A 72,089-nucleotide genomic window follows, 5' to 3' on the forward strand; every position below is an offset into this window, starting at 1 on the left:
AATCTGGAGAGAGAGAAAACCTGGAGAGAGAGAAAACCTTTTCATCAAAGCCCAACAACAACAACTTGCTTTTATAAAACGCCTTTAACGGAGTAAAACATCCCAACGTCCGAAAAGGAGACGTCTGCCCTTGGGAATGGTGCATGGTGGGAGATGGTTAACAACACAGCTCAGCACCCAGGGGCTAGAATAATATCAGTGAGTTTTGTCACAGCCCAGATAATTGTCCTCATCATTCTAATTGGTGCAGTGTGTTAGTTCAAACGGTTAATTAAGAGACTGTCACAGAAAACCCAGAGCTTGGAATTGTCTGCTTTGATTAAAGGATGAGGGGAGTTGGAACATCCTGAACCCTCCCTACCTGAGGAATAGGTGAGAACCATTAAAAACACCAAGAGAAGGACTTGGAGTTGGAAATTCCCAATGTACATGTGTGTGTGGGATTGAAAGGGTTAATTTCAAACCAGTCTGTGAGCCGCCAGCTCCAACACAGAGAGAGAGAGAGAGAGAGAAGCTCGAGTCTCTCGCATGTTGCTGCCTGCTCGCCAGCTCCAAAAGAGAGAGCGAGAAACCTCGGGAGATGAGGCCGAGCGAGTCTCTCACAGGTTGTTTTCAGGGTTTGTCTCAGTTAAAGAGATTATTATTTAAATCAGATCATTTAGTGAGATTGAAGCCCTGATTTAGTCAATGATTATAGATATTTTACATTTGCAACCTAAACACTCACTGCTGTCAGATATTAACCAAGAGCCTATATTCCCTCTTTCAGATATATTCCCGCGGTTGACCCATGACCTTATTGCTCGCTGGCGTGTTGGGCAGCGTCGTGCCCCTCGGTGAATCGAGAAACCTCTCGGGCGACTGGCACTGTGTTGTCATGAGTTATACCAGCAATGAGACCCGGCCATGGTCAACACGGGGGCGGTTCACACACGGACCAGCAGGGAAAGGGCTTTGATTGACGTGTATGTGTATCGGTAAAGGGATCGCCAATGGCACAGCATCAGCTATCAAGTGGTCTCGGACAGAGTGAACACCAGTAAAGACAAGGACGTTGAGCCTTTTGCCAAACCCTATATGGGAGATGCTAAGAACACTTTGCGTTCCCTAATGGGACATGGGCAATGAGCAGCTCTCTCAATTCCCCTCAGGTCTGGAGACGACATGCTGAATGCTGTGGGTGTGAAGCCAGGTTTTGGGACTATACTCGCACTCTTTCATCTTGGGCCTCCTGCTTCACAGTGTTGAAGAATGTGGAGTTGTCAGGGGCAACCGTTCTTTCGGCCTGTACCGGATGCCCGGTTGTGGACAAGGGTCCCAGCAATGATTTATTGGATTTCAAAACATATCAGACCTTATATAACGATGTGAGATTTGAAATCTTCCCGGCTCTGTTTGATTTTTCAAAAGTTGCTGTGCCATCAGGTTTGTGTAATAAAACTTACGAGAGGCTCGACTAACAGATGTTGTCCGCAAAACTTTGAAAGTTTATGGAGAGAAATCCGGGTGGAGATATAGATGCAGTTCCAAGGGATAAGACCACACACCCCATTAGACAGCGAGGAAAACGGGATCGAGCTGAATGGTTGGGTATCGGGGCTACAGCAGGGACGGCCGCTTGGAACAGGATAGATAGAGAAAGCATGTGGGAACATGAGGAAGACATGCGAGAGCAATTACAGGGTATTATGAGAGGGGGAAATAGGACAGTGACAGGGTCGTTGGATGAACAGCAACAAGTTTTAGTGTCTTTGAAGGAAATGGTTGACAACTTTCAGCAGACTCAGGAGTGAATTAATGAAGTAATAAGTGACACAATGACATCTAAAGCTCAGATCTCCAAAGGGATCACGTGCAGCAGGTACGGCTCGTTTATGCTGTCACAAATACAAAAGAGATTGGAAGATATTGAGAATAATCATAGAAACATAGAAGATAGGAGCAGGAGTAGGCCATTCGGCCCTTCGAGCCTGCTCCGCCATTCAATGAGATCATGGCTGATCATCCAAATTCAGTACCCTATCCCTGCCTTCTCCCCATATCCCTTGATCCCTTTAGCCTTAAGAAATATATCCAACTTTTTCTTGAATATACTTAATGAACTGGCCTCCACCGCCCTCTGTGGCAGAGAATTCCACAGGTCCACCACTCTCTGGGTGAAGAAATTCCTCCTCATTTCAGTCCTAAATGGCTTACCCCTTATCCTTAGACTATGACCCCTGGTTCTGGACTCCCCCGCCATCAGAAAGATCCTTCCTGCATCTAGTCTGTCCAGGCATGTCAGAATTTTATAGGTTTTGATGAGATCCCCTCTCAATCTTCTAAACTCCAGCGAGTATAAGCCCAATCGACACAATCTCTCCTCATACGTCATTCCTGCCATCCCAGGTATCAGCCTGGTGAATCTTCGCTGCACTCCTTCCATGGCAAGAACGTCCTTCCTCAGGTAAGGCGACCAAAACTGCACACAATACTCAAGGTGTGGTCTCACCAAGGCCCTGTACAACTGCAGCAAGATATCCTTGTTCTTGTACTCGAACCCTCTTGCTACGAAGGCCAACATACCATTTGCCTTCTTAACCGCCTGCTGCACCTGCATGCTTACCTTCAGCGACTGGTGCACAAGAACACCCAGGTCTCTTTGCACTTCCCCTTCTCCCAATCTATTGCCATTCAAATAATAATCTGCCTTCCTGTTTTTGCCACCAAAGTGGATAACCTCACATTTATCCACATTATAGTGCATTTGCCATGTTTCTGCCCAATCACCCAACCTGTCCAAATCGTACTGGAGTTTCACGACATCCTCCTCACAGCATACCCTCCCAGCCAGCTTTGTGTCATCTGCAAATTTGGAGATATTACGTCCAATTCCCTCGTCCAGATCATTAATATATATTGTGAACAGCTGGGGTCCTAGGACCGATCCTTGCGGTACCCCACTAGTCACTGCCTGCAACTCGGAAAACGACCCATTTATTCCGACTCTTTGCTTTCTGTCCGCCAACCAGTTCTCTATCCAATTCAATACCTTGCCCCCAATCCCATGTGCCTTAATTTTGCACGCTAATCTCTTATGCGGGACCTTATCGAAAGCCTTCTGAAAGTCCAAATACACCACATCCACTGGTTCTCCCTTATCTATTTTACCAGTTACATCCTCAAAAAATTCTAGTATATTAGTCAAGCATGATTTACCTTTTGTAAATCCGTGTTGACTTTGTCCGATCCAGTCACTGCTTTCCAAGTGCTCTGCTATTACATCTTTTATAATGGACTCTAGCATTTTCCCCACTACCGATGTCAAGCTTACCGGTCTATAATTCCCTGCCTTTTCTCTACCACCTTTTTTGAATAGTGGGGTAACATTAGCTACCCGCCAATCCATGGGTACCGTTCCAGAGTCTATCGAGTTCTGGATGATGACCAGTAATGCATCTACTATTTCTAGGGCCACTTCCTTAATACCCTGGGATGTAGATTATCAGGCCCTGGGGATTTATCGGCCTTCAGTCCCATCAATTTTCCTAACACCATTTCCCTACAAATACTGATTTATTTCAGTTCCACCCTTTCATCAGACCCTCTGTTCCCCGGCATCTCTGGGAGGTTATTTGTGTCCTCCTTTGTGAAGACAGAACCAAAATATGTATTTAGTTGGTCTGCCATTTCTTTGTTCCCCATTATAAATTCCCCCGATTCTGACTGCAAGGGACTGACGCTTGACTTCACCAATCTTTTTGTCTTCACATATCTATAAAAGCTTTTACAGTCAGTTTTTATGTTCCCTGCAAGCTTACTCTCATTCTATTTTCCCTTTCTTAATTAGCCCTTCTTTTATAAGTGATGAACAGCTCGATAAATGGACTGGTGATGGAGGAAACCATTGTAATGTTAGGCGCCTGGGGTCTGTATACTCCGTAAAACACTCCTGTCAAGGGTGGATAGGAGGACAACTTTTCGCTGTGACTATTGGAATTCCACGCCTACCACCCGACCAGAAGCCTCTCGAGATGTTCAAGGTGGAGTCCATAGACGTCCTCGAAGGGGATATTCATAAGGAATTGGTAAACTATCCAAAGGTATTGAGAAAGAGTGGTGAACCAGGGTGGCACCAGATTGATCTTGCTGATCTCTGATCAAAGACACGTGGATGTGTCGGTCTGATGTCACCCAGAACAGTGTCCCGGCTTGTGGTTTCACCCTGGATGAGCGCTCCCCTAATTGTACTGTTAGTGTTCAAAGATGGAAATCAGGACAAGCAAGACACGGGTACATGGGAAGGGGTCATTACTGTGGGACCACATCGGACTTGGCTTACCATCATGGGAAGCAAGAGTGCCCTGTATTAACTACATTATTTTGCTTTTCTCTAGAGTTTCCTATGGAAATTGCAAGTTCAGTCCTGATCCCAGTGAACGTTCATAATGCTCCGGAGATCGAGGTGGATTTGGTTTAAGGGAGGAATCCGAGAAGGTGGTTATACAGTTTGGACATCGATTCCACCACTGACACTGAGTCTTAAATCTAGACTTGACCGGACGGTCACATCAGAGCGTCGCCAAGTTGATCAACAATGAAATGTGGCCTTGGTAAGGATATAGGACAGCTGGGAGAGCGAAGATGGAAACAGTGTATAATGTAGGACAACATCCCTGGGCTCGAATTCTCTCACAGGTTTTAATCCTTACCCAGTCTGTTCATATTGTCATTGCTGTTATAATGCTTCGTGTAGTATCCTCAATGTCACTTTGCTTGCAGGGCTTCCTGGCATAATACACTGCTCCATATCTTCACACCTCACACCAATCCATATTCCCATCTGATCCCAGATTTTCACTTGTTTGTCCAATTTGGAATGCAATTGTTTTCTATCTGTGTAATCGTGTACCATTTCTCTCAGCATTGCACAATAACAATCGACATGTGCGATTACATAATGTGGAAGACAAAGACACAGAGGAAAAGTTTAACAGAGTAGGAATAATCTCGAATCACAAATCATTCTATATAGCTTCCTGTGTACACATAACTACAATACATTTCTAGGTCCGGCCAGAGGATGGGGCATTGAGCCTGCTTCATTCTCTGGGCCTCCCATTTTGAAGTATTAATTACAATAGTCTGAACTTTTCCATCAACTCCACACGGTTTGCAGTCAGGCGGGTGTGCAGTGAAACATCCATATCGGCCTCATGTCTGGGCCAGAAAAATGGAAAGTTCAAAGTTCTTATACACAAGGTTTCTCAACCTTTTTACTTCTGAGGCCTCCCTCCCATGTTATAAAAATTCCACCCACCCCTGTAACACAACACAAGTATTTTTCTGTATAAAAATTAGTTACACAATGAAACAAAGAGCCGGCACAGACACGATGGGCCGATTGGCCTCCTTCTGTGCTCGATGAGTCTATGAAAGGTGATCCATCACTTTAGGACAGTCTGAGTATAAATGGCCTCATCCTTCAAACAGCTGAGCTGGAAGAAAGACTCCCTCAGTCCTTCCTGTACCGACATCATCAATCCATTTATAAAGAGCAGGGATAGGATTCTGGTCCAAATGCACAGAAACCCCACCCCAGCCCCCCCGATATCTCAATAAATAGAAATGTGCGACCCAGAAACCCCAGCAGAATATTGGCATTATTTAGTGATAGTTCGAGGACATTCCCCAGGCCCGGCACCAAAATCTGCAGCAACAACAGGTCCAAACAACTGACTTTATTTTCAGATCGAGCTTATTTCCAAAGAAATTGATGCAAAGATTGTCTGAGTTGTGGCATGTTAAGGTCAGGATGTCCACATTGGGGAGATTCATTGATCTGCAGCGCAGTCATTTCACCTGATTGATCATCTGGATGGTTTCAAATTCCTCAAATTCACAAGTTTTACAACAAATCTGTGTTCGAAGACAAAGGTTGTGTTCACATGTTTGGCAGGATTCAGTTTATTTACTGAAAATATGGCAAACAAGCAACTAATGTCTTTAATAAACTCGCTGGTCTTTGTAAACTTAACTGCCCCAGAGTTATTGAGATAAACCGGGCACATTATGTGTGTTAGTAATCTGCAACTTTAAAATGCTGGACAACTACCCTCCGACTAGCAACTCTTCTTTCCCAATGAGATCAATATTTCAATCTCCGTGCTTTGTGCTGGTCTCACAATGATCAATTGGGATTCCGCTTCTCGAGTCTGAAAACTTGCTGAAACACCAAACCAGTCGAACCCAACATCTCAAGGTTCAATGTGAATGTTTGAGAACTAAACGGGATGCTGCAAAAGTCGGACTAACCATTGGAGGAGGCGGTGTGCGGCTTTAAAGCAGTAAATGGTGGTTGAATGTTTTCAGCCTGTCGCTTATGTAACCAGGAATCAATGTTGAGAATATCAGGAAATGTGAGGCCATTATTTCAGATGAAACGTGTTGTTCCATCGGCTGCATCTCCAGAGAGATCAAACAGACCGCACTCCAATATGTGTCAAGCTGTCCCCAGGAAATCAATCGCCGACATTGCAATCCTATTTCAAGCCAGGCAGCCCGCTCCCACAGTCCACGGGCTGACTGGCAAATCATCCCCTGGGCACTGGGCTGGTGCGTAGAATTCAACTGAAATGTGCTGCAAAAAGACACCCAACAACCATCATTGCGGCACGGGTCAGAGTTCGAGGCTCGGTGATTGCCTTTGCATCGCTCCGACACATTCAGCAATGAATCATTTTCTTCAATAAGCCGGTTCCAAGAGCGACATTGGCTGCTCCCCCAAATCTGTCTCAGTGTCCCGGGATGGTGAAAGGCTGGAGCAGCAAGATCGCGTCCTTCAGCCACCCGGGCAGCAGGCTGCCTGTGCACAAAGACAGCTCTTCCTCTCTTCCTTCTCCACAGACTGAAATCTGTCTGAGACCTTCCTCCTTCACAGGGGGTGTCAGTCCTTGAAACCCCGCATCTGTCCACAGAAAGAGAATCGCTTCCAGGGAACCGGCTGATCGCCAGTAATCCCCCCGGTGATCATCCAATAGAAAGCAACAGGAAGTCAACGTGAAATCATTTTAGAAACAATCGGAAGATTTGACGGACCCCTTGAAACCTTCTCGCCGACCCGTAGGGGGCTGCGGACCCCCGGGTGAGAAGGCTGAAACAAACAATCCCAGAGATCAGCCACCTTGGCTCCTGGAGAAAAAAACACTGCTTGAGACAGTGTTACCTCTACACAGGGGCTGTCTCTGTCTGATCGAGTCCCCTAGCCTTACCTCTACACAGGGGCTGTCTCTGTCTGATAGAGTCCCCTAGCCTTACCTCTACACAGGGGCTGCCTCTGTCTGATAGAGTCCCCTAGCCTTACCTCTACACAGGTGCTGTCTCTGTCTGATAGAGTCCCCTAGCCTTACCTCTACACAGGGGCTGTCTCTGTCTGATCGAGTCCCCTCGCCTTACCTCTACACAGGGGCTGTCTCTGTCTGATAGAGTCCCCTAGCCTTACCTCTACACAGGGGCTGTCTCTGTCTGATCGAGTCCCCTAGCCTTACCTCTACACAGGGGCTGTCTCTGTCTGATAGAGTCCCCTCGCCTTACCTCTACACAGGGGCTGCCTCTGTCTGATAGAGTCCCCTAGCCTTACCTCTACACAGGGGCTGCCTCTGTCTGATAGAGTCCCCTAGCCTTACCTCTACACAGGGTGCTGTCTCTCTCTGATAGAGTCCCCTAGCCTTACCTCTACACAGGGTGCTGTCTCTCTCTGATAGAGTCCCCTAGCCTTACCTCTACACAGGGTGCTGTCTGTGTGCCTGATGATCGAGTCCCCTAGCCTTACCTCTACACAGGGTGCTGTCTGTGTGCCTGATGATAGAGTCCCCTAGCCTTACCTCTACACAGGGTGCTGCCTGTGTGCCTGATGATCGAGTCCCCTATGAGGATTGCACACTGCTTCTCACTCTCCCTGGGCTGTGCCACCGATGTTGTCCTCTTGATCTTTGTAGCCTTTCCCTTACATTTTCCAGAATGCTTATATGAGCATTGAGGTTGGTCGGTGTCACTGCTTTCGGGTTTGCCTGTTCCAGGACAGCTACAACACTGGCATCTACCCAACAAAGGGGAAAATTGCCCAGATATGTCCTGTCCCCAAAAAGCAGGACAAATGCAATCCAGCCAATTATTGCCCCATCAGTCATCAGCAAAGTGATGGAAGCTGCTATCAAGCTGCTCTTAGCCTGTTCACCAATGCTCAGTTTGGGTTCTGCCAGGACCACTGGGCTCCAGACCTCATTATAGCCTTGGTCCAAACATGGACAAAAGAGCTGAATTCAAGAGGTGAGGTGAGAGTGACCGCCCTTGACATCAAGGCAGCATTTGATCGATTGTGGCATCAAAGCGTCCTTGTAAAACTGAAGTCAATGGGAATCGGGGAAAAACTCTCCACTGGCTGGAGTCATACCTAGCAAGAAGGAAGATGGTTGTGGTTGTTGGAGGCCAATCATCTCAGCCCAACACATTGCTGCAGGAGTAGGTCAGGGCAGTGTCCTCGGCCCAACCGTCTTCAGCTGCTTCATCAATCACCTTCCTTCCTTCACAAGATCAGGAGTGGGGATGTTCGCTGATGCTTGCACAGTGTCCAGTACCTTTTGCTACTCCTCAGATAATGAAGCAGTCCATGCTCACATGCAGCAAGACCTGGACAACATTCAGGCTTGGGCTGATAAGTGGTAATTAACATTCGCACTACACATGTGCCTGGCAATGACTGTCTCCAACAAGAGAGAGTCAAACCACCTCCCCTTGATATTCAATGACATTACCATCGCCGAAACCCCACTATCTTGGGGGGTCACCATTGACCAGAAACTGAATTGGACCAGACACATAAATACAAGAGCAAGAGCATTGAATGGCAGAGCAGGCTCGAGGGGCCGAATGGCCTACTCCTGCTCCTATCTTCTATGTTTCTATGTTTAATCAGAGGCTGGGTATTCCGTGGAAAGTGACTCATCTCTGTAAGATCCGGATCACAAGCCAAAAGGGTTTAAGAAGTTGTAAGGCTTTTATTAAAGAGCTACAATTTTAAAGCATAATCAGGTATTACATATGGTTTAAGCCGAGAATAATAGAGATACAACCCGTGACAGTAGGAGCAATCTACGACTCCCGAATCAGAATGCCACGACTGGACGTTCAGGGAGGCAGTACGGCGGTCTCAGATTGGGTGAATTCCTGCACTCTGCTGCAGCGGTCACTTCTGTTGGGTCATCTCTCAAGCTGTTGGAGGTGTTAGGCCGTCAGCCACCTCAGAGGCTAAACTTGACCAAGGTGTTAGGCCGTAGCCACCTCGGGGAAGCCTTCACCCCTAACTGCCTGATTTCCTCTCTCGGTCGTCGATATTTATAGTTATTTCGGTGGGCCAGTAATCACCTGGTGTCCATCATTTGATCCCCATCCTATTGTCCAGTTGTGAAGCGGGAAGGCAACCCTTGCCGTCATTTTCTGCATGACTGACAAGGCCTCCCTCTTATCTTTCTGAGGAATGTTTTGTTATGTTTCTTTAAGGACATTTTATAACTTTTCGGCTCCATTTTTGTCTCTTACCCACCACCCTGTGTTGTTTTACATTTTACAATTCCCTTATCACTTCTGTTTGTCTTTTGATGTTTGATATTCGACCTTGCTGGCATTTCTGCTATTTGTTCCCGGCTGCATGTTCTCAGTCTCTGTTCTAAGAATTAAACCCATCTTTGAATCTAACAGCTATTTCTTACACCTCCTGACTATCCAAAGACTTTTCCACCAACTACACGGCACAAGTCAGGAGTGTGTTGGAATATTCTCCATTTACCTGGCTGAGTGCAGCTCCAACAACACGCAAGCAGCTCAACACCATCCAGGGCAAAGCAGCCCACTTGACTGGCACCCCATCCACCACCTGAAACATTCAGTCCCTTCACCACCAGTGCACCATGGCTGCAGTGTGCACCATCTACAAGATGCACTGCAGCAACTCGCCTCGGCTTCTTCGACAGCACCTCCCAAAGCCACGTGCTCTACTGCCTGGAAGGACAAGGGCATCAGGTGCATGGAAACGCCATCACCTCCAAGTTCCCCGCCAAGTCACACACCATCCTGACTTGGAAATATATCGCTGTTCCTTCATCACCGCTGGGTCAAAGTCCTGGAACTTTTATGGGAGTACCTTCAACACACGGACAGCAGCAGTTGAAGAAGTGGCTCACCACCACCTTCTCAAGATCAATTAGGGATGGGCAATAAATACTGGCATTGCCAGTGATGCCCACATCCTATGAATGAATTTTTAAAAATCTGAAATTGTTGAACTCGATGTTGAGTCCCCAAGGCTGTACAGTGCCTAATAGAAAGATGAGGTGCTGTTCCTCCAGCTTACGTTGAGGTTCTTTGGAACAGTGTAAGAGGCTGAGGACAGAGCGGTCAGAGTGGGAGTGATCTGGAGAATTAAAATAACAGGTGACCAGAAGCTCATGTTCCCCTGAAATATACAACACCATTTAAATATTAATTTGGGGGAGGGGCATCCCGCGTACGATTTCCAGACATTCTTAACATTACCTGCGTGAGCGGCCTATCCAGGGTTGCTAGGCAGCAGTAACATAAGTGAGTTCACTTAAAGGTCACGGTAATGTCAGTGTATTGCGGACATTTCTTGACCCGCTTTCTCTTTTTTGTTGTTTTCTCTTTGGTTGGCACATAGGTTGCTGTGGCCCCCACTGGTGACTCCCGTCTGAGCTGTTGGAAGGCCAGCTGAGAGATGCCAGGCACAGTCGGTGCTCCGAGAGGTGCCCTGTGCCCAGCTGCAGACAGATGTGCACGTGCCACACTTTGGCCGACAGTAGAGGCAGAGGCTCCTCTTCTCAAAGGAAGCTAGGACTGCCGATCGGAAAGCACCACCAAGGCCTGACTCCCCATAATGTTAGAAGCTATCTTGGGAGCCCCACAATCACAGGAGGAGCTGGTAGTGTCAGTCGTGGCTCAGTTGGTCGCACTCACGTCTCCGAGTGAGAAGATTGTGGGTTCAAGTCCCACTTGAGCCCGTGATGTAGGCTGACACTCCAGTGCAGTACTGAAGGAGCTCTGCACTGTCGGAGGTGCCGTCTTTCAGATTAAACATTAAACCGAGGCCTCGTCTGCCCTCACAGGTGGGTGTAAAAGATCCCAGGGCTCTATTCGAAGAAAGCGAGTTCTCCTGGTATCCTGGCCAACATTCATCCCTCACCCAAAACAGATCATTCATCTTATTCGCTGTTTCTAGGAACTTGCTGCGTGTAAGTTGGCGACTGTGTTGGCCGAAAAAACAGTGACTGCACCTCAAAGTAATTCATTGGTGGTGAAGAGCTTTAGGATGTCCAGAGGACGGGAAAAGTGCTCCGTAAATTGAAGCTCTTTCTTCTTTAGGCCCTGGGCCTACAAGGAGAGGTTCCGGGAGCTGGGAATGTTTATACTGGAGTAAAGGAGGCCCGGGGGAGACTTTATCCAAGAGTTAGAGAGAAACTGAGACTTCATACATTGGCCCAGATTTTGCGGCAGTAATGACGGTGAAACTGTCAGCGTTCACTGTCATTACTCCTTGGAATGTGACAGAATCTTCCGGAGTCAGTGCGTGCGCAGATAGACGGAGAAATCCAGAAGTTGCTGTTGGTGATTCTCGCCGTCTCCGCAGGTGGCGCTGTCGAGCTCCCCGGAGCCGACAATCAATTCAAATCACAACGAAATGTAGTTCCTGATGAAAACTTCCCCTATTACGCTGCAATGTCGCTGTTAAAACAAACCTCAAAAGATCAGCCTTGTTGAAAGAGGTGTAACTGGGTTTTAAGGGTGTTTTGACAGCTTAACAACCATTCTGGCCCTGAAAAACTCATTTTATATTTGTGGAATGTCAATTTTTCCATTAATATAATGGCCCAGAAATTCAGGTCGGGGGCTTCCCGTGGGTGCAAGCCTCCGACCTGCACTTACCTAGAGCGCCGGCCGTTGAGCTGTGGCCCTGCGTGGTATTCCGATCGTGGGCCTCCTCCAACTGCTGGCGCACAGTGCTTGCGTATCCCAGGGGTGCAGTTAGTTCGAAGCGTCCCCTGGGATCACATGGGCCATGGAGAGCCAATGGTAGCAGGGAATGCTTCATTCATAAGTTTGACAGGAAGAGCTGTCAAACCTATAAATACTATAAGCCCCAAAACATCACTAAAACCTCAAATAATTTTTTTTTAAATCACATTTTTTAAATAACTATAAATTATATGAAATTACTTTTTAAACAATAATTTAAAAATTTGAAAAAATTAATTACATTTTCTAATGGGGCTAAAAATAAACTTACCTTTCTTTAAAGTATTTAAAAATAATAAACCTGTGGAAAAATTGTTTTAATGTTATTTAATTCACCACTTACCTTGTTAAAAGCACCTGCTTTTTAAAAGTGTAACCCCTGGAGACTTACCCTCCCGGAGAAATCTGCAAAAAAAATGCAAGTTCAATGTGCACACGCTGCCTCTCCGCCGCACGTGTTCCACCTGTCAACCCTTTCTATCAAGGGAACGGAAGTTCCGGTTTCCCGAGCATGTGCAGTGCATGCACGAAACCGGCACTTTTGTTGGGTCTACGCGTGAGTACTCAACGCGTACTCACCCGTGGTGACCCGAATTTCTGGGCCATTAATAAGAATGCCATGCTTTTTAATGTAATTATTTTCACCGATGAGGCAGGCCGGCCGCGTTGTCAATAGTCACTGCGAGAAAGAAATGAGGCCCTGGTATAACTGAGAGACCCGACTGCAATCTGTGTAGCCCAGGATTAATGATTGGAGCTGAACCCCTGTAATGATGCTGTATAAGGGAAGATATTACCAGCTCAGACTCCCATTGCTGAGCTTCACCCATTGGGAGCTCATATTGGGAATCTGGGACATGGAAGGCCAGGGCACCCTGTCAAGAACACAAGTTCATAGAATCCATCCTTAAATCTGGATTATTTACCACTAACTTACTGAAAAATAATTTTAAAAGCAGTTTAACAATCAACCCATAAATGTACGAGTCGATCAATTGTGAGGTCACCCTCACCAGTGAGGTCATCACCTGGCAGGTCATGTGACAACTCGAGCCACACGACGTCACAATGAAATTCCTGACTTCACAAAAGCAGGAAATAATGACACAGCGCCTTTTTCAAATAAAGTTGTCGGCTGCTTGTCAACAGCAGTTAAATTTTGTGTTTGACCGCGAGGAGAACGAGGGGGCGAGTTTCCAAAAGAAACCTTTTCAAAACAATCAACCAAACTCTTTAATACATTAAACTAGTTCAAAACCATGGAATTAGGAATCTACGAGGAAAAGTCTGCACAGGACGGACATCTGTGAGTGTGAGAACTTCCAATCACAGGAGAGAAAGAGCCCGTGTTAGGGTGGAGACAAATAAACATCGAAACAACAAATCGACGATATAACGGCAGCAATACTCATGATTATCTGTGAGTAAAAGCAGAAAGCTCTGTGTTGTAACACATAGTGCGGGGAAAATTCGCAAGCAACCATTTTGGGTCGCTAACATCACCTGAGCGTTAAATTTAACGCCTGGTAACAAATAGCGCTGGCGATCGGTAAATTCAGCTTTAGCGCCCCAAGAGGGAGGTGGGGTGCTAATTCACATCCTTCTTAGAGCGCTAACCCTGAATATCGGGGCGGTGCGTTCTGCTACGTACTGGGCCACGTAGCGCTGTTGCATGGAAGGGCTCTTCCCCTCATTAAAGGGGAGGGCCCAAGCCCACAACACTGCGGGGCTCCACCTGGACCCCCGGGGAGTGGGGAGCCGTGCCAGCAGCCCAGCACGCAAGGAGCGCCGGGCTGCCAGATTGCGGCACGCACCCCGCATTCAAAGAGGCAACGGGCCACTACAAGTAAGTCAGATGATCTTTTTTCCCCCACCCGCCACCTCCCCTTTAGTTACCGCCCGCAACCCTCCTGCCGCTCCGTTCCCGCCCCCTGAATCCGTCGCTGTCATCGCCCGGCGCAGATTCAGGGGGAGCAAAAACGGGGCGCTGTGCACGGTGATGACGTCATCATCGCCAGTGCAGTGGAGCGGGGCGCTACCAGCTCAGGTGAAATGGGCAGTCTCAGTGATAGGACGGATATGAGGTAGGAAGCTCAATTCATGATCAAATATGTCTCCAAGGTGGTGAACAGACTTGGTCAGCCTTAGACAGTTGCCGGGGAGAGAGATCGAATCAGTGGAAAGGGAATGGAGTTCGTGGCGTGAACCAAAGACAATGGGGGAGAAATTCAGTTGGTTGCGCCACCCGCTAGCGCCTTAAGAGGGCGATAAGTGGGACACGAGCCAGCTAACGCCCGGGCGCGGCGAGACCTGCGCCTCTCGCAAAATTGAGTGGACGTTTAGTGGCGGCACTAAACCGCAATGCCCGCTCAGCTACGCACGCTGATCCTGACATCATTTCATGGTGCAACGCCCTTGGGGCGCCCCGAACCGGAAATTCAGTGTGCCCCCCTCCTTTACATAAGAACATAAGAACATAAGAAATAGGAGCAGGAGTAGGCCAATTGGCCCCTCGAGCCTGCACCGCCATTCAATAAGATCATGGCTGATCTGATCCTAACCGCCAATCCACTATGACAGGACTATCTCCTGAATCTAACAGCATTAGACACACGAAAACAGGAGCAGGATCAGGCTACACGGCCCCTGGGCCCGCTCCGCTACCCACAGGGCCATGACCTATCCGAACCTAGACTCATGTCCAAATTCCTGCCCGCTCCCCGTAACCCTTAATTCCCTTTTCTACTAGGAAACTGTCTATTTCTGTTTTAAATTTATGTAATGATGTAGCTTCTACAGCTTTTTGGGGCAGCATATTCCATGGACCTACCACCCTCTGAGTGAAGTAGTTCCTCCTCATCTCAGTTTTGAAAGAGCAGCCCCTTATTCTAAGACTATGCCCCCTAGTTCTAGTTTCACCCATCATCTGGAACATCCTCCCTGCATCCACCCGATCCAACCCCTTCATAATCTTATATGTTTCAATAAGATCGCCTCTCATTCTTCTGAACTCCAATGAGTAGAGTCCCAATCTACTCAACCTCTCCTCATATGTCCATCCCCTCATCCCCGGGATTAATCGAGTGAACCTTCTTTGTACTGACTCGAGAGCAAGTATGTCCTTTCTTAAGTATGGACACCAAAACTGTATGCAGTATTCCAGGTGCGGTCTCACCAATACCTTGTACAACTGAAGCAATACCTCCCTATTTTTATATTCTATCCCCCTAGCAATGAAAGCCAACATTCCATTGGCCTTCTTAATCACTTGCTGCACCTGCATACTAACCTTTTGAGTTTCGTGCACCAGGACCCCCAGATCCCTTTGTACTTCAGTACTTTCAAGTTTCTTGCCATTAAGATAATAACTTGCTCTACGATTTTTCCTGCCAAAGTGCATAACCTCACACTTTCCAGTATTGTATTCCATCTGCCAAATCTCTGCCCACTTACTTAGCCTGTCTATGTCCCCTTGCAGGTTTTTTATGTCCTCCTCACTCACTACTTTCCCTCCCATCTTAGTATCATCTGCAAACTTTGATGTGTTACACTCGGTCCCCTCCTCCAAATCGTTAATATAGATTGTAAAGAGTTGGGGACCCAGCACTGACCCCTGCGGAACACCACTGGTTACTGATTGCCAGTCTGAATATGAACCATTTATCCCAACTCTCTGCCTTCTGTTAGATAGCCAATCCTCTATCCATGCCAGAATATTACCCCCAATCCCGTGATTTTTTATCTTAAGCAATAATCTTTTGTGTGGCACCTTGTCAAATGCCTTTTGGAAGTCTAAATACACTACGTCCACTGGTTCACCTTTATCCACCCTATATGTTACTTCCTCAAAGAACTCCAGCAAATTTGTCAAACATGACTTCCCCTTCATAAAACCATGCTGACTTTGTCTTATTAAATTATGATTATCCAAATGTCCTGTTACTGTCTCCTTAATAATGGACTCCAAAATTTTACCTACCACAGATGTTAGGCTAACCGGTCTATAGTTTCCAGCCTTCTGTCTACTGCCCTTTTTAAATAAGGGTGTTACATTAGCAGTTTTCCAGTCTGCCGGGACCTTTGCTGAGTCCAGGGAGTTTTGGAAGATTATTACCAATGCATCCACAATCCCAACCGCCACTTCCCTCAAAACCCTGGGATGTAAGCCATCAGGTCCAGGTGATTTATTCGCCTTGAGTCCCATTATTTTACCAAGTACTACTTCCTTAGTGATTTTAATCGTATTTAGCTCCTCCCCCCCATAGCCCCCTGCTTGTCAAGTGTTGGGATATTCTTGGTGTCCTCTACTGTAAAGACTGATACAAAATATTCATTCAGTGTTTTTGCCATCTCCATATTTCCCACCATTAATTTCCCGGTCTCATCCTCTAAGGGACCAACATTTACTTTAGCCACCCTTTTTCTTTTTATATAACTATAAAAACTCTTACTATCTGTCTTTATATTTTTTGCTAATTTACTTTCATAATCTATCTTCCCTTTCTTAATCAATCTTTTTGTTATTTTTTGCTGTCTTTTAAAGTTTTCCCAATCCTCTATCCTCCCACTAGATTTGGCTACCTTATATGCCCTTGTTTTTAGTCGAATACTACCCTTAATTTCTTTACTTAGCCACGGATGGCTGTCTTTTCTTTTACACCCTTTTTTTCTCAGTGGAATATACTTTTTTTGGAATTTGTAAAATAACTCCTTAAATGTACACCACTGATCATGTATCGTCTTATCCTTTAACCTATTTTCCCAATCCACTTTACTCAATTCCACTCTCATACCTTCATAGTCTCCTTTATTCAAGCTTAGCACGCTTGTTTGAGATACAGCCTCCTCACCCTCTAACTGAATATGGAATTCAACCATGTTATGGTCACTCATTCCAAGGGGATCCTTTACTAGGACATTTTTAATTAATCCTGTCTCGTTACACAGGACCAAATCTAAGGTTGCTTGCCCCCTGGTTGGTTCAGTTACATACTGCTCAAGAAACCCATCCCTAATACACTCAATGAACTCATCCTCAAGGCAGCCCTGCCCAATTTGATTCGTTCCCAGTCGCTGTGGGGCTGGGGGGGCGCTATTTAAAGGGGGCTCTTCCTGGCTTCATTGTGGTAGCCATTTTTGGACCACTCCTTCTGTGTGAGAGAGAGAGATTTGCAGAGAGACAAAGGGAGAGAGCTCTCTGCATTGAGGTACTTTTGGCTTCTGACCAGAACTTTGTAGTTGGTTTGCTTTCTCACCGGCATGACCTTGAGTGGCCAAATACTATAGGGGCTGCAATGGGTGGGAACGTTGGGCTTCTCCATTACATTGAGAGGGCACAGAGATGCAGAGAGAGAGTGCCAATCATGGCCAGACGGAGGAGGGCCAACAGGCATCGGCACACGAGACCTTACCGTCCCAGGGTTTTCCGCCAACAGTTCTCATACCTCAATATGTCTGATGAGCAGTGTTGTCGGAGGCTGCGATTCAGCAAGGAGGTGGTCACTGAGCTCTGCCACCTGCTTCAGCCAGATCTGCAGCCTCAACTGAGGAGCAGGACATCTCTGTCAGTGGCAGTGAAGGTCACAGTGGCTCTGAACTTCTATGCCACCGGCTCCTTTCAATCCGCTACTGGGGACATTGCCAATATCTCCCAGTTCGCGGTGCATTGCTGCATCCGTCAAGACACGAATGCCGTCTTTAAAAGGAAACGTCAGTACATCTCCTTCCCCATGACCCTGGACAAGCAGCAAGAACGTGCAATGGGATTTGCAAGAATAGCGGGCTTCCCCATGGTCCAGGGCGCCATTGACTGCACGCATGTGGCTTTGCGGGCGCCGCAAGAGAATGCCGAGGATTACCACAACTGGAAGGGGTTCCATTCGCTGAACGCCCAGTTGGTCTGTGACCACAGACAGCTGATAGTCGCTGTCAATGCCCGCTTTCCAGGCAGTAGCCACGACGTCTTCATCCTGTGGCAGACCTTTTCGAGGCCCTGGCTCACCCAGGAGGCTGGCTTCTCGGGGACAAGGGCTATCCTCTGTGCACCTGGCTGATGACCTCGCTCCGTTTGCCCAGCACCCCTGCTGAAGAACGATACAATGAGAGCCATCAAGCAACCAGGAACATCATTGAGCACACAATCAGCGTGCTCAAGCAACGGTTCCGCTGTCTGGACCATTCCGGAGGAGCTCTTCAGTACTCACCTGAGCGAGTCTCTCATTTCATTGTTGTGTGCTGCATGCTGCATAACCTGGCAATCCTCAGGACTCAGCCACTGCCACCAGACATTGGAGCACCAGCAGAGGAGGAGGAGGAGGAGGAGGAGGAGCAGCAGCACCAAGACGGGAGGGAGGCACAAAATGCAAGGGCTGTCCATCAGCGGCTTATAGCAAGTCGGTTCTCGGCCCCCTCTGAGGGAATGGCTTCTGCCATTCAAAGAACATGAATGGAACCGTGCCGCAACCCCTAAGCCGGTCAAGGCAACAAATAGTTCAAAGAGGAAACATGCACATTCTGAATAAAGACACTTCTTTATTTAACAAACTGTGTGCCCTTCCCGCATGACAAAGTAATAGAGAGGAACCCCCAAAAAAGCTGTCACTCACATAACTGGCTCTCACAACCTGGAGACAATGAACAAAACAGTAACCCAAAAATGACCAGGATTCTCGGCCTTCAATAAAACATTTAACAACATTTTGCCACACCTCCTACTTTTTGCCCTTTGATGGTGATCTGCTTCGCTTTCGAGATTCGCCCCTTCCCACCCTGCAGCTCCTCCGCAATGGGACCCCAGTCGCTGCAGCAAGGCTGGGGGAAGGCTGCTGAGTGTCAGAAACTGAGACTGCAGATGCCCTTGAGGGATGGCCTGGACCAGATCTGGGCTTGGAGGGCTCGGCTGCTGACCATACCAACTCTGCATGGGCGGCAGCAGTCTGTCCAACAGGTGGTGGCAGCTGCAGTGGAGAAGTGACAGTGTTGGCAGCAGGTATGCTGTCATCCTGAGAGAGGACAGCAACTCCCTGTTCGGACGACACACTGGCACTCCCATGGGGCAGCACTGCAGCATACGGAGCAATCTGCTGAAGCACAGACTGCTGGCCTGCTGCGGCGCGGCGAGGGCCCCGGCGATTCGTGCCCGATCCAGCGAGGGTGTGTAGGGGGGCATCCTTTACCTGGTTTATGGTAATTTACCTTCCTTTACCTGGTTTACAGCAATTCACCTGGTCAGGCAGCTTTTTTCCCCCTGCACTGTGACCAATCCCAATCAGCGGTTCCGAATCGCTAAACCCACCCTTCCAGAAATGACTGGAGGAACTTATAATTAATGATATATTAAAATGTACAAATGGTCTGGATGCGAGAAAGTCAAATTTTATTAAACTGAAGAAACTACACCACACGATTAAAGTAATCACGGTAAAATTGCTTAAATAGGGGAGGGAAAAACGGACACAACGAGGGAAGAACGACTAAAATAACAATTCTTTACGAAATTCCCACTTTACTCTGCCACCCCTAAGCCTATCCTAAGTTGCCTTGTGGAAGGCCAGAAAAATATATGCTCACCACTATAATGCCAGGTCCGTGCCCCACGAGATCTTCACTGTCCTGAAGTAAAGAAACACCCCAGTGTTTTAAAAGCAAACTGCTGGTGTTTTTACCTCTTCAGACAGACTCCACGCTGTAGAGGGCACATGGCAGCAGGCCAGAGAGAGAGAGAGCGATGCTCTGAGAAGCTATCTCTTATACCCCAATTTTGGGGCCGAAATGTTCCCGCCCACATCCGGATTTTCTGGGCTAAAACAAAAGGGATTCAAACCGTCCCCATTGTCCAGTAATGTGTGTTCCAAACCCATTCAATTTTAAACTGTTCCTCTTCTCAGTTTAAGTGTCTCTTCTGTGATAGCTGCAGTTTTGAATGTGTCTTCATTCATCCTGATGGGTTTGAATGGAGTTGTATTATTATAAGAACATAAGAACATAAGAACATAAGAAATAGGAGCAGGAGTAGGCCAATCGGCCCCTCGAGCCTGCTCCGCCATTCAATAAGATCATGGCTGATCTGATCCTAACCGCCAATCCACTATCACAGAACCATCTCCTGAATCTAACAGAATTAGACACACAAAATAGGAGCAGGATCAGGCTACACGGCCCCTGGGCCCACTCCGCTACCCACAGGGCCATGACCGATCCGAAACTAGACTCATGTCCAAATTCCTGCCCGCTCCCCATAACCCTTAAAATCCCTTTCCTTCCAGGAAACTGTCTATTTCTGTTTTAAATTTATGTAATGATGTAGCTTCTACAGCTTTTTGGGGCAGCATATTCCATGGACCTACCACCCTCTGAGTGAAGTAGTTCCTCCTCATCTCAGTTTTGAAAGAGCAGCCCCTTATTCTAAGACTATGCCCCCTAGTTCTAGTTTCACCCATCATCGGGAACATCTTCCCTGCATCCACCCGATCCAACCCCTTCACAATCTTATATGTTTCAATGAGATCGCCTCTCATTCTTCTGAACTCCAATGAGTAGAGTCCCAATCTACTCAACCTCTCCTCATATGTCCATCCCCTCATCCCCGGGATTAACCGAGTGAACCTTCTTTGTACTGACTCGAGAGCAATTATGTCCTTTCTTAAGTATGGACACCAAAACTGTACGCAGTATTTCAGGTGCGGTCTCACCAATACCTTGTACAACTGAAGCAATACCTCCCTATTTTTATATTCTATCCCCCTAGCAATGAAAGCCAACATTCCATTGGCCTTCTTAATCACTTGCTGCACCTGCATACTAACCTTTTGAGTTTCGTGCACCAGGACCCCCAGATCCCTTTGTACTTCAGTAAACAGAAACCCATTGTCTGTAGTTAACTGAGACTGTAGTCTCAAGTGATTACTCCTTGTGCAAATATCCTTGAAGCAGTTTCTGTAAACAAATCGATTGCCTCTGCAGGGAGGGGCTTCCCGATTTGATTGGCAGATTCAAACAGGCTACTCCCCAGTGTAAACAAACAGCTTGTAGGTTACCTGACCCGCCCAATACCACAGGGTGATTGACAGCTTGGGCTCCTATTCAAATGCTAATGGCCTGTCTGTCCTTTTTCCTGCTGAAAATTCTTTTTCAAAACTCAAAAGTACATTTTAATAAAATGTACAATGTTAAAGAGTGCAATTTTCACAAAGTCCCTTGATTCCGGTGTCCAACTGCTGCTTAGCTCACGGGCTCCTTAATGCAGCCTTTTGTGGTTCTGGGCATGTTTTAAAACATTGTCCAACCCAGAGACAATTTAAAGTACACAAAGTCTTCGTCCACGATGTGGATTAATATTTCCCGATCTTCGGGGGCTGAGGGGATTTTGAGAACCCCTACAGGTGGCAGCAGTCAGTGCTCGTGTGGCCTCAATCTGTGTCTGCATGAGACCAGCCACTGACTGCATTGCAGCACTAAGCACTTGCGTGGCAGCCGCCTGTGCTGCGCCGAAGCCCTGGAGACTCCTTGCCTGTGCTGCGCCGGCGTCCTGGACAATCCTTGCCTGTGCTGCGCTGATGTCCTGGACAATCCTTGCCTGTGCTGCGCCGAAGTCCTGGAGACTCCTTGCCTGTGCTGCGCTGAAGTCCTGGACACTCCTTGCCAGTGAATCAATGGATTCGGGCATCCTTGCCACTGCAGCCATGAGCTGAGTGTGCCTGTGCTCCGCCTGGGCGCTCATTCCAGCGAGGAGCCGTACCTCTTCTGTGCTCACTGTAGCAGGGCTCGAGGCCAGACTCTCCTTCTGGGGAGAAGGCCGCCGAGCTTCCCTACCACCCCCCCCCCTGCGTTGCTGCAGCCCGCTGGGCCCCGGAGCTTCACCCTCCTCAGTCCATTCCCCACTGCTCCCCTCCAGGGAAGACGTGCCCCATTATGGCCATGGGCTACCTCGGCTGAGAGTGGCACTAATGGTCTGGCTTCCTCCTCCTCATTGCCTTCAGAGTCACTCACAGTGGCAGCTTGAGGGCCCGCCTCCTCACCTGGCGAATCATCATCTGAAAGCAGGGAGGTACAAGAGTGGCTTTAGCGTGAGGACAGGGTGGCAGCGAGGGAGGCATGAGTGCTGCAATGTACTGTATTGGTTCGATAGTGGCAAAGGATGCTGGTGTGAGGCACAAGTGGAAGGAGAGAGGTCAAAAAGGTGATGACCTTACCATTGCTGTCCAGAACGGGGTCGGCATCGCCAGTGGCGATGGGGCCAATTATCCGGCCTGCCATAATCCGCTGGACTTGCTGTTCCAGATCGGTGAGGGCTTGAAGGTGAGGCCGGCCTCCCCCGGTCCGTTGCTGCTGCCTCCTTTTATGCGCCAGCTTGCCCTGCAAGAGAAAGGACGGGCTCTGAGTACAGTGTGAAGCCCTGATCTTGGCTGCACTGCCTCCCATGGTCGATTAGCCCTTACAGTGTGTAAAGTGCTGAATGTGCATGTGAGTTTCCTGAAATGGCCATAGGTGTTGGATGATGGCTGGGCATTGGGGCTTTCAGGACCCTTTGGCCATAAAGTGAGGTCGACATGCAGGGATGAAGAGGATTCTGAAAAGGGCACTCACCCTGACGACCCGAGTGAGGTCGTTGAACTTCTTCCTGCATTGCACAGGGGTCCTAGGCACCATGCTGCTGGAGGTCACTCTGTGAGCCACCTCCCTCCAAGCTTTGCGATAGTCATTGGGCAGCGGCCTCCTGCCACTGTCCGGGAACAGGATAGATCGCCTGCGCTCCACCGCGCCAACCAGAGCCTCCAAGGCCCCCTCGCTGAAATGCTGCGCTCGCTCCCTGGCCCTCTCCATGGTCCTAGGCTTAAGAATGTGGCAGCAAGTCTGTCCAGACCAAGAATCAGGGCTCCAATGCGCAGGGTGTGGCTGCAATTCAAGATCGAACCTTCCCTTTAACAGCTGACCGGCGCCAGCGTGTCTGCGTGCAATCGCTAACTGGCTGCACCAGTGCTGCACCCGCCCTCGGTGGTAACGCCTCACTTCTCTGGCTTAGCGCCTTAAGACAGACGTGCAGCGCCTATTTTAGCGCTCCAAGCACCTCCTGGGGGCGAAGCAGGCCAATTTACCAGTAGGTGGCGATAATTTGCGCCGGGCGCAAAATTTCGTGCCCGGCCGATACTTACGCCCCAAACGGGGCGATACTGAATTTCTCCCCCAATAGCTTTGGTCTTCCTGATATTAAATTGGAGGAAATTTCTACTCATCCAGTGTTGGATGTCAGCCAAGCAGTCCGGTAATATAGAGACAGTGGAGGGTTTGAGAGAGGTGCAGGAGAGGTAGAGCTGGGTATTATCAGCGTACATGTGAAAACTCACGTTGAGTTGCCGGATGATGTCATCGAGGGGCAGCATGTAGATGAGAACTAGGAAGGGGCCAAGGATAGATCCTTGGGGGACACCAGAGGTGACAGTGCGGGATCAGGAAGAGAAGCCATTGCAGGTGATTCTATGGTTTCGTCTGGAAAGATAGGAATGAACCCAGGTGAGTGCAGTCCCATCCAGCTGGATGACGGTGGAGAGGCCTTGGAGCAGAATTTTGTGTCAAAGCTCCAGACAGGTCCAGAAGAACGAGAACGGATAGATTACTTTTGTCGGAGTCAATTAGGATGCGATGTGCAACCTTGGTAAGAGCAGGTTCAGCACTGTGTCAGGGGCGGAAGCCTGATTGGAGGGATTCAAACAAGGAGTTCTGGGAAAGATGATCATGGATTTGAGAGACGACAACATGTTCATAAACTTTGGAGATTATAGTAATCTTGGATGTAATGCTTAAGTTATCCACCAGAGGGAGACAAATGCTAAGGGATTATATTTACTAGTATTAAGGTAACATTGCATTATGGGAATGACTCATCGGATCCTCCATTTTAGCATTGTGCAATAAGAAATAGAAGTGCATGCCTGCAGCCTGTAAGAGATGTTTCTCTCCTAACCTGTGTAATTAAAAAGTTAAGTGTTGGTTCCTGAAGTCTGACTTTTATCAGTTATTGGACCTTACCACTCGGATATCACATTTGGTGATGTGGATTAACAGATCTCAACTTGAAGAAGGGAAAATACAAGAACACTGCATCTGAATCATGGCTACTCGAGTAGGAGAGATTTCTGCTTTTGATGTTCAAAAACAAACATGGATCGAATACTGTGAGTTGCTGGAGCATTTCTTTGTGGCAAATGATATAGATGATGTGGGTAAAAGGAGAGCTATTTTGCTCACTTCCGTGGGAAGTCAGACGTATAGTTTACTGTGAAACTTATGCAGTCCTGAAAAGCCTGGAGACGTAACATTTGCTAACTTAGTGGCCTTGCTAAAGGATCATTTCAATCCCAGGCCGAGTGAGATTGTACACGTTTCAAATTTAATTCACGGAACAGGAACCCGGGAGAGTCTGTGTTGGATTATGTAGCGGTGTTGAGAAAACTGGCACATGATTGCAATTACGGGAGCAGTTTGAAAGACATGCCGAGAGATAGGCTGGTTTGCGGGATAATGGATGCTCGAATGCAGAGGAGATTATTGTCCGAGACTGGGCTTACGTATGAAAAAGCGTTGGAACTAGCTCAAGCCATAGAGACAGCTAACCATGATGTAAAAGAAATACAAGGTTCAGACTGTTCTTCTACAAAGCAAGTTGGAAGTCAGTTTAGTGTGCACAAGTTAAATATGGGTCCGAAGTCACAATGTGAGCATATAAAAGCATGTTATAGATGCAATTTCGACCACCTGGCGAGGGAATGCAGGTTTCTGGAGGAAAAGTGCCACAAGTGTGGGAAAAAAGGACATGTAAAACGGGCATGCAGAGCAAAAGCTACCCTGGAGGTATACAAACCTAAAGGGGGAGAAAAGCAAAACCTGGTAAGAGAAGTGAAAAAACAGGGAGCACATCACATCAGTGGAGAAGCTGAGAAAGAAGACGACGTGTTCATAATGCATAGTATGGTAGAGGACATTCCTAAAGTGGATCCTATCACTTTGCAACTGATAGTAAATGACACTAAGGTGAACTTTGAGGTGGATACCGGATGTGATGTTACCATAATGAACAGGGAGGAGTATTCAAAATTGTGGAACTGTGCAAAAGTCCAAAGATGTGCAGGTTAGGTTGATTTGGCTATGATAAATTGACCCTTAGTGTTAGGGGATTAAATACGTGGGGTTACGGGGATAGGGTGGGATATGTGTCGGTGCAGGCTCGATGGGCCGAAATGGCCTCTATCTGCACTGTAGATTCTGTGAAAAGTTCCAGAGTTAAAGTCTTGCTCTATGCAGCTTAAAACCTATACCGGTGAACGAGTGGCAACATTGGGTACAGCTATTGTAACTGTAAAACACAGGGACACCGTGGAACAGCTACCTGTAGTTGTAGTATCGGGTTCTGGACCAAACTTGTTAGATTGGGGCTGGATACGAGAACTTAAATTAGATTGGGGAGCAATGAATCAAATGGAGAGGGGCAAACAATTGTCTTTGCAAGAAGTCTTGATTGAACATGAGAATGTGTTCAAGGAAGAACTTGGAACATTTAATGGCCCCCCAGCTAAGATTTATGTAGACAAGGAGGCACTGCCAAGATTTTTTAAACAACGACCTGTGCTGTATGCCATGAAACCAAAGGTAGAGGCTGAGCTTGACCGTCTTTTGAGAGAGAACATTCTGGAACCCGTAAAATGTTCAGAATGGGCAGCTCCCATTGTACCTGTTTTAAAACCGGACAATTCAGTAAGAATCTGTGGAGATTATAAATTGACTGTAAATAGGGTGTCTAAACTAGAACAGTATCCTATTTCTAAAACTGAGGATCTTTTTGCAAACCTGGCTGGAGGGCAGAAATTCACAAAGCTGGATATGAGTCATGCATACTTGCAGATTACACTAGATGAGGAATCCAAGAAGTATGTAGCCATAAATACACACCAGAGTTTGTTTACGGGTTACGGAGGGGATAGCGAGGCCACGTGAGATGATAAGATCGAGGGGGTGGCCGTGTATACGGGTGGGGGAGTTGACATGAAGGGAGAGATTAAGAGAGGAAAGGAGGGCAGTGAACTCAGAGGAGAGGGAGCAAGGTGAGTTCAGATGGAGGTTGAAATCACCGCGGATGAGAAGTCGCTCGGTGCAGAGGCAGAGGGACTTTGTCAAAAGCTTTACTGAAGTCCATGTAAACCACATACTTGAACATATTAGCATCGAGAGGGAGGAGGTGCTAACGGTTTTAGCAGGCCAAAAAGTGGATAAATCCCCAGGCCCGGACGAGATGTATCCCAGGCTGCTGTGGGAGGCAAAGGAGGAGATTGCAGGGGCTCTGACACAAATTTTCAGAACCTCTCTGGCCACAGGGGATGTACCAGAGGACTGGAGAACAGCTAATGTAGTACCACTATACAAGAAGGGTAGCAGGGATAAACCAGGGAATTACAGGCCAGTGAGCCTAACATCTGTGGTAGGGAAATTATTGGAAAAAATTCTGAGGGACAAAATTAGTCTCCACTTGGAGAGGCAAGGATTAATCGGGGATAGTCAGCATGGCTTTGTCAAGGGTAAATCATGTCTGACAAATCTGATTGAATTTTTCGAGGGGGTGACTAGGGGGGTGGATGAGGGAAATGCTGTGGATGTGGTTTACATGGACTTCAGTAAAGCTTTTGACAAAGTCCCGCATAGGAGACTGGTCAAGAAGGTAAGAGCCCATGGGATCCAGGGTGCCTTGGCGCGTTGGATCCTAAACTGGCTGAGTGGCAGGAGGCAGAGGGTGATGGTCGAAGGATGCTTTTGTGACTGGAAGCCTGTGTCCAGTGGGGTACCTCAGGGATCGGTGCTGGGTCCCTTGTTGTTTGTGATCTACATAAATGATTTGGATGAGAATGTAAAAGGTATGATCAGTAAGTTCGCAGATGACACGAAAATTGGTGGGGTGGTAAATTGCGAGGAGGAAAGCCTCAGGCTACAGGACGATATAAACGGGTTGGTCAGATGGGCGGAAAAGTGGCAAATGGAATTTAACCCTGAAAAGTGCGAGGTGATGCATTTTCGACGGACAAATAAGGCAAGGGAATACACAATGAGTGGTAGGACCCTAGGAAGTACAGAGGGTCAGAGGGACCTTGGTGTACATGTACATAGATCTCTGAAGGCAGCGGAACAGGTAGATAAGGTGGTTAAAAAGGCATATGGGATACTTGCCTTCATTAGCCGAGGCATAGAATATAAGAGCAGGGAGGTTATGATGGAGCTGTACAAAACGCTGGTGAGGCCACAGCTGGAGTACTGTGTGCAGTTCTGGTCGCCTCACTATAGGAAGGATGTGATTGCTTTGGAGAGGGTGCAGAGAAGATTCACCAGGATGTTACCTGGGATGGAGCGCCTCAGCTATGAAGAAAGACTAAACAGGCTGGGGTTGTTTTCCTTGGAGCAAAGAAGGCTGAGGGGGGACCTGATTGAGGTGTACAAAATGATGAGGGGCATAGATAGGGTAGATAAAGAGGAACTTTTCCCCTTAGTAGGGGGGTCAATAACAAGGGGGCATAGATTCAGGGTAAGGGGCAGGAGATTTAGAGGGGATTTGAGGAGGAACTTTTTCACCCAGAGGGTGGTTGGAATGTGGAACTCAATGCCTAAAAGGGTGGTAGAGGCAGGAACCCTCACAACATTCAAGAAGCATTTGGATGAGCACTTGAAATGCCATTGCATACAAGGCTATGGACCAAATGCTGGAAAATGGGATTAGACTGGACAGGGATGGATGGGCGGCGTGGACACGATGGGCCGAAGGGCCTCTTTCTGTGCTGTATGACTCTATGACTCTATGAAAGCAGAGAAGATATCTCATTGAGAGAATTGGTGTGGTATTTGGGTGGGCGGTACAGAATAAGGAGTTTAAAAGAGAGACGGGAGGGGTGGAACAAGGCGAGATGCTGAAAGGAGGAGAAGTTGCTGGAGGAGTAGGGAGACAGACCAAGGTGTGATTGAGATATAAGGGCGACACCACCACCACAGTGGTTTGGGCGTGGAATATGTTGGAAAGTAGAGCCCCTCAACCATGTCTCCGTCAGTGACATGATGTCAATCTGATCGTCCACAATAAGGTCATGGCTGACAAGGCCCTTATTTACAAGTGAAGGTACATTTTGAAGGGAAATGCGGAGAAGGTGGGGGGAAGGGTCGGAGCAGCATCAGGACTGGAGGGGGGAGTCTGGGAAGGTGATCAGAGGCCTGGGGTGGGGGGGAGGGGGAAATCAGAGGTCATGGGGGGGTGATCGGAGGAAACGTGGTGGGGGGGAAATAGTCTCAGAGCTCTCGGCGGGGGGAAGTCAGAGGCCTCGTGGGGGGTAAAAATCCCGGAGGAATCGGGGGGGCGAGGGTATCCGAGCGCGGCGAGTGGGTGAGGCAGGGACTATTGCCTTTACTCTTACCTCCTGGATCCAGCAGGCCTCGCCTCACTTTAGTTGGTGGGTTACCCGAGGCCTGAGAAACCCGACCAGCCAGAGTTAAATTTGAAATGGTGGTTGAAAGTCTGTCAAATTAGGTAACCACACCTCCCCCCCACCGACCCTGAACACGGGGGCCCCACAAGGATGTGTGCTGAGCCCCTTCCTCTACTCCCTCTTCACCCACGACTATGTGGCTGTTCATGGTTCCAACACCATCATCAAGTTTGCAGATGATACCACGGTAGTTGGCCAGATCACCAACAACGATGAGTCAGCCTACAGGGAGGAGGTCCAGCATCTCGTGAAGTGGTGCGCCGATAACAACCTGGCCCTTAACATCAAGAAAACCAAAGAAATCATTGTGGACTTCAGGAAGACTAAAGGCGGAAGTCACACCCCCATCCACATCAATGGGGCTGTGGTGGAAAGGGTGGACAGCTTTAAGTTCCTCGGAGTCCACATCACGGAAGACCTCTCCTGGTCCCTCAATACCTCCTCTCTGGTGAAGAAGGCCCAGCAGCGCCTATATTTCCTAAGGAGGCTGAAGGGATGTAACCTGTCACCCCTGATCCTCTCTAACTTTTACCGCTGCACAATAGAGAGCATCCTGATGAACTGTATCACAGTATGGTATGGCAGCTGTAGCTACTATGATCAGAAAGCCCTGCAGCGGGTAGTCAAAACTGCCCAACGCATTACCGGCACCCGGCTACCGACCATAGAGCACATATACCAGAAACGCTGTTTACGGAGGTCACTGACCATCATCAAAGACCCTACCCACCCCAGCCACAGTCTGTTCGCCCTCCTGCCATCTGGGAGACGCTACAGATGCATTCAAACCCGTACGACCAGATTTAGGAACAGCTTCTTTCCCAGGGCTGTCATCCTACTGAACTCCACAAATAAACTCTAAAGCCTGCACATCTGCCAATGCACTTTATTATGGTTATGTTTATGTTCATGTATAACAAGCCAAATGTATGTTGAATGTTTAAATGTCTTAATCTAAATGTACACTCTCGGGAGCCGCAAGCCTACATTTCGTTGGACTGCACTTGTGCACTAACAATGACAATAAAGTTGATTATTATGATTATTATTATTAAAACCCACCTCTTTGACCAAGCGTTTGATGACCACAGGAGGGAGCTCCAAGATAAAGCACGAAGGGGCGAGCGAACTGAAAGGAAGGCAATAAATCCCCGAGAAGGAAAGGCAGAAAGCCGCCGAGCAAAGGGCATTCGGCAGCAGTGGAACGGAATCCAGAGCAGGATGGGGACCAGCAGAAACCAGCAGATCGCAGCTAACTCAGCAGAGAGTGAACAATTCCCAGCAGAGGAGCAGAAATCTGAAACCGCAGCAGCAGGCCAGACACTACTACAACAACTTGCATTTATACAGCGCCTTTAACTCAGTAACACATCCTGAGGAGCTTCACAGGAACGGGAATCAAACAGAAACTGAGACAAAGCCAAAGAAGGAGACATTTGGGCAGGTGACCAAACACTTGGTCAAAGAGGTGGGTTTTAAGCAGCGTGTTAAAGGAGCAGAGAGAGGTGGAGAGGCCGAGGTTTCGGGAGGGAATTCCGTAGTTTAGGGCCCAGACGGCTGAAGGCACGGCCGCCAATGGTGGAGCGAAGGAAATGGGGGATGGACAAGAGGCCAGAGTTGGAGGAACGTAGAGTTCTCGGAATGTTATAGGGCTGGAGGAGGTTAGAGAGAGAGCGAGGGGCGAGGCCATGGAGCTTTTGAACAGGAGGATGAAAATATTGAAATCAAGGCATTTCCAGACCAGGAGCGAGTGTAGGTCAGTGAGAACATGGGTGCCAATTACAAGAGAAATGCAGGGAACAGCACCAACAGCTGTACATGGCCGCCTTTGACCTCACAAAGGCCTTTGACACTGTCAACCATGAGGGATTATGGAGTGTCCTCCAAAATTCGGCTGCCCTCAAAAGTTTGTCACAATCCTCTGCCTGCTTCATGACGACATGCAAGCTGTGATCCTGACCAACGGATCCACCACAGACCCAATTCATATACAGATCGGCGTGAAGCAAGGCTGTGTCATCGCACCAACTCAATCTTCCTTGCGGCAATACTCCATCTCACCCTCAGTAAGCTCCCCGCTGGAGTGGAGCTAATTTAGAGAACAAAAGGGAAACTGTTCAACCTCCATCACCTCCAGTCCAGATCCAAAGTCATCCCTTCCTCTGTCATCGAATTACAGTATGCAGATGACGCTTGCATCAGCACACACTCTGAGGTCGAACTCCAAACCATCGTTAACACCTTCACCGAAGCATACGAGAGCATGGACCTTACACTAAACATCCGTAAGACAAAGGTCCCCTACCAACCTGCCCCCACCACACAGTACTGCACCCGATTATCAAAATCCATGACAAGGCCTTGAACAACTTGGACACTTTCCATACCTCAAGAGCCTACTGTCAGCAAGGGCAGACGTTGATGACGAAGTCCAACACTGCCTTCAGTGCGCCAGTGCAGCCTGCGGTCGCCTGAGGAAGAGAGTGTTTGAAGACCAGGACCTCAAACCCAGCAGCAAGCTCATGGTCTACAGAGCAGTAATAATACCCGCCCTCCTGTATGCTTCAGAGACATGGACCATGTACAGCAGGCACCTCAAAGCACTGGAGAGGTACCATCAACGCTGCCTCCGCAAGATCCTGCAAATCCATTGGCAGGATAGGCACACCAGCGTCAGTCTTCTCGCTCAGGCCAACCTCCCCAGCATTGAAGCTTTGACCACGCTCGATCAGCTCCGATGGACAGGTCACATCGTCCACATGCCTGATACGAGACTCCCAAAACACGCGCTCTACTCGGAGCTCTGACACGGCAAGAGAGCCCCAGGTGGGCAGAGGAAACGCTTCAAGGTCACCCGCAAAGCCTCTTTGAAAAAGTGCAACATCCCCAATGACACCTGGGAATCCCTGGCCCAAGACCGCACAAAGTGGAGGAAAAGCATCCAGGAAGGCGCCAAACACCTTGAGTCTCTTTGCCGGGAGCAAGTGGAAGCCAAGCGCAAGGAGCGCATGTCAACCCAAGCACCCCACTGTAGCAGTCGACGCAGACTTCATGGATTTTTCACCCCTATTAAAAACTAGACAGGCTGTTTGGGGGGGGGGGAGCAGTGTAAAACCCACTCAAGCTGGAGACGACTCATTCGTCTGGAAACAAACTGTCCTGGGAACAATGGCCCGAGAGGCCCACTCCCTGGTCTTGATTAACAAGGCCGACGACTCATTGTTCTAGTCAAGGCCAACTTGTTAAGTTAATTGGCAGGAAGATCGAAAAGAGATCAAAAACCATTTCAAACCATTCAAGAGATTGAAAACCCATTCCCCCAGGCCATGTGTCCAGTAAAACCACAGAAAACGGTTTGTGTATTGGAGGGGTATAAAAAGAGCAGTTTGGATAGCTCGCTCCCTCTCTCTCTCCTGCCCTCCACACAACGGAACATCAAGAAGAGCTGAGCCTTGCTCTTCCAACCGAGATCAACGTCGACTGAGGCTGGGACTCGCATGCTGAAAGGCCGGTACGGAACCAGGTAGCCGAGACGTACGGGAGGAAGCTGCAAGCAAGATAAAAGGGGCAATCTAGGTGAGCATTGCCAAGCCTACACACCCACAAGATCACTTAGCTGTGTGAGGGGGTGCCTGTATGTTCCTACCAAACCAGAGAGGGTTTAGTGTTGGAAGGGTCCTGTGATAGTTTAGTTCATGGGAGGGTGTTTTTAGTCCGTGGTAAGTCAGCACGGCAGGGGCTTGTTGGACAAGTCAGTGTTGTACTGTTTTAAACTGTACTGTTGTGTTCACATCGCTCGTACTTTATGCGAGTGGAGTGGTTTTTGTTAACCTTAATAACACTGTACGGGTGAGCCCGAAAACGCTGTCCGTGTTCCAATCTGTCCTCAGTAATCCCTATCGTCCAGAACTTGTAGCAAGGGGGTTTGCATGCTCACTACGGGTGGTATATGCAGTAAAACTCCCGAAACACACAAAATGGTTTCATGTAAACCAGTGGAAGTTGTTTAACCCCGAGGAGGGGAAAACAAAGTCAAGAGGCACCAGGGCACGGTCATGATCCTGGTGGACACGGGTCTTTGTGCCATGGTGTGGGACGATGATGACCCGGAGGACGTGGCGGTAAGGAGGAGCAGTCGGGTCCCATGGCCTAGGGTGCCATGGACGCCTCCCTACTCTCCGACCGCAAGCCGCAAGAGGCCCCGACGAGAGAGGTCTTAAATGGGGCACTCGTTAATGTGGCAGGGAACACTGTAAATATTTTCTAAATAACCAAAACCAGATCCGTGGAGGAAAACCCTCTCTCAGAACGGAAATGTTTTGCTTTTGTTTTGGCAGGGAACCAAAGGAGATCAGAGGAACAAGGGGATATGGCCAACAAATTTATCGTACTGCTATTCCTAATGATGATCGGGACTGGCAGCATGGAAAGAGGAGACACCGAGGTGTCCTTTCTCTACGGCTGCACAGGAGGGAACGGGCCTACCATGACACAGGGGGGTAGGACAGGGGACATGGATGGAATGGCCACTTACTTCCACGAGGGAAGGTGGTCAGGGTGGCTGGGATCAAACTCGACTTGATACTCCGGCAGCGAGGGTTTCACGTATGGAGAAGTTTCCATACCATGTCCCAAACTGCAGGTCACAGCCACACGGGTTAGGGTGACCGAGGGGAAACGCGTCTGTCTAAGATGTGAGGGACACATTCCCTTGGGATGGTGCTGGTGGTTAAGGAAGTTGGGCCAGGACAAGGGTAACCGATCTGCAGACTGGGATAAACTGGGGGATGATACGTACTGACAGATTACGGGGGCAGGGAGGGGAGTAGAAGTGTTCTGGAACAAATGTTGGAAAGAGGAACAGGGAATTTTCGTGTGTATGTGGGGGTTGGAATGGGTCTGCCCAGTGGGTGTGTCGATTGCCTTCTTGCGGCAATGGCATGATTCCGGGGCTGGGATCGGATGGGATCAGAGTGGGAATTCCTGCGTGATCCCAAACCCTCCCAACACAGTAAATTCCACGGAACTGGTAGCACACGAGAGGAAGCCCCTGCCCACAGCCCCACCGGTGCAGGAAACACAGATTAGTTGCCCCGCCACCACACCGGGACCGAGGAATGGGTTAGTGTTAGTCCCGACCGGCAAGATCTTGTACCAAGATGTTCACTACGAAGTCGCGTTGGTCATTCTAAATTTAACCCGGGTACAGCTGCCTCGGTGGTGTCTGGTAGAAAAGGAAAAATTATATGAGGCCCTGTTGAAGGAAATGTTCCGACAATTTTATGAATTAAGTTACGTGGACGTGAATCGGGAAAGTCTGTACGATTTAACTGTAAACCATCGCATTGGTTCGGGGAGATATAGCACGGGCACGTCCATTATCAACAGTATGGATGAGGCACAGTTGCAGATGCAGGTCAACACCTTAAGGGACCAGCTGTGAAAGATACTGCGGGAGGGTAACGAGCTAGAGGGGTCGGAGTTACGGGAAGATCAGGCTATGACTATACATTTAAAGGAAATCATGCCCGAGCTGGAGGCACATGCTCAGATGATCAATAGTCTGATCAGGGAGGATCAGAATGCCTCGGCACAGGCAACGAAAAACGATGCGTGTGTGTTGTACGGTGCGTGGCTGCTGAACGTAGGGCGCAGTAATTTGGAGGACCTACAGCAAGGTCGCGTCCCTTCGTGGGTCAGCAACTGGCACCTCACTGCGCTCAGCCCGTACGGAAATTTAATGAGCCTGTGCCAACTCCGACTGGCCTCAGAGGTACACCCGGTTCCAGTTGACTGTGGCCAGTCCAACCACACTGTAATGGGGATTGTACTCTGGATGCCGGTAATGGGCAGGTCACCACGGCCAGTGCCGGTATACTGAGTAGAGAATATTGGCATCCTAAGGGACGGGGTGCATGTGCGACATCATGGGGCCCCACCATTTGTTGTAAACTGGGAGCACGCCATGACCGGCACTGACCTCAATGAATGCCAGAGCTGGGGCACGCACGTGGTGCTGTGTCCCCAGCATTTGAATGCGTTTAATCGGCCGGTGTGCGGGTTTGAATCAGAGGGTGCGGAGCCCATTAATTGCACCATGGAGGTGATGGCCCAAAGCCACGTTCCACCCCAGGTAGCATATGCGGGCAGAGGGACGTACTGCGTCACGACAAGTGTGGACCAGTACCATGTACACAACGACACTTGGTGCCCGGTCACCAATAAGAATTTCTGCTTCAAACCCCACACAGAAGTTCAGGTGGCTCAAGAGCACATCATTCCCATTTCGGAGCCCACCATGGTACACCTCACAGTGAATGATACAGTACAAGACCTGCAACAATACCTAACACGGTGCGGGTAGGAAATTCCTCATCTGCCCAAACACCTCACAAAATGAATAAAGGAAGTTCAACTCTCCCAGAAGCATTTCTATGCCATCGAACAACGGAACAGGGAAACGGGGGATGAGATAAAAGAACTGGTTTCTCCGCCATGGTGGGACATCGGTCTGAATATCGAGATTCCCCCATGGATTCGTGTGATTTCTCATGTAATTGTAGTAGTTCAACGTGTGTTAGTGTTTTACCTCCTCCGATTTTCATGCAGAAAGTGAAGTAAAACATTCCAAAATCAGTCGGCGCAGACTCCATGGATTTTTAGATGATGAACATATACCCTTATTAAATCCTGGACAGGCTGTTTGGGGGGGAAGCTGTGGAAAACCACTCAAGCTGGAGGTGGCTGACGTAATCAGGTCGTTTGGTAATGGACTGTCCTTGGGAACAATGGGCCGAGGGCCCACTCCCAAGTTGTGAATAACGAGGCTGGCGACTCATTGTTTCTGAAGAAGATGAGCTCGTTAAGTTAAATCGACTGGGAGATCGAAACGAGATTTAAACCATCGAAACCTGGGAGGAGGCCTGGAAACCATTTCCCTCAGGCCGTGTGTCCATTAAAACCACAGACAGATTGGGGATATATCAGAGAGCTGTTTTGGATAGCTCTCTCTCTCTCGCTCTCTCCTGCCCTCCCCACAATGGAAAGTCAAGAGGAGCTGAGCCTTGCTCTTCCAACCAAGACGGACTTAGACTCAGACTGGGACTCGCATGCCGCAAGGCCAGTATGGAACCAGGTAGCCGAGACCTACGGGAGGAAGCTGCAAGCAAGATCAAGGGCAACCTAGGTGAGCATTGCCAAGCCTGCACACCCACAAGATCACTTAGCTGTGTGAGGGGCAGCCTGTATGTTCCTACCAAATCACAGGGGGTTTAGCGTTGGAAGGGTCCTGGGATAGTTTAGTTCACGGGAGGGTGTTTTTAGGCCGTGGTAAGTCAGCACGGCAGGGGCTTGTTGGACAAGTCAGGGTTGTACTGTTTAAACTGTACTTTTGTGTTCACACCGCTCGTACTGTATGCAAGTGGAGTGGTTTTGTCAACCTTAATAAACACTGTGCGGGTGAGCCCAAAAACGCTGTCCGTGTTCCAATCTGTCCTCAGTAATCCCTATTGTCCAGAACTTGTAGTAAGGGGGTTTGCGTGCTCGCTGCGGTCGGGGCGAAACCACTTACAATAATTGGCGATTGCGGCAGGGCCTATAGGAAATTGGCACCGCAGAAACCGGTTACAAGCTTAAGCGACACATTGCATTGTTGAATCATCATTGTTGGTTATTACACTTCTGAGATATTAATTGAGTGGGAAACAAAATTACGTGTAACGTCCAATTTATTTTTCATAATGTAGCTGCTTTTTTTTACATAATATCAGCAGAAGCTGTGAAAGGATTGTTGGAACTATATTAAGAGAACCATTTCTATTGCAAGTTATCATTCATCTGTTATGTTCATGTGTGAACAGCGTGATGCAATGATTGTGTTAAATCAGAGCAGATACACAAATGTTATATTCCACATATCGAACTCCAAGCTCTTCCTCTCTGTCCTGTGCAGATCATTTATATTTTGCTTGTGCTATTTGTGCATAGATGACAGATGAATCATCTTCCTTTGAAGGACATAAGAACATAAGAAATAGGAGCAGGAGTAGGCCAATCGGCCCCTCGAGCCTGCTCCACCATTCAATAAGATCATGGCTGATCTGATCCTAACCTCAAATCTTCTATCACTCTGCATCCACCCGAACCCATGTGATCTCCCGGGAGAGGCGAAAAACCAGATAAAGACCCAATGGCCAATTTGGGAGAAAAAAATCTGGGAAATTCCTCTCCGACCCATCTAGGCGATCGAAATTCTTCCAGGAGATCACTCTGTCCCTATATTTTCTACAGTACTTACCTTCTGTAAAGGCGATCTCCACCCCAGCCAGGAACAGGAATAAAACCATCTCCTGAAATCTAACAGAATTAGAACACAGTAGGAGCAGAACAAGGCTACACGGCCCCTGGGCCCGCTCCACTACCCACAGGGCCATGACCATTCCGAACCCAGACTCATGTCCAATTTCCTGCCCGCTCCCCGTAACCCTTAATTCCCTTTACTTCTAGGAAACTATCTATTTCTGTTTTAAATTTATTTAATGATGTAGCTTCCACAGCTTTCTGGGGCAGCAAATTCCACAAACCTACCACCCTCTGAGTGAAGAAGTTTCTCCTCATCTCAGTTTTGAAAGAGCAGCCCCTTATTTTAAGATTATGCCCCCTAGTTCTAGTTTCACCCATCATTGGGAACATCCTCACCGCATCCACCCGATCAAGCCCCTTCACAATCTTATATGTTTCAATAAGATCGCCTCTCATTCTTCTGAACTCCAATGAGTAGAGTCCCAATCTACTCAACCTCTCCTCATATGACCACCCCCTCATCCCCGGGATTAACCGAGTGAACCTTCTTTGTACTGACTCGAGAGCAAGTATGTCTTTTCTTAAGTATGGACACCAAAACTGTATGCAGTATTCCAGGTGCGGCCTCACCAATACCTTGTACAACTGCAGCAATACCTCCCTGTTTTTATATTCCAACCCCCTAGCAATAAAAGCCAACATTCCATTGGCCTTCTTAATCACTTGCTGCACCTGCATACTAACTTTTTGAGTTTCGTGCACCAGGACCCCCAGATCCCTTTGTACTACAGTACTTTCCAGTTTCTTGCCATTAAGATAATAACTTGCTCTATGATTTTTCCTGCCAAAGTGCATAACCTCACACTTTCCAGTATTGTATTCCATCTGCCAAATCTCTGCCCACTTACTTAGCCTGTCTATGTCCCTTTGCAGGTTTTTTATGTCCTCCTCACTCACTACTTTCCCTCCCATCTTTGTATCATCTGCAAACTTTGATATGTTACACTCGGTCCCCTCCTCCAAATCGTTAATATAGATTGTAAAGAGTTGGGGACCCAGCACTGACCCCTGCGGAACACCACTAGTTACTGGTTGCCAATCTGAGAATGAACCATTTATCCCAACTCTCTGCTTTCTGTTAGAGAGCCAATCCTCCACCCACGCCAGAATATTACCCCCAATCCCGTGATTTTTTATCTTGAGCAATAATCTTTTGTGTGGCACCTTGTCAAATGCCTTTTGGAAGTCTAAATACACTACGTCCACTGGTTCCCCTTTATCCACCCTGTATGTTACTTCCTCAAAAAACTCAAGCAAATTTGTTAAACATGACTTCCCCTTCATGAAACCATGCTGAGTTTGCCCTATTAAATTATGTTTATCCAAATGTCCCGTTACTGTCTCCTTAATAATGGACTCTAACATTTTACCAACCACAGATGTTAGGCTAACAGGTCTATAGTTTCCAGCCTTCTGCCTACTACCCTTTTTAAATAAGGGTGTTACATTAGCAGTTTTCCAATCTGCCGGGACCTTTGCTGAGTCCAGTGAGTTTTGGAAAATTATTACCAATGCATCCACAATCCCTACCGCTACTTCCCTCAAGACCCTGGGATGCAAGCCATCAGGTCCAGGGGATTTATCCGCCTTGAGTCCCATTATTTTACCAAGTACCACTTCCTTAGTGATTTTAATTGTATTTAGTTCCTCCCCCCCTAGAGCCCCCTGTTTGTCCAGTGTTGGGATATTCTTAGTGTCCTCTACTGTAAAGACTGATACAAAATAATTGTTCAGTGTTTTTGCCATCTCCATGTTTCCCACCATTAATTTCCCGGTCTCATCCTCTAAGGGACCAACATTTACTTTAGCCACCCTTTTTCTTTTTATATAACTATAGAAACTTTTACTGTCTGTTTTTATATTTTTTGCTAATTTACTTTCATAATCTATCTTCCCTTTCTTAATCAATCTTTTTGTTATTTTTTGCTGTCTTTTAAAGACTTCCCAATCTTCCATCCTCCCACTAGATTTGGCTACCTTATATGCCCTTGTTTTTAGTCAGATACTATCCTTAATTACTTTACTTAGCCACGGATGGCTATCTTTTCTTTTACACCCTTTTTTCCTCAGTGGAATATATTTTTTTTGGAAGTTGTAAAATAACTCCTTAAATGTACACCACTGGTCATGTACCGTCTTACCCTTTAATCTATTTTCCCAGTCCACTCTAATTAATTCCGCTCTCATACCTTCATAGTCTCCTTTATTCAAGCTCAGCACGCTTGTTTGAGATCCAACCTTCTCACCCTCTAATTGAATATGGAACTCAACCATGTTATGGTCACTCATTCCAAGGGGATCCTTTACTAGGACATTTTTAATTAATCCTGTCTCATTACACAGGACCAAATCTAAGGTTGCTTGCCCCCTGGTCGGTTCAGTTACATACTGCTCAAGAAACCCATCCCTAATACACTCAATGAACTCTTCCTCAAGGCTGCTCTGCCCAATTTGATTTGTCCAGTTAATATGATAATTAAAATCCCCCATAATTATAGCTGTTCCCTTATTACAAGCCTCAACTATTTCCTGATTAATACTCCGTCCAACAGAGTTGCAACTGTTCGGAGGCCTATAGACTACACCCACTAGTGTTTTTTTCCCCTTATTATTCCTTACCTCCACCCAAACTGTTTCACTATCCTGCTCCTTTGACCCAATATCATTTCTCTGTATTATAGTGATTCCTTCCTTTATTAACATAGCCACCCCACCTCCTCTCCCTTCCTGCCTGTCCTTCCTGATTGTTAAATAACCTGGTATGTTTAATTCCCAGTCATGGTCACCCTGCAGCCATGTTTCTGTAATGGCCACAAGATCATACCCATATGTCATTATTTGTGCTGTTAACTCATTCATTTTGTTACGAATGCTACGTGCATTCAGATAACGAACTTTCAAATATGTTTTGTAACACTTAGTTCCTGTTTTTTCCCTTTTTAGTACTTTACTTTTTACTCCATACCTTCTGTCCCTTCCTGACACATTCTGTTTTTTAATTCCCCCACTGCTACCTAAGTCTATGACCTTCTCTGTTGTCATTCTATTATTTGCTCTCTAGAAACCTCCCCCCCACTAATTAGTTTAAAGCCCTCTCTACAGCCCTAGTTATATGATTCGCCAGGACTCTAGTCCCAGCACTGGCCAAGTGGAGTCCGTCCCAACAGAACAGCTCCCTCCTGTCCCAGTACTGGTGCCAGTGTCCCAAGAAGCAAAACCCATTTCTCCCACACCAGTCTTTGAGCCACGCATTTAACTCTTTAATTTTATTTATCCTAGCCAAATTCGCTCGTGGCTCAGGTAATAACCCAGAGATTATTACCCTTGAGGTTCTGTTTTTTAATTTGACCCCTAGCTGCTCATACTCCTTTAACAGAACCGTCTTCCTTGTCCTATCTACGTCGTTTGTACCAACATGGACCACGACAACTGGATCCTCCCCCTCCCACTGCAAGTTTCTTTCCAGCCCAGAAGAGATGTCCTTAACCCTGGCACCAGGCAGGCAACACAGCCTTCGGGACTCCCGCTCTTGACTGCAGAGAACCCTATCTATCCCCCTAATGATACTATCCCCTACCACTACAACATTTCTTTTTACTCCCTCCACTTGAATGGCCCCCTGTACCACGGTGCTGTGGCCAGGTTGCTCATCCTCCCTGCAGTCCCCGCTCCCGTCCTCACAGGGAGTAAGAACCTCGATCCTGCTGGACAAGAACAAGGGCTGCGTCTCCTTCAACACTACATCCTGGATCCCTGTACCTTCCTCACTCGTAGTCACACCGTCCTGTCCCTGACCACGGACTACATCTGCAGTAATTAACTTCATAGGTGTGACCATCTCCTGAAACATAGAGTCCAGGAACTTCTCCCCCTCCCTGATGTGTCGCAGTGTCCGAAGCTCGGTCTCAAGCTCCATAACATGGAACTTGAGTTCCTCTAGCAGCAAACACTTGTCGCAGATGTAATCACCGTTAGCCTCAATGGGGTTCACCGGCTCCCACATCTCGCAACAGTAACACATCGCCTGCTCCATTCTATATAATTAATTTAATTTCTTATTATTAGTTATGAAGACCCTGCCCGGATATATATGATAATATCACACCACTATGGATACTAGGAGCCAGGTTCTGCAAGAGAGAAATTAACCTTTTATAATAGTGTGATCTATTATTTCATCTCTTTACATCAGATAACAACTTTACAAATTTGTTGCAGATATTAATATTGTAGGTCATGTGATTTCACCAATAGGAATCGATATACTTACAGTATCTGAAGATTGCTTATTGCACTGTGTACCATGTCTGGACCCTGTGATAATTGCAAACATCACAATTAAAGGATGACATTGATGGATCGGACTGAAAAAAACCTGACAATTATCATACAAATGTCCGCAATTTACTGCATTTCACTGGTACAGCCAATGGATCAGCAAGACATTGATTGACAGTGAACCCAGTTGGTCTCTGTATGACTCAGATCCACACTAAGCCCTGCATTTACACAGTGAGCCACAGCGATGATCATAAATGAACGAAGCTCCTTACACAACTCGGCAGAGTTTGAGAGTTTCATTGCTGCTGCAGCGTTAGAAAGCAAAGAAATTACAGCACAGCAAGAGGCCAGTTGGCCCATTGTAGCTCGGCTGGTGCTCGCTGGTCAACGGCAGCCCCCTGTTCTAATCCCATTTCCCTGCCTTTTCCCACAAATCTTTTATAATCCCCATTTCCAATTTATGCTAGATTAGATGTCGGGTTTGATAGTCCTGATAGCCCGGGGGCTGCACAGGTGGAGCAGACTCAAAGTGGGTTGTGCCTGTCCAGACTTCAGAGTGCCTTAATAAGAACATAAGAACATAAGAAATAGGAGCAGGAGGAGGCCATTTGGCCCTTCGAGCCTGCTCCACTTCTTCTTGAAGTAATTTTATACTTCAGAGAGCAGTAAGCGTTAACTAGTTAGTCTGGATTAGAGACCCATTTAATCCACAAGGCAGGTGCCTTTCCCTGAAGGATATTATTAAACCCAATTATCTAGAGTTCCCTGCTGCTAGCCTACAAATTATAAGATTTATTGGATTCAGTTTATTGGATTCACTTTCACAACATGGTAGCATTGGAACTCCTGACTTTCTGGTTTTTAGTCCAGTACCGTAGTCACCACAATACTGTGTCTTACTGTTGAGGTACGTTAATATTTGTTGTTTCTAGTTCTACAGTCTCAGAGCAGTTCCCACTAGGAACAGACCTGCAGCACAATACTTTCTCTAATTCAACATTATTGGCAATTTCACTCACAGAGGGCACAAGATGTATGTGTGTGGCAAACGGAAAAATGGCCCAATGGTGCCCTTCTGAGGTTGGCGACGGGACACTTTGACGGGGCAGATTATGAGGAGCTTTACCCGAGGAGTGCCTGATGCTGACATGAGGGGCCTAAATGTAATGAGTTTTATTACTCAGCACTAACATTCCTCACGTTGATGAACACAAAATTAAAAAATAAATAATAAAACTGTCAGTTTTCACTACCTGGTGCTTTTTCCTGAAAAGCGATAGATCCGTAATGAATATCTTCTCTTTCTGTGTCTGCAGAGAATAAGATGGAAATAAAGAATTTGCATCTATATATATATATATAAAGAGCCTGAACATATCCCAAAGCAAGTAATGAATTACTTGTAAAGTGGAATATTGTTGTCAGATAAACAAACACTATTCAAGGTCCCAAAGCAGGAAATGAGGAAACAACCAGTTAATCTCTCGTGGGCTGTTGGTTGAGGGAAGAATTTTTGTCAGGACCACTTCCTGCTCTCCTTCAAATGATACGATGGAATCTTTAACATTCACCGAAACAGTTCGCAACTGAACGTCAACACTTGCAAAACTGCAGTCCTCCCCCTGAAGTGTCGGTCTAGAGTACATGCTCAAAGTCTGTAATGGGGCTTGAACCCACAACTTTCTGTCTCCGAAGTGACAGTGCTGCCGAGTTGTCTCATAAATTGGAGCATCAACACCGTAGATCTATTGGTGCAGATTTACTAAACAATGTCAATTAAAAACATAGCTCGCTGATCATTATATCTTTTCCAATTTTAATCTCTTTATTCTCTTTTCTCCCACCTCTCCTGACTCTCACTAGGTTCTGGTTCCACAAGTACTGACAGTCCTCCAGTAAATAACTCAAATATTCATTCTTCATCTGTGAGTCTGGATATGAAGTGTTGGGAAGCTATATGATCATGTGGAGTCTCAAAGCCAAGCGTGATCCTGACATCTGCACTTGTTGCTACTTGGTTACTTTGTTTTAGTGATTCATATTATTTCTAAACAGCCATTCCTATTGCAAATTTGTAATCTACACAATGACTAAAATGACTGAATAAATAGGCTGCTGTATTTTGCTTGAAGTTTTTTATTGTGCACCAGCGTCACAAAGATCTATTTTACTAACGATTGTTAAAATATCTCAGAATTTATCATTGCCTCTCTGAAGAGCTTCCAAGCCAAAGTATTAAACTAGAACCAACATTTTAACTCAATGAAATCTGACAGTTTCGATGTTAACAATACCTCCACTGATAGAGCCACATAATATGATTCATCTACTTACCATCTTCTTTTGCCTTTCTACTGACAGCTGCATATTCAGCAAATCTACTTGTCTCAGGCACCGGCGTCTCGTTATCGCCTGGGAAAAAATATTTTTTCTGATTAATACATTAGCATGGCCTGATTTTCAAAAAGCTGTATCAGGTATTGATACAAAAACTGTTCCATTGCTAATGAGATATATTCGAATGATCAGGAAAGTGGGATCAGTCCTTCAGAGGAAACATTAATGTCTAAAAAAGATATTCATGGCGTACTGAATCTTTGGCACTAGTTGTCTCGAGTGGTTTTAGAAACACGAGAGTATTTGTGACGTGTGTTGGAGGCATCTAATGGTTGTAGGGTGATATCTGAGGAAATGTATGAGCTCTCTTTTAGAGGGGAAGTGTTAAGGACTCAAAATGCAACTATTAATCAGACTGTGAATTGGGAGACACTTCAAACTATAACACGATAAGCGAGATTTAAAGGAGCACAGGCTATTGTTGTGTGTTGTGTTTTATTAATGTTAATGGTTTGAAAGTCTCCAAATGAAGATCAGAATATGTTAAAATGGGCTAAACTGGCTCCTGGTTAAGTAATGCCTTGATTTTACAATTCTCCTCCTTGTTTTCAATCCTTCCATGGCCTCGCCCCTCCCTATCTCTGTAATCTCCTCCAGCCCTACAACCCTCCGGGATCTCTGCACTCCTCCAATTCTGGACTCTTGAGCATCCCCAATTCTAATCGCTCCACCATTGGCAGCCGTGCCTTCAGCTGCCAAGGCCCTAAGCTCTACAATTCCCTCTCTAATCCTCTCCGCCTCTCTGCCTCACTTTCCTCCTTCAAGACACTCCTTAAATCCTACCACGTTTCTGCCCTATATCTCCTTATGTGGCTCGGTGTCAAATTTTGTTTGCTAACACTCCTGTGAAGTGCCTTGGGACGTTTTACTATGTTAAACGCGCTATATAAATACAAGCTGTTGTTGTTGTAAAATGCCATGCATATAGAATCGTGGAATCATAGAATGGTTACAGCACGGAGGAAGGCCATTCGGCCCGTCGAGCCCGTGTCCGCTCTCTGCAAGAGTCCTTCTGCCAATCCCACTCCCCCGCCCTTTCCCCGTAACCCTGCAAAGTTATATGAAATATGACAAATAATTGAAATCAGATCATGGTATAAAATAATATTGAACTACATTGTAGAACGTTCCAGATTAATTCCCAGCCTTGAGTTCCAAATACTTTCAATGAATGAGCTTCAACAGGTTTTTGGATGGGTAACTGCGACCAGTCTCACCAGCAGTAATCTTACTCCTGGGTGTTGTTTAGGAAGAGCTGATCATTGTGATCTTTGAGTAGTCTATGTCCCACGGCATCCTAGGATCTAAGCTTAAGAAAGTACTCAAATAACAAGAGTCTGTAATGAAGGCCTAACAGTAAAAATGGGAAGTGGTTATGAAGGATAAGAACATGCACTTGCATTCTAAAGTATATTTGGATGTGACACAACATTTCTGTGTTTGAGTGTCTTTTAAGTGTAACTGAAAATTACAAAGCGGATTCATAATAGCCATGAACAAATGGAGCGGAGCACTTGTAAAACTCCTCCTCTGTTATTAGTGTTTAAATATTACCTTGGATTTGCTGCATTTCATTAGCAGTTGAGGAAAGCGGAGATGCATCTTCTATATTTGCTCCTGGTTGCAGAGGTTTCTGTCTTTGATTTCCCAAACCTGTTCATACAGAGCTCACCTATTAAAATGCATTCAGCGTTCCTTATAAATTTCAGGCATTGTAATAAACAAACTCAGTTTTAAAATGGACCATTGCAGATAGGTTTCGTTAAGTATGAAAAACATTGTGACAAGTTATCCAAGATATCTCTATAAACGCTGGATATAGACTTGGTGATACATTGCAGTCCAACGTATTCACTTGTTCTTGAAGGTTGTTGGGTTCAAGCCCCACTCCAGGACATGAGCACATAATCTAGGCTGATACTTCAGTGCAATACTGTGGGAGTGCTACATTGCCAGAGATGAATAGAATATTAAACCGAGACTCTGCGGGCTTGATTTTCATTGGGACGTTGAGGCGGGATTGGAGGTGTGTGGGGGGTTAAAATCATGAAATCGGGGGGCACAAACCCATCCCGCCCTCAACCCGCCTCCATGCCAGTTTCAAAGGAGGCAGATACCCAACCTGTGCTGGGACCCACCTCCCCGAGGCGGGAAGGGGATTAGTGCCAATTAACAGCCTGTTAACAGGTAGTTAACAGGCAGTTTTAAGCCTAATCTCTATTTTTATCCCTGAAGTGTGGGATTCCCGATGGCTCCAAACCACGCCAAGTTAGTGAGGCGGACCGTCGGGCTGAAGTGCTTGGAGGGTTCGAGATGTCAGGTGTTCAGGTGAGTGATGTGTGCATGAGTGCAGAGGTAAGTGTGTTTGGTGTGTGTAAAGTGTTTAAATAAGTTTTACTTACCTTTACTTACCTTTACAGCCTTCCTTCCTTCAGGCCTCAGGAGTCCCTCATCTCACCGGCACAGAAAGCAGAATGTCCGGGAGCTGTCAAAAGTTGCAGCATTCAGCTTTCTGTTCTGGAGAGATCTCTAAATCAGCCTGAGAGGAAGGAATTAACTTAGTGTACAGATTGTCAGTGTTTGACAGCTTCAAAGAGCTGTCAAATGCTGATATTTCATCTGTCAAAAGCTCTTGACAGATGAAATGTCAATCTGTGATGTCACCTGTTGCTGGGTGGCCCTTAGTTGGCCTGCTGAGCCTGCTGGGTGGGCTCAATAAGGTCAATCAAGTGAAAACCACATGGGTTGGCCACAACTCGTTGGAGGTGGGACAACAACCCCAAACGTTGTAGTCCCGCCTCCTACACGCCTCCAGTATCAAAATCCAGCCCTCTGTCTGCCTGAACAGTTGGACGTCAAAGGTCAAAGCTCACAGAATTCTTGCAGTGTCCTGGTCAAAATATCTCCGTCAACCAACAGCACCAAGAAACAGACTAAGTGATCAGTCACCTCATTTGCTGTTGCAGGATCTTCATTAGTTCAATTTGATTGCTATGTTTACCTTGATAAGAACAGTAACTACACTTCAAAAGCAATGTATTGGCTGTGAAGTGCTATAGGACATCTTGAGGACCTGATAGTGTCTTGCTGCTATGTTGGCCTTTATTACAAAAGGATTTGAGTATAAGAGTAAAGACGTCTTACTGCAATTATATAGGGCCTTGGTGAGACCACACCTGGAGTATTGTGTACAGTTTTGCTCTCCTTACCTAAGGAAAGATATACTTGCCACAGAGGGAGTACAACAAAGGTTCACCAGACTGATTCCTGGGATGGGGGGATTGTTCTATGAGGAGAGATTGAGTGGACTAGGCCTATATTCTCTGGAGTTTAGAAGGAGAGGTGATCTCATTGAAACATACAAAATTCTTACAGGGAGGATGTTTCCCCTGGCTGGGGAGTCTAGAACCAGAGGTCACAGTCTCAGAATAAGGGGTCGAACATTTAGGACTGAGATGAGGAGAAATGTCTTCACTCAGAGGGTAGTGAATCTTTGGAATTCTCTACCCCAGAGGGCTGTGGATGCTCAGTCGTTGAGTATATTCAAGCAGTGAGTGCTGGGGTTGAGGTGCATTGAGCAGTGTGTGAAGCTTGTGGTACAGATGGTGGTATGTAGCATTTGTTGAAGCAATCACTTGCCCTTACCACCAGTGTGAGCTCGTTAAACTTCCTCCTGCACTGTGTGGAGGTCCTGGGGAGCACAGTGCTACCCGTGATGTGGTGTGCCACCTCCCTCCACATAGCCTGGCAGACTTGTGGTGAGGGCCTCCTGCCAGTTGGGGGGTACAGAACCACCCACTTTCTCTTTGTGGGCAGCTGTTTGAGGTGAACGGCGAGCACCATTCCTTCACTGCTGATCACACAATCCGGGCCAATATTATTGTATCTACCAATGATTCAGTGTGTTCATAGTGTGGTCTGTGGTGTACAGAAAGCAAGACTTGTATTTATATAGTACCTTTCATGGCCTAAGCATGTCTCAAAGCTAATGAAGTACGTTTTAAATTATAGTCACTGTTGTAATGTAGGAAATGTGGCAGCTGCCCACAAAGTTTTTGTGGCCTTTAGAGCGCAGACTTCCTCATTTCCAGCATCAGTTTGAACAAGGTGCCCTCTACAGGGGATCTGTGGTGTCTGTGAACAGGGAAAGCAGCAGGGAGGCTGATCAACCAATCGGATTGAAGAATCCTCATAGATGGCAAAGCAGGAAGTAAAAAACAGGAAATATAAATTACATTTAAATTATTGCACAGAAAGCGGAATAAAGATTGGGCCATACACATCGGATTAAAGGAGAAACTTAAATAGAAAAACACTAAATTATTTTTTTTATAAATCTGCAACATTAATTTTCTCCTGAGGGAAAGAGACTCCAGACTTCTAAAATTAATTTTTCTAGGCCAGACAGGTTTTTCAAGCAGTAAATATGACTTACTCCACTGTTAAAACTCAGTTACTCCTGATTGAACAAGGCTTATGTTTTTCCTCAGTTGTTAGTGCAATAACAATGGGTAATTAGCTTAAGTTCACACCATGACAGTGATCTTTGTACAAATTCCATTGGCGAAGATTGCAACAGCGCACCCTGTGGAGGAGCAGGGTATCACTGACAGCAACTTCCGGATTTCCGCCTTTAACTGCGCATGTGTGGAAACAGAGTCTGCTGTCAAGTTTAACCAGTAATAACGGTGAGCACTGACAGCCTCACCTTTATTAGTGCAGCAAAATCCGGGCCATTCGCTTTTATGCATAAAGATTTTAAAAAGTACAGAAGAAGTGGTCATTGAGAGAATCAGGTCTCCTCCATTCAGTGCACCATGTACAGGTTGTACTCCTGGGAACATTCTCAAATTTATTTTGTCTCCCTCCCTCTATCTCAAGATGAATAACCAGAGGTAACATTTCCAAGAAAAGGAAACTGAAATTCCTTCAAGGCAATCTGGTGAAAAATTCTAGGATAAATCAATATTATTCAACTCAATTACAATTCACAGATAAAATTCCTACAGTCAGAAAATGAATGGAGCTCTATAGAATATTATAATATATTGGCTTATCCCTGTGCCTTTCAAATCTTTTCATTACCAGATATATCCAACACAAGTGCAAAAAGTATGGAATATGAAGATCATTCAGTCGATTGAACCCATTCTTCCTGTAGACCATGTATAGATGGCTCTATTGTGTAATCCACTTAGTTATTATATGTCCTAAATTATGTTTCGCCTGGTTTCAAATATAACTGAGAAAATATCCAGAACACTTGTAACCTATGTTATGCTCAGACCGGCAATGCCTCGATTTTAAAGTTCTCATTGTTGCTTTCAATTCTCTTCATGGCCTTGCTCCTCTCCATCTCTGTAACCTTCTCCAGCCCTGTAACCCTCTGAGATCTCTGCGCTCCCCCAATTCAGGCCCTTGCGCATCCCAGATTTTCATCGCTCCATCCTTCAGCTGGCTAGGCCCTAAGCTCTGGAATTCCTTCCCAAACCGCTCTGATTCTCTACCTATCTCTCCACATTAAGAGGCTCCTTGAAACCTCCCTCTTTGACCAAGCTTTTGGTCACCAGTCCTAATATCTCCTTATGTGCCTCGGTGTTAAATTTTGTTTGAAAACGCTCCTGTTATGTGCCTTGGGACATTTTACTACTTTAAAGGTGCTACATCAATGCAGGTTGTTGTTATTTATCTGTGACCAGTTGCAGAGCCTAGATAGGACTCCCATCATTCAGCAGTTCAGGAACTATTGCCTTCCTAGAATATTTGACACATAGAAACACAAACACATCCGTTTATCTAATCCTAATGGATTATATTGTTCAATATTAAACAAGGATATAATTCTTATTACTAATTTTAGAATCAGGTGCCACGTTCACATTATATTACATGTATGAAACCTGAAATTGGCTGCAGCAATTTGCTTATCTTACCTGCAACCTTGCTCCTTCTTAGACACAGCTCCATTGCCCTTCTCCTTCACCCGGCACCTTCCCGTGCAAGCGCAGGAGATGCAACACCTGCCCTTTTACCTCCTCCCTTCCCACTGTCCAGGGCCCCAAACACCCTTTCCAGGTGAAACAGCGATTTACTTGTACTTCTTGCAATTTAATATACTGTATTCGCTGCTCACGATGCGGTCTCCTCTACATTGGGGAGACTAAACACAGATTGGGCGACCGCTTTGCGGAACAGCTCCGTTCAGTCCGTAAGGGTGACCCTGAGCTTCCGGTCGCCTGTCACTTTAATTCTCCACTTCACTCCCACTCTGATCTCTCTGTCCTCGGCCTGTTACATTGTTCTAATGAAGCTCAACGTAAGCTCGAGGAACAGCACCTCATCTTTCGATTAGACACTTTACTGCCTGCCGGACTCAACATAGAGTTTAACAATTTCAGATAATAATCCCTGCCCCCATTTTTCATGCAGTATGATTTTGTCATTCCCATTTGCAACGTTTTCACAGCATGTTCTTTCAATTCCTTCCTCCCCTCCTAAACCCCACCCCCCTGTCTCTGCACCTGCTTAATATCTGTTACATTTCCAGCTTTTTCCAGTTTTGATGAAGGGTCCCAGACCTGAAATGTTAACCCTGTTTCTTTCTCCATGGATGCTGCCTGGCCTGCTGAGTATTTCCAGCATTTTCTGTTGTTATTTCAGATTTCCAGCATCTGCAGTATTTTCCTATTATATTGGTGAGGAAAGGCAATGGGGATCAGATTGAGAGTGATGGGAAAGTCATACTCACTTTTCCTGTGTGGAGAAGGTCATGAAACCACTTCCTGCATTGCAGCCAGGTTTTGCGGCACATAGAGATTAAGTTGACCTCCTCGGCCACTTGTAGCCACACAGCTTTAGTCTGCTGGGGAGGCTTTTTTCTCCCTGAGGAAGGGAAGAAAACCACCTTATTGTATTTTGCTCCCTCCACCAGAGCTTGGAGGGAGGGCTCATCGAAGCGTGGAGCACACTTTGGCCTACTGGTGGACATAGTCGATCAATGAAGTGCTTACTGCAATGGCCATAATGTTTGCAGTCTCCAGAAGAAGCAAGGCTGCTTGCAGGCCTTAAATCCAGCAGCATTGATGAAGTCATCGGAGGCAACTTTCTGGTTGAAAAGACTCATTGGGCCAGTGGTTCCCACAGGCTGGAAATCAATTGCCCAATTAGGAGAAAATGGCACTTTTTCCCCACTTCACTTCGGAGTCAGGGTCATGACACAAATGCCACCTGACACGCCCCAGCACGCCCACTGGCAAAATCCAGCCCTGTGACTCTATGATTTCACTTGTGGGGGAAAACAAGACTATGGGCCATCAATTTAAGTTAGTCACCAATAAATCCAATGGGGAATTCAGGGGGCACTTCTTTACCCGAAGAGTGGGAAGAATGTGGAGTAGTTGAGGCGACCATCATGGATGCATTTAAGGGAAAGCTTGATAAGCACATGTGGGAGAAAGCAATAGACGGATTTGGTGCTAGGGTGAGATGAAGAGGGGTGGGAGGAGGCTCATGTGGAGCAGAAACCCCGGCATAGACGAGTTGGGCCAAATGGCCTGTTTCTGTGCAGTAGATTCCATGGCCAGGATTTTCCTTACCTCGGCTGTAATGTTCATAAATTAATAAACGTTTTTATTATGAACAGCTAGCTTGTGCTAGTCACTTTATTCATACCATGTGGACTTGTATACAGCATCCATCTTGACTGTTGCCTTGTGGATAGCCCACTCATATACATACAGCTCCACCTAGTGTACCATTCTAGAATGACATGTTACTGATCATTACATCGGCAGGTCGGGGGCGGGTGATGTCGGTGGTGGATCGCGGCCCCACTGCTGGCTCCATCCTGCTCTGGAAATTTAATTTATGCTGATGGGGCTTGTTAAGCCCCGCCCAATGTGTTTTCCCGCCCAATTAGAGGAAGCGGGTCTGGTGCCGTCATACAAGACTCGTCATCATCCGATTTCCTTAGAGGGACCAGGGCCAACTTTCTTTTGACTTTTGTGCTGTCAGTATTCTACAGCATTGAAAGGCTGCAAACACTGACAATGACTGTACAGAGGCACAGGGCTGCACCCAGGCTCTCCCATGACTCCCTCGATATGCTTATGGAGGGAGTCAGAGCACACAGGGAGGTCCTCTTCCCTTCCAACGGGTGGAAGAGACCTCCCCAGGAGAATAAAACCGCCTGTTTGCACATTGCACAGGAGGGCACAAGCCGGGATGTGGTCAGGAGGACCTGGGTGCAGTGGCGCAAACCTTTCAATTATCTCATTAGATCACAAAACGTTAGTACAAAGCCACACTCAACCTCACCCTGCTGTGCCTCTCATCACATCCCCATCACTCTGCCTTCCCTACCCTACTCCTGCACTTCCTTACTCACACCAACTTACCTTACACCTCCACCCATCCCTCCCTCTCTACACTATCACATCCCCATCTCATTAGCCACCCCTCACACTCACCCTCATCCTAGTGTAATCATACTAACTAACAACACACCAGGGCAGCTACTTGGATGTTTTATGCAATGTTCTTGTAAGGTTTCTCTTAATGTGATGTCAAACATTGAAACCTTTATTTTCAACACTTTCTGTTCTTGGACAGATTTGTGTGCACCTTTGGAAGTGTCTTAGTGAGTTTCACTGAATGATGAGACATAACGATCCTCCCGCATTGGTGGTGAGTGTGAAAGGAATGGCTTGAGCATTGTAGGGATGCTTTACTGTGTTGGTGTGGGGTGGTGCCAACCTGGTGCATCATGTGGCAGCCAGGGTGTACAGCATCAAGTGAAGTAAATCTGGCCATGGTGAGGCCATCCCTGGCCTCTCGGGCAGCAATGTGCTTGGGTGCTAATGCTCTCTGTCCTGTGTAGCATCAAGTTGGTGCTGCTGGTGTGCCTGGTGCTGTTGGTGTTGGGGCTGATCGTGGTCAGATTCTGAGGACCAAGATGAGACAGTATACAGGGTATGTTGATGGAATAGCTGGCAGGTGAAGTAGAGATGACAGAAGCATTCTGTCAATGGTGAGAGAGTTCTTCCAATGAGGTAAGAGTGGATGGAGAGTGGAAAGTGGAAAGCCTGCAGAATCTGTGCTGGAAATGGACTGAGAAACAGCTTGTGGCTGAGGAAAGTGATGATCTGTCAGGTGGGAGCTTTTACTGTACATTTGAAGCTGTCAAGTAATCAGCTGGAGCAATGGCAATTCAACTCCCGCCTCAGGTTCACAGACTTGGTCCCCAAACAGTGGGGATCCCGTGGGCGAGCAACTAATGTTAAAAGGTAAGGTTTAAAGCATTATTAAGTGTCTGTCAACAACCCAATAATTGGATAACATGCTTGTAAGTATTGAGTCTGATCCTCCAAGAGTGGAAGGACGGGCTCCCAAGATAGCGCGCTCGCTAACCCCTTTACCAAGATGGTGTGCTGTGCACTTCCCATCGGAAGTTTGTGCACATATCTTGGAAACCATTTCTGAAAATTCGGTGATCACCTAGTGCCTGAGAAACAGGTGTTTCTTGGCTCAATTTAAACCCCCTGTCTTACATCATGTGTATGAAGGCAAGTTATTTAAAGTGAGCTCTTACTGATGAAGATTGCAGAGGCTGGATCCATTCTCGCCTGTGTTAATTTTCTGTTCAGAAAAAAATATCTAGAAACCGAAAATATAATAAGTCGTCAGTACGGATTTCGGAAGAGGTCATGCTTGACCAACTTTATTGGATTCTTTGAAGATGTAACCCGTAAAGCAGAGGTGCGGCCGCAACCCGCGCCGTCATTTTCTTATTTTGGCTGACCTCCAGGTCGGCCCTCCGTGGTGGGCTGTGCAATGGTCCTGGCCGCCATCGCGCAGCCCGGCACGGTGTCTCGGTGTCGCACTGCGGCCGCGGCACCACGCCGCCCTGGTGGCCTAGTGTGGGCCATCGGAGGCCCTGCAGAGTGCGCAGCGGCCCCTCCCCTTAACCTGAAGCACTCAGCGGAGCCTCCGCAGAGCGCTGCCGATCGCGCCCCGACATTGCCTCAGTTACCGCCCCGCCAGGAAGAGGAGCGCTCGACATTGCATTCCACTTCCTATGCCAGATGGTTAGCTGAATTTAGCAGCCTGGGTGGTACTTCTGTGCAAGGCACTAAATGTCCGGCCTTAATTTGGTTACGGCCCCAAACGGGGCGTAGCTGAATTTTGCGCCCTAAGAATCTAAATGGGGTTCAGATACACAGATCACTAAAAGCGACGCCCATTAATAAGGCCATAAAATGAGCAAATCAAGCACCGGGGTTCATTTCTAGAGGGGCAGAATTGAAAAGCAGCGAAGTTACATTAAACTTGTATTGAATCTTAGTTAGACAGCACGTGGGAGTATTGTCCACAGTTCTGGTCGCCATATTACAATAAGGATATAGAGGCACTGGAGAAGGTGCAAAACAGATTCACAAGGATGATACCAGAACTGAGAGGATATACTTATCAGGAGTGGCTGAACAGGCTGGGGGTTTTTCTCTAGGAAAGATAAGGCTGAGGGGTGACCTGATACAAGTCTTTAAGATTATGAGATGGATTAACAGGGTAGACGTAGAGAAGATGTTTTCACTTGTGGGGGAGACCAAGACTAGGGGCCATCAATATAAGTTAGTCCCCAATAAATCCAATGGGGAATTCAGGGGGCACTTCTTTACCCGAAGAGTGGGAAGAATGTGGAGTAGTTGAGACGACCATCATGGATGCATTTAAGGGAAAGCTTGATAAGCACATGTGGGAGAAAGCAATAGACGGATTTGGTGCTTGGGTGAGATGAAGAGGGGTGGGAGGAGGCTCGTGTGGAGCAGAAACCCCGGCATAGACCAGTTGGGCCAAATGGCCTGTTTCTGTGCAGTAGATTCCATGGCCAGGATTTTCCTTACCTCGGCTGTAATGTTCATAAATTAATAAACGTTTTTATTATGAACAGCTAGCTTGTGCTAGTCACTTTATTCATACCATGTGGACTTGTATACAGCATCCATCTTGACTGTTGCCTTGTGGATAGCCCACTCATATACATACAGCTCCACCTAGTGTACCATTCTAGAATGACATGTTACTGATCATTACATCGGCAGGTCGGGGGCGGGTGATGTCGGTGGTGGATCGCGGCCCCACTGCTGGCTCCATCCTGCTCTGGAAATTTAATTTATGCTGATGGGGCTTGTTAAGCCCCGCCCAATGTGTTTTCCCGCCCAATTAGAGGAAGCGGGTCTGGTGCCGTCATACAAGACTCGTCATCATCCGATTTCCTTAGAGGGACCAGGGCCAACTTTCTTTTGACTTTTGTGCTGTCAGTATTCTACAGCATTGAAAGGCTGCAAACACTGACAATGACTGTACAGAGGCACAGGGCTGCACCCAGGCTCTCCCATGACTCCCTCGATATGCTTATGGAGGGAGTCAGAGCACACAGGGAGGTCCTCTTCCCTTCCAATGGGTGGAAGAGACCTCCCCAGGAGAATAAAACAGCCTGTTTGCACATTGCACAGGAGGGCACAAGCCGGGATGTGGTCAGGAGGAACTGGGTGCAGTGTTGCAAACCTTTCAATTATCTCATTAGATCACGAAACGTTAGTACAAAGCCACACTCAACCTCACCCTGCTGTGCCTCTCATCACATCCCCATCACTCTGCCTTCCCTACCCTACTCCTGCACTTCCTTACTCACACCAACTTACCTTACACCTCCACCCATCCCTCCCTCTCTACACTATCACATCCCCATCTCATTAGCCACCCCTCACACTCACCCTCATCCTAGTGTAATCATACTAACTAACAACACACCAGGGCAGCTACTTGGATGTTTTATGCAATGTTCTTGTAAGGTTCCTCTTAATGTGATGTCAAACATTGAAACCTTTATTTTCAACACTTTCTGTTCTTGGACAGATTTGTGTGCACCTTTGGAAGTGTCTTAGTGAGTTTCACTGAATGATGAGACATAACGATCCTCCCGCATTGGTGGTGAGTGTGAAAGGAATGGCTTGAGCATTGTAGGGATGCTTTACTGTGTTGGTGTGGGGTGGTGCCAACCTGGTGCATCATGTGGCAGCCAGGGTGTACAGCATCAAGTGAAGTAAATCTGGCCATGGTGAGGCCATCCCTGGCCTCTCGGGCAGCAATGTGCTCGGGTGCTAATGCTCTCTGTCCTGTGTAGCATCAAGTTGGTGCTGCTGGTGTGCCTGGTGCTGTTGGTGTTGGGGCTGATCGTGGTCAGATTCTGAGGACCAAGATGAGACAGTATACAGGGTATGTTGATGGAATAGCTGGCAGGTGAAGTAGAGATGACAGAAGCATTCTGTCAATGGTGAGAGAGTTCTTCCAATGAGGTAAGAGTGGATGGAGAGTGGAAAGTGGAAAGCCTGCAGAATCTGTGCTGGAAATGGACTGAGAAACAGCTTGTGGCTGAGGAAAGTGATGATCTGTCAGGTGGGAGCTTTTACTGTACATTTGAAGCTGTCAAGTAATCAGCTGGAGCAATGGCAATTCAACTCCCGCCTCAGGTTCACAGACTTGGTCCCCAAACAGTGGGGATCCCGTGGGCGAGCAACTAATGTTAAAAGGTAAGGTTTAAAGCATTATTAAGTGTCTGTCAACAACCCAATAATTGGATAACATGCTTGTAAGTATTGAGTCTGATCCTCCAAGAGTGGAAGGACGGGCTCCCAAGATAGCGCGCTCGCTAACCCCTTTACCAAGATGGTGTGCTGTGCACTTCCCATCGGAAGTTTGTGCACATATCTTGGAAACCATTTCTGAAAATTCGGTGATCACCTAGTGCCTGAGAAACAGGTGTTTCTTGGCTCAATTTAAACCCCCTGTCTTACATCATGTGTATGAAGGCAAGTTATTTAAAGTGAGCTCTTACTGATGAAGATTGCAGAGGCTGGATCCATTCTCGCCTGTGTTAATTTTCTGTTCAGAAAAAAATATCTAGAAACCGAAAATATAATAAGTCGTCAGTACGGATTTCGGAAGAGGTCATGCTTGACCAACTTTATTGGATTCTTTGAAGATGTAACCCGTAAAGCAGAGGTGCGGCCGCAACCCGCGCCGTCATTTTCTTATTTTGGCTGACCTCCAGGTCGGCCCTCCGTGGTGGGCTGTGCAATGGTCCTGGCCGCCATCGCGCAGCCCGGCACGGTGTCTCGGTGTCGCACTGCGGCCGCGGCACCACGCCGCCCTGATGGCCTAGTGTGGGCCATCGGAGGCCCTGCAGAGTGCGCAGCGGCCCCTCCCCTTAACCTGAAGCACTCAGCGGAGCCTCCGCAGAGCGCTGCCGATCGCGCCCCGACATTGCCTCAGTTACCGCCCCGCCAGGAAGAGGAGCGCTCGACATTGCATTCCACTTCCTATGCCAGATGGTTAGCTGAATTTAGCAGCCTGGGTGGTACTTCTGTGCAAGGCACTAAATGTCCGGCCTTAATTTGGTTACGGCCCCAAACGGGGCGTAGCTGAATTTTGCGCCCTAAGAATCTAAATGGGGTTCAGATACACAGATCACTAAAAGCGACGCACATTAATAAGGCCATAAAATGAGCAAATCAAGCACCGGGTTTCGTTTCTAGAGGGGCAGAATTGAAAAGCAGCGAAGTTACATTAAACTTGTATTGAATCTTAGTTAGACAGCACGTGGGAGTATTGTCCACAGTTCTGGTCACCATATTACAATAAGGATATAGAGGCACTGGAGAAGGTGCAAAACAGATTCACAAGGATGATACCAGAACTGAGAGGATATACTTATCAGGAGTGGCTGAACAGGCTGGGGGGTTTTCTCTAGAAAAGATAAGGCTGAGGGGTGACCTGATACAAGTCTTTAAGATTATGAGATGGATTAACAGGGTAGACGTAGAGAAGATGTTTTCACTTGTGGGGGAGACCAAGACTAGGGGCCATCAATATAAGTTAGTCACCAATAAATCCAATGAGGAATTCAGGAGGAACTTCTTTACCCGAAGAGTGTGAAGAATGTGGAGTAGTTGAGACGAGTAACATGGATGCATTTAAGGGAAAGCTTGAAAAGCACATGAGGGAGAAAGCAATAGATGGATATGGTGCTAGGGTGAGAGGAAGAGGGGTGGGAGGAGGCTCGTGTGGAGCAGAAACCCCGCATAGACCACTTGGGCCAAATGGCCTGTTTCTGTGCAGTAGATTCTATGGCCAGGATTTTCCTTACCTCGGTGGGTCCGGGGCGGGGGATGTCGGTGGTGGGTCGCGGCCCTGTTGCTGGCTCCATCCTGCTCTGGAAAATGAATTTACATTGCTGGGGTTTGTTAAACCCCGCCCAGCGCGTTTCCTGGCCCAATTAGAGGAAGCGGATCTGGTGACGTCATTCATGACATGTCATCAGCCGGTTTCCTTAGAGGGACCATGGCCAACTTTCTTTTGACATTTGTGTGTCAGTGTTCTACAGCATTGAAAGGCTGGAAACACTGACAATGACTGTACAGAGGCACAGGGCTGTACCCAGGCTCTCCCATGACTCCCTCTATATGCTTAGGAGGGAGTCAGAGCACACAGGGAGGTCCTCTTCCCTTCCAATGGGCAGAAGAGACCTCCCCAGGAGAATAAAACAGCCTGGTTGCACATTGCACAGGAGGGCACAAGCAGGGATGTGGTCAGGAGTTCCTGGGTTGCAGTGGAGCAAACCTTTCAATTATCTCATTAGATCACAAAACGTTAGTACAAAGCCACACTCGACCTCATCCTGCTCTGCCTCTCAACATATCACCATCACTCTGCTTTCCCTACCCTACTCCTGCACTTCCTTACTCACACCAACTTACCTTGCACCTCCACCCATCCCTCTCTATCAACATTATCACATCTCCATCTCACTAGCCACCCCTCACACTCACCCTCATCCTAGTGTAATCATATCAACTAACAACACACATGAATAACCACTTGGGTGTTTTATGCAATGTTCATGTAAGGTTTCTCTTAATGTGATGTCAAACATTGAAACCTTTATTTTCAAAACTTTCCGATCTTGGACAGATTTGTGTGCACCTTTGGAAGTGTCTTAGTGAGTTTCACTGAATGATGAGACATAACGGTCCTCCCACAATGGTGGTGAGTGTGAAAGGAATGGATTGGACATTGTAGGGATGCTTTACCGTGTTGGTGTGGGGTGGTGCCAACCTGGCGCATCATGTGGCAGCCAGGGTGTACAGCATCAAGTGAAGTAAATCTGGCCATGGTGAGGCCATCCCTGGCCTCTCGGGCAGCAATGTGCTCGGGTGCTAATGCTTTCTGTCCTGTGTAGCATCAGGTTGGTGTTGTTGGTGCTGCTGGTGTGCCTGGTGCTGCTGGTGTTGGGGCTGATCGTGGTCGGATTCTGAGGACCAAGATGAGACAGTATAAAGGGCACCCATGTTGATGGAATAGATGGCAGGTGAAGTAGAGATGACAGAAGCATTCTATCAATGGTGAGAGAGTTCTTCCAATGAGGTAAGAGTGGATGGAGAGTGGAAAGTGGAAAGCCCGCAGAATCTGTGCTGGAAATGGACTGAGAAACAGCTTGTGGCTGAGGAAAGTGATGATCTGTCAAGTGGGAGCTTTTACTGTACATTTGAAGCTGTCAAGTGATCAGCTGGAGCAATGGTCATTCAACTCCCGCCTCAGGTTCACAGACTTGGTCCCCGAGCAGCAGGGACCCCGTGGGCGAGCAGTTAAAGTTAAAAGGTAAGGTTAAAAGCATTATTAACTGTCTGTCAACAACCCAATAATTGCTTTAATTGGGTTGCCCGTTTCTGCAGGCTGGGTTGGATCGGAGATCATACATGCGCCTGTGGGAAAGTCACTTTGCAGTGAGTTGACAGCGGGGTCCCGTCCCACTGTCAAAAATATCAAATTTCCCACCGACCCGCCACCAATCCCGCCCGCTGACCCGAGGGAAATTTCCAGCCTGTGTAACTATGTTATGTGCAGTCAATAAATATGTATGTTCATAGGTTGGTTATGAACGACAAAATGTCCTTTTTCCAAGCAATGCTTTGTAGGCTCAGATTTCCAGGCGCTGTTTCGAGGTTCAGCGAAGGGATCTTGCACCAAGATCGGTCCTTCCCAGCAGAGTCAACATGGAGCAGGAACCAGGAAAATTCCAGCTGCAAGTTGTAGTGATTCTGAGAAATTTTAGAATCTGAAAAAGAAAACCTGAGGATTTATAACAAATGAAAACATGTTTAAAATGTAAAATCAGACAACAGCAGAGAGAAGGGTTTTCGTTTTCACGGTTGCAGTTCCAGTGATGGGTTTCTCGCTGCCTTGTGCAGGTTCCTCTGCCCCAGCCTCCGAAGCCTTTTGTTCAGCAACCTCCTTTCTCCTCTGGTTCACAACAACACGTTCCCAGTAAGCACGAGACTTCGTAGTGGAGTAAACTGAACAGACTTTATTGATACACAGTAAAGGTGATCAGTTTTAACTGAATACAGAGAGCGACTTTACCGCTTTCTCTATCTTTCCAGCCCATTCTGACAAACTGTTGACACCGTGCTCCTTTATACACCAATAAAATATATCTTGACTACATCAAAGGAAAATGTCAAAATGACGAATCTATTTCCCAAATCCTCTGGAAACAGATTCTCGATGGAAACAGTTTGCAATTGTTTACCTCAGAACCATTTCCCCAAAACCAGACTTTCTGATGTAATATTTTCTAGCATCTTTGACCAATTGTTACCTGCATCTAATGGACACCTACTGCCCATATTTATTACCCTAAAACTAAACATTAACCATTCATGGGTGATGTCATCACTGACACTTCTTCCCTTACACAAGCACTTTACATTTCAGAAACAAGCACTGCCTTCTCCTAGACACTTCAATGTCATCCTGTTTATATCTTGGAAAGCCTGACAATGCATTCCTTTTATGACACTTCCAGGAAAACCTGATGCTTTAAGATATAAAGTAGTTTAACTGTTAAACTTTTAACTTTCACGATGTCCAACATATCCGCCACTTTTTATTTCTTCTTCTAATGCATGCTCCTATAATGAGGTCAGCTGTTTATACAGGATAATTCTAGTCCATAAGTGCTGAACTATGTTTTAAACTGTCACCCACCATTCACGATTTCAAAAGGTAGATGTCCCCTTTTTAACGTTAGCATTACATCATATCATATACATTTAGGCCACGATTTTGCCGGTGCTCGGGGCGGGTTCAGAGGCGAGTCAGATGTTAAACTCGCAATGATTGACGGCGGGTCGGAAACCCACCGCGAACCCGCCTCCGTGTGTTTCAAGAGTGTCTGGTCTGTGATTTCACCACAGACCCGACACCAAGCAGCAGGTAAGGGATTTAAGGCACTTAACTCCTTGTTAGGTGCTTGTTAACTGCTATTTAGAGAGCCTTTTGCAATTTTCCAACATTTGATTGGGGTTTCACGACGTTCGGAGAACACGCCAGGTCAGTGTGTTGGGAAGACCAACGAGCTGGAAACTTCACAGCTGTAAATGCAGAATAAAAGCTGCTCTCTCAAATCTGCTCGATTTCAAATGTCAGAGGCTGCTGATTTCACAATTTGGGATACTGTCTTGAGGCTGTAAGTGTCTATTGTTAACTCTATATGCACTGTCACCTGCATTGCTGGACATAAAAGGCACCCTCATCCATCATTTTGCCACTTTTAATTGGGATCACACAAATGGCAACGATGTCAAATGTTCAGACAAGATTAATTTATTCCAACATAATAAAAGAAAAGAAACTTAACATTGAATTTTATCAGGACACCCAAGTGAGTACCCTTGTGATCATTTATGTGTCAGCTTTCTCTTACGCGTGCTTCTACGTTGTGCTACCCCTGTGTTTTCAGCAGAGGTAGAGACAGCCTGCTCACTTCTGTGCTGCGCCTGCTTAGACACCTTTGGCAGTTGTCCTCTGGGTTTTGGAGCCTTTGCAGACACATCCCATTGTGCATCATCATGAGCATTCCATTTCTAATGACATCAGATATCATATGTGTCACTGGTGAAAGCCAAATAAGATGGATGGAGAAGCATTCTGACACCAGGTTGTTCAACTGAGCCCATGTCTCCGTTCCCCACTTCGAGCTGTTCCACTGATCCCACAATTTCCAGAGCGGCCTCCTCAGCTTTGGTCAGCTGTGATAAAGATGGTGGTCCTCCTCCTGTTCTCTCGCTCTCCCTCTTATTGTGGGCTCTCTTTTCCTGCAATGAGGAAAGAAGTGGAGTTTCAGTGAGAGTGATGGAATGAGTGTAAAGAATGGATAGGATAGATGCTTAGAGGGAGACTGTGAAGGAGTGGGTTCCCATAATGAAGTTCCCTCCTTTTGAGTTGTTAGTTGTTATCAGTGCATAAACTTGAGGGTGGGTGTGAGGGGTGCATTGTAAGATGGGGAAGTGAATCTGTGCATAGGGAGAGAGGGATGGGGGATGGTGCAAGGGATGTTAGGTTGAGTCAGGCTGTGCAGGAGTAGGATTAGCAATGCAGAGTGATGTGGATGTGATGACAGGCACAGCAGAATTAAGGTAAGTGAGCATTTATCCTCAGAATGCAGGAGATCATTGAACCTTTACCTGCATTGGACCCAGGTGCGTCTGTACACAGACCCGGCATTGACCTCCTCAGCTATTCGCAGCCAGGCTGCCTTTGTCTGCTGAGAAGGTTTCTTTCTTCCATCAGATGGGTACAGGACCTCCCGACATCCTCTGACTCCCTCCACAAGAACATGGAGGGAGTCCTGGTTGAAGCGGGGAGCTGCCTTTTGTTTCTCTGCAGACATCGTGGTGAGAAGCAGCAGTCAGAAGCACCAGAAACCACCTGAGATCTAAAGGGGAAATGGCCCCTTAAATGCACCGGCTGCAAATGCGTCAGCCTATCAGCTGACCAGAGCTGCACCTTGTGATCAGGGCGGGTAACCCACACGGCGGCTTAACGAGGCCAATCAATGGGAAATTGTGTCAGCAGGCCAGCAGGAGCCGGCAGCAGGACGGGAACCCGCCCACTACCATTCCCGACACACATCCGCCTCCAGGAACAAAATCACGGCCTTAATGTTCGTGTTTTAAAATATAGGGGATGAAATTTGGCTCCTTTGCGCCTGTGACTAGCGCCTCTGGGGGCGCTAATGGGGCACAAAGGCATTATTACCCAGGGCGAGGGTGGGGGGCGGAAAAAGACCCTCCCACGAAATTCGGCGGGGCGTTGCTGAGGTGCTACCCGATATTGCCGTGCCACCACCGGTAGCTCCCGGGCCACCGTGCCGCTGGTGATGACACCATAACCGTGCACGGCGACCCCTCAGCACTCCGCCGTGTCCCCTTACCACCCTGCAGCAGATATTCAGCTGCGCCCCGTGAGGCTGCTGCGGGCAGTGTCAGTGCCAGCCTCGCGGGTCGTGAGCCGGGTCAACCTCTGCTCGCGGGGCGGAACTTACAGGGGAGTTGCGGCCTTGACCCTCGCCGCCATTGTCTTTCTATTGCTGACCTCCAGGTCGACCCTCCGTGGTGGTTCGTGGCGTGGTCCTGGCCGCCATCGCGCAGCCGGGCGCCCCGTCTCAGAGCCAGGCTGTGACCATGGCACCACGCTGCCCTGGTGGCCTAGTGTGGGCCATGGGAGGCCCTGCAGAGTGCGGAGCAGCCCCTCCCCTTTAACTGAAGGGCAGGGTGTTGTAACGCGGCAGTGCTCTGCGTCGCCTCCGTCAATCGCTGCCGATCGCGCCCCGACATCGCTTCAGTTACCACCCTACTAAGAAGTGGATCTCCGAAGATTGCGCTCCACTTCCTGGGCGGGGTGGTAAGGTGAGTTTCACGGCTGTGGCGGGACTTCCTCGCCGGGCGCAGGATGTCCCGCCTCGCCAGAATTGCCGCCCCGAAATGGGGAGCTACCGAATTTCGCGCCCTAGCGGTCTTGTCTATGTTTAACTTGGGTAGTAATGTTACTCATCATGATACACACAAAGAAAATCTTAACACATTGTACAGAACATTACAGTTTACCATATGATCAAGTACTCAGAGATTAATAGAGTCTCCAGCTCTCCTTTTACAATTATACATCTTGTGGATGTTGTCTCTAACTATTGGCCCAGAAATTCGGGTCGGAGGCTTCCCACAGGTGCAAGCCTCCGACCTGCACGTACCTTGCGCGCCAGCCGTTGAGCTGTGGGCCCCTGTGGAATTGCGATCCTGGGCCTCCTCCAACTGCCGGCACGCAGTGCTTGCGTATCCCAGGGGCGCAGTTAGTTTGATGCGTCCCCTGGGATCACGTGGGCCATGGAGAGCCAATGGTAGCAGGGAATGCATCATTCATAAATTTGACAGGAAAAGCTGTCAAACGTAAAAATACTATCGGCCCCAAAACATCACTAAAGCTTCAAATAAATATTTTTAAAAATCACATTTTTAAAATAACTATAAATTACATGAAATAACTATTTTAAACAATAATTTAAATTTTTGGAAAAAAAATTACATTTTCTAACGGGGCTAAAAATAAACTTACCTTTCTTTAAATTATTTAAAAATAATAAACCTGTTGTGTATGTCCCTTTAAGGGAATAACTGGTCTTAGACTGCAGTACCGGCAGTGACCACCCCTGTATAAAACGCCCTAGCAGGCTTCTGTAGTTTCAGTTTCAAGCTGCCTCTTGTTCAGTAAAGTACCTGTTAAACTGTTCTCCCGAAGTCCAAGTATTATTCAGGCGCGGACTTTACAGTGGCGACGAGTAAATTCGAACTCACCTGCAGTGTGGCATCATCTCACGGGGATCTCACCTGAAAGGAAGGTCCTGGAAGGTCGTAGTCTGAGCAACGGGCATCGACGGAGGGCAACCGCCCAAAGAATCCATCGGTGTTTGGAGAATTGCGGGAGAGACTGTGGTTCCAGTGAATCGTGCTGGTAGCAGGTAGCGCGCTGACCCTTCCGGACTGCGGCGGGCCCAAGCTCGATCGAGCGGCTCTACAAATCGGGCCGCGCAGCGTCGCCGGATAAGAAAACAAGAGAGAGAGGGTGGAGTGCACAGGGCGCGGTCGGTGCTCGAGAACAGGACAGTGGAGAGAAACTAAACGGGGGGGAAGGAAAGCGAGACGCGCCGAAGCTGCGGGTCGCCGCCATTACCCCGTAGAACGCTAGGAGCAGCGTGGCAGTAAGGGGAAGAAGCAAAAGCACGGGAGGTGCCATTTTATCCTGTTGGGGAAGAAGCAAAAGCGCGGGAGGCGCCATTTTATTCCATTGGGGAAGAAGCAAAATCGCCCAAGATGCCGAAAAGCGGCAGTATCACTGCTTTCGACAACGAGGTAGAAGACTGGACCACGTATGTGGAAAGAATTGAAGTGTACTGCAAGGCAAATGAGGTGGCTGATGGAAAGAGGGCGTCGGTATTATTAAATCTGATGGGTGCGAGTACGTACGGCCTATTGCGGAATTCAATTACCCCAGCTAAACCAATGGAGAAAAGTTTTGAGGAGATTGTTCATATCTTACAGGAACATCTAAGCCCTACACCACTGCTGATAGCAGAAAGATTCAAGTTCCATAAAAGAAACCAGCACAAAGATGAGAGCAATGCTGACTATCTTACGGAACTACGCAAGTTATCGAAGCACTGCCAGTTCGGAGCAGGACTGGCAGACACCTTACGGGATAAGTTTGTCTGCGGGCTCCAGAGTGAAGGAACCCAGAAACGACTACTTTCAAAAAAGGACCTGACGCTAGAACAGGCTTTCAGCATGGCAGTATCCTATGAAGCAGCAGCACGGGGAGCTGCGGAAATACAACAGAAACCACAAGAATACAGCACTAACGAAATGGCGTATGGAGCCGAAAAGTGCTATCGCTGCGGCAGAACAACCCATGAGCAGAAGGACTGCTGGTTTAAAGACAAAATATGCAGGCAATGCGGGAAAATGGGACATATAGCAAGAGTCTACAGGTCGGGAAAGAAGACCAACACGACAAGAACTACTAAGGAACAGTACAGGAAAGTAAGGAAACTGACAGATAGTAGTTCAGAAGATCTGGAGAGTGATAAGGACTCCGGGAACAGGCGACTAAGTTGTTTAAAGTTACACAACGTGATCGCAAAAGAAGATCACCGAACCATTTGGGTCACCCTCATGATAGCAGGGTCCCCAGTGAAGATGGAATTGGACACAGGATCAGCCCTAACTGTCATGAATCGATGAGACTATGAGCGGCTATTCTCACACATAGCCTTAAAGGACACGTCCATTGTATTGAAGACATACACGGGGCAAAAGGTCTACCCCAGAGGAAAAATAAGGGTGCCAGTTGAATATAACGGAAAGGAAACACAGAAACTATACATGTATATACTACGAGATGGAGGACCACCGTTATTGGGACGTGAATGGATCCGAAGACTACAATTGGATTGGCATTCCATTCTGGCACTAACTGTGACTGACAAAAAAGATGATGACGTCACACCTGGACGTCTGTCACAAATTCTACCTGACGCGGAAGAGGTGTTCCAACAAGGACATGGGACTCTAAAAGGAGTAAAGGCAACCATAAAGATTGAGGATAACGCTACCCCAAAATTTTTCAAGGCCAGACCGGTGCCATACGCAATACGCCCAGCTGTGGAAGCTGAACTGGAGAGTCTGGAGCGTTCGGGGGTTCTGTCTTAGGTGGACTGGAGCGAGTGGGCCACACCCATCATTCCTGTAATGAAGAAAGCATTGAGCAGCACGCCTGGGGAGCCAAGGAAAGTTCGCATCTGTGGGGACTTCAAGGTGACTGTGAACCCAGTCCTGCACACAATACAGTAGCCAGGGCGTTTGCGTGGTGGCCGGGAATCGATAAAGAAATCGAGGATATGACCAAGAGATGCACAGGATGCCAGAAGGTCCAAAGCGCTCCACCACAGGCCCCGCTACATCCATGGGAGCGGCCCTCATCTCCATGGCAACTGGTGCACATTGATTTCGCTGGTCCATTTATGGACTCAATATTTCTAATCGCTGTGTACGCCCATTCGAAATGGCCAGAGGTCATTAAAATGTCCTCCACCACCACGGAGAAAACTATTGCAGTCCTAAGGACCATCTTCGCCAGGAATGGGTTGCCAGAACAGATCTGTTCCGACAACGGCCCACAGTTTGTGTCTGAGGATTTCCGGAGGTTCCTGAAGAATAATGGGGTGAAACATTACACATCTGCCCCATATCATCCAGCCACAAATGGATTGGCTGAGACGTTTGTTCAGACCTTTAAAAAGGCCATAAAGGCAATGTATAATGATGGCATACCACTGCAACACAAGGTGGATAACTTTCTGTTTGCTTACCGGAATGAGACGCATGCAGTAACCAACCAAACTCCAGCCGTACTGTTTTTCAACCGGAGACTAAGATGTCGCTTGGATTTGCTCAAACCAAACATAAGACGAGATGTTGAGGATAAGCAGTTCCAGCACATAAATGAGAAGCCAACCAGGAGCTTCAAGATAGGGCAACCAGTCTTGGCCCGCGACTACCGAACAGAAAAATGGCAGCCAGGCACGATATGCACACAGCAGGGACCACTAATGTACACAGTGGGCGTTGGAGAGAGCATCATGAGACGCCATGCTGACCAGATTCTAGAGTCACAGGAACAAGCCAAACCTGTACCACAAGCATGTGCACCTGGTAATGAACCCGAAGTACAGATTGCGTCTACCTCAGAAGCAGGGGTATTGGAAGCTGACGAACCAACCAATGACAATGAGCCAGAATTGACTCCACCGCCAGAACAGGATACTCGAGAAAGGCGCTATCCAGCCCGGATCAGGAAGCCTCCTCAAAGACTGAACTTATAAATGACTATTCCAGTGGATGTATATATTACTGAGAAAATTGTAATTGTAATTAGTTATTATTTAGTTGTTAAATGAATGTTATGTACTGTTTATCTAAAAGGGGAGGAATTGTTGTGTATGTCCCTTTAAGGGAATAACTGGTCTTAGACTGCAGTACCGGCAGTGACCACCCCTGTATAAAAGGCCCTAGCAGGCTTCTGTAGTTTCAGTTTCAAGCTGCCTCTTGTTCAGTAAAGTACCTGTTAAACAGTTCTCCCAAAGTCCGTGTATTATTGAGGCGCGGACTTTACAAAACCAGTGGAAAAAATGTTTTAATTTTAATTAATTCACCACTTACCTTGTTAAAAGCAGACCTTGCGACTGCTTTTTGCATGTCTAACTGCTGGAGACTTAATTTCCCGGAAAAACCTATAAAAAAAACGTAAGTTCAATGCGCACGTGCTGCCTCTCCTGCGCATGCGTTTGACTTTTGAACCCCTTCTTTCAGGGGATGGAAGTGCCGGTTTCCCGCGCATGCGCAGTGCATGCAGGAAACCGTCACTTTCGTTGGGCCTACGCGTGAGTACCCTGTGCGTACTCACGCGTTGGGACCCGAATTTCTGGGCCATTATTTCCCACTAACTTTCAGTTATTCCAACTTCATTGTGATCTCCACCCTGAATTTTAGAAATCGAAATCCTATGTCCCAACTTTTTAAATTCCAATCCCTCTGATAGGCCCCAGTGCATTTAACTCTAAGGTTTTCTACAGTCTGAGCAAAGTCCTGTAACTGACTCCGAGCTCCCGTCTACAGGAGGCTCACAATCAGCTGGTCCCTTGGCGGTGATGTCGTCCATGTGGCGTGTCCCAGCCACATCCGCCTGGAAAGTTTGGCTGAGGGTCCTCTGCTGCCAGCAGGTCTTGATTGGTTTTTGACACCAGCCCAGCCTCACATCCTCTTCCTCTCACTTGCTTCTTTTGGGGTAAAGCACGCACTGTAATATTCTGGGGTTCAGCAGGAGGCCCCATTGGCTGCCCATTCCTCCACATCATCCAGCCGTGTCTGGGGCTTTCCTGATGCTATTTCCCACCTCGTGGAGGATACCCAACCGGTGATGTCACCAGCAACTGTGAGGAAGCTCCAGTCCTGTATCGAGGTGTTGGAGTGTTGTTGCCATAAATGAGGAATGGGGGTGGGCCGTGTACGGATGGAGTGGTCCACTTCCTTTACCAAGCTGCTGTCTAGTTCCTTGTGATTGGGTTTGGTGTGGACAGGGCAGAGGTTATCATTGAAGAACTCTGCTCTCTCTGGGCCTGTCTCCAAAGACCAAGAGACTAGTCCCACTGATTATTCATGAATCCAAGAGCATATTTCAAATGAATCGGTTTCTGCATGTGAAGCCAGCCAAGAATTTACCAGCGGAGAATGTAAACAGGAGTTGGGAACATTTTTTAAAAATTTGTTTATGGGATGTGGGCGTCGCAGGCAAGGCCAGCATTTATTGTTCATCCCTAATTGCCCTTGCGAAGATGGTGGTGAGCCGCCTTCTTGAACCGCTGCATTCTCCCACAGTACTGTTAGGGAGGGAGTTCCAGGATTTTGACCCAGCGATGATGAAGGATCGGTGATATACTTCTAAGTCAGGATGGTGTGTGACTTGGAGAGGAACTTGGAGGTGATGGTGTTCCCATGCGCCTGCTGCCCTTGTCCTTCTAGGTGGAAGAGGTCGCAGGTTTGGAAGGTGCTGCCGAAGAAGCCTTGGCAAGTTGCTGCAGTGCATCTTGTAGATGGTAGACACTGCAGCCACAGTACGCCAGTGGTAGAGGGAGTGAATGTTTAAGGTGGCGGATGGGGTGCCAATCAAGTGGGTTGCTTTGTCCTGGATGGTGTCGAGCTTATTGAGTGTTGTTTGAGCTGAACTTATCCAGGCAAGTGGAGAGTATTCCATCACAGTCCTTATTTGTGCCTTGTAGATGGTGGAAATGGTTTGGGGAGTCAGGAGGTGAGACACTCACCGCAGAATACCTAGCCTCTGACCTGCTCTTGTTGCCACAGTATTTATGTGGCTGGTCCAGTTAAGTTTCTGGTCAATGGTGACCCCCAGGATGTTGATGGTGGGGGATTTGGCGATGGTAATACCGTTGAACGTCAAAGGTCAGTGGTTAGACTCTCACTTGTTGGAGATAGTCATTGCCTGGCACTTGTGTGGCGCGAATGTTACCTGACACTTATCAGCCCAAGCCTGAACGTCATCCAGGTCTTGCTGTATGTGGGCATGGACTGCTTCATTATCTGAGGAGTTCTGAATGGTGCTGAATCAGCGAACATCCCCATTTCTGACCTTATGTTGGCGGGTAGGTCATTGATGAAGCAGTTGAAGATGGTTGGGCCTAGGACACAGCCCCGAGGAACTCCTGCAGCAATGTCCTGGGGCTGTGATGATTGACCTTCAAGCACCACAACCACAACTGTAAGATCCACAAAATTTGAACATTGTATTATAAGGGTCCTTTGGCAGAATAGGCCCTGTTTTAAAGACTGTTTTAAAAGAAGCCCAGGAAAAAGGGGCATATAAAATGGCCGCCAGACCCCATGACTAGCATTTTGGACACTTTAAAATGGTTCCTGCAGTCCCCAGACAGCCTTTGTGGATGCAACCCACAGTAAGTTCTGGAAGCCATTTCGGAGAAAACGAAACCAGACAGAAACACATACAGATAGATTGGATGCAGATCCAGTCAGATCGGCCTGTAGATAAAGACCGTCTAAATGTTTACCCAGACAAAGGGAAACAGTTTTATATTCATAATGGGTGCATCAAAGACCCATTAAAGACATCAAGAGGACATTCAGAACAATGCAGGGTCATTCCAGACCAGAGATGGCCATCACCGGCCATCCCGAAAGCAGTTTAAATATAATAACGACCCCGCTGTGATACAAGCCCGCCAAAAGTTAAACAAAGACTAACTTTGATTTGGCGGAAGATAGAGGCTTCTCTTGAGAAGTATATTTGGGGAACCCGGGGTAGCCATCGAGAGCGATTAGCCATCGAGGACGCTGGTCATCCTCCTTCACAGATCACCAGCTCGGAAGAAGAAGAAGAAAATGAGGCAGCCATCAAGAAGGTGATTCGAGTCTGCATCCCGCCCTGGGGTAACCATCGGGAGATCGTCGACAAACCCCGGGCCGCTGACGAGACCAAGGGCAGCAGCCCTACAGAAGAAACCCATGTGAAAATGGTAACCAGCTAGAGACCCCTCTAACCATGGTCTCCGTCCCCGCCGACGTCCAGGCCTGCCAGTGTCCAGCCTGCCCGTGACCTTCACCTCGAGGAGAGAGAGAGTAGAGTAGTGCAGCTCGCTGTGGCTCCACTGACCACGCGGAAACAGGACGCCTGAGGGGATCAAAACGCAGACTTGTTTCAAAACTCTATACTTTTCCAACTGGATTGGTGAGCATGTTTCTGGCCCTTCATAATCGGATCTAGATAGGTTTAAGGGGGTGGGCATTTTGGGTATAATTAACATGAGTTGTCCCTCGATGTTCCGTGTGTTTCCCCATTTCATGATGACGTTTGTAAAGTATAATATGCCTGTATCTATTTTAGTTAGTACTGTATTTTGATTTGTTTTTCCCTCCCATGTACCCTCTTATTTGCTTGCATTTGATTTGTTTTTCCTTATGCAATAAAATTTCATTTTGTTTCAATAAACTTGGTCCATAAGAGTATTCTCTGCATTGTAGTTCCTGCATCTAAGTGCAGTGTCTAGAACCTAAGGGGTGAGTGGGTCGAACCACTCAAGGTTTTACTGTGCAAGAGGGAGAGAGAGGCCTCTAGAGAGAGAAACCTCTGCGATCCAGATAGGAGGAAACCCCTTACACAATCATTCACACCTCATCTAGAGTCATCTTTTGTTTCTTAACTTGTCCCATTACCTCTCTTTATGCCTTGCACCATCATTCCTTTTGTCAGTCAATCTCTCCTGCCTTCCAGCCTGTCACAGACCTTCCCTTTGTTCTTTCCGCCCCATCTCCCTGCGCCTGCTTAAAAATCTCTCTTCTCTAAACTTTTCTAGTTCTGACGAAGGGTCCTCGACCCGAAACGTTGACTCTGTTTCTCTCTCCTCAATGCTGCCTGACCTGCTGAGTGTTTCCAGCATTTTCTGTTGTTAAACCACAGCCATCTTCCTTTGTGCTAGTTATGACTCCAGCCAGTGGAGAGTTTTCCTACCAATTCTCATTGACTTCAGTTTTACTAGGGCTCCTTGATGCCACACTCGGTCAAATGCTGCCTTGATGTCAAGGGCAGTCACTCTCACCTCACCTCTGCAATTCAGTTCTTTTGTCCATGTTTCGACCAAGGCTGTAATGAGGTCAGGAGCCGAGTGGTCTTGGCGGAACCCAAACTGGGCATCAGTGAGCAGGTTATTGGTGAGTAAGTGCCGCTTGATAGCACTGTCGATGACACCTTCCATTACATTGCTGATGATTGAGAGGAGACTGATGGGCCGTAATTGGCCAGATTGGATTTGTCCTGCTTTTTGGAGGATGGACAAGATGTCTGCTGGGCTGGCAGCTTCTTTCTGAACTGCTCGTCTCTTCAACTGTATCCGTGGTCATCCATTGCCTTCCTTTGCCCTTTCTTCCCCCAGTCTGCTCTCTT

The 72,089-nt window shown here is 47.3% G+C and overlaps 1 long non-coding RNA gene across 1 annotated transcript; it reads left to right on the forward strand.

The window, feature by feature from the left end:
• Positions 1 to 13,213: 13,213 nt before the first annotated feature.
• LOC147114238 (uncharacterized) lies at positions 13,214 to 43,333 on the forward strand. Its single transcript, XR_015079392.1, has 2 exons — positions 13,214 to 13,483; positions 43,077 to 43,333. It is a non-coding gene; the product is annotated as an uncharacterized LOC147114238 (long non-coding RNA).
• Positions 43,334 to 72,089: the final 28,756 nt, after the last annotated feature.

Source organism: Somniosus microcephalus, chromosome 8 (genome assembly GCF_052327205.1).
Source record: "Somniosus microcephalus isolate GS21.2 chromosome 8, FLI_Smic_1.0, whole genome shotgun sequence".
Lineage (NCBI taxonomy): Eukaryota > Metazoa > Chordata > Chondrichthyes > Squaliformes > Somniosidae > Somniosus > Somniosus microcephalus.